This window comes from Adiantum capillus-veneris, chromosome 2 (assembly GCF_014529385.1).
Source record: "Adiantum capillus-veneris isolate H3 chromosome 2, ASM1452938v2, whole genome shotgun sequence".
Lineage (NCBI taxonomy): Eukaryota > Viridiplantae > Streptophyta > Polypodiopsida > Polypodiales > Pteridaceae > Adiantum > Adiantum capillus-veneris.
In genome coordinates this window covers 87,133,176-87,205,264 of record NC_140932.1, presented here as the reverse complement: position 1 = coordinate 87,205,264, position 72,089 = coordinate 87,133,176, and the positions used below count along the sequence as shown (strand labels likewise).

The 72,089-nt window shown below is 43.0% G+C and overlaps 2 protein-coding genes across 3 annotated transcripts; one reads left to right on the top strand and one right to left on the bottom strand.

Annotated features, from left to right (window-relative positions):
• Nucleotides 1-6,758: 6,758 nt before the first annotated feature.
• On the top strand, nt 6,759-7,333 carry LOC147463129 (histone H4). Its single transcript, XM_086528082.1, has one exon. It carries the CDS (start codon nt 6,808-6,810, stop codon nt 7,117-7,119), a length of 312 nt encoding a protein of 103 aa, XP_086384208.1. The 5' UTR covers nt 6,759-6,807; the 3' UTR covers nt 7,120-7,333.
• Nucleotides 7,334-26,514: 19,181 nt separating this feature from the next.
• Nucleotides 26,515-65,414, bottom strand: LOC147463128 (uncharacterized). Of its 2 annotated transcripts, XM_086487421.1 has the most exons (5): nt 64,904-65,413; nt 63,480-64,156; nt 62,264-63,053; nt 61,757-62,146; nt 26,515-28,124 (listed from the first exon to the last, which is right to left on the bottom strand). In XM_086487421.1, the coding sequence occupies exons 1-5, from the start codon at nt 65,180-65,182 to the stop codon at nt 27,093-27,095; spliced, it is 3,168 nt and encodes a 1,055-aa protein (XP_086343547.1). In that variant the 5' UTR covers nt 65,183-65,413; the 3' UTR covers nt 26,515-27,092. The 2 variants fall into 2 exon arrangements, with proteins under 2 accessions (XP_086343547.1, XP_086343556.1); XM_086487430.1 differs by lacking the exon at nt 61,757-62,146 and having other exon boundaries at nt 64,904-65,414.
• Nucleotides 65,415-72,089: the final 6,675 nt, after the last annotated feature.

Sequence of the window (72,089 nt, the reverse complement as noted above, 5' to 3'; positions counted from 1 at the left end):
TCTATGATAGATGAGTATGCCACTGACCGTCACTTTAAAGAAGTAATGTCAGCCCTTACTTTGGGGAAGAAAGAGGAACCATTCACCTTGCAGGATGGTTATCTTCTCCATGGCAATAGGCTATGCATTACCCACTCCCTTTGTGAGAAAGTCATGTATGAATCCCATGCTCCTCCCTATGCAGGGCATAGAGGCATTCAACCTACTCTTCGAGGAGTAGAGACGTACTTCTATTGGCCCACCATGAAAGTAGACATACAAGGGTATGTTTAAAATGTGTGGTATGCCAAAAGACCAAGTATGATAGAGGGAAGCAACCTGGAATACTCCAGCCATTGCCTATCCCAAATTCACCATGGGAGAGTATATCCATGGATTTTATCTTTGGATTACCAAGTCTATCCACGGGAATACGGGAATATGGACAATAGTTGACAGGTTTAGCAAGCAAGCACACTTTATTCCTGTCAAAAAGACTATTAAGGCACACCAAATGGCAACTCTCTTCATATCTCAGATTTTCAAACACCATGGATTGCCAATATCCATCGTGTCGAATAGAGATCCTAGAATGACCAATAATTTTTGGAAAGGTCTCTTTGAAAATCTACGTACAAGATTGAATTTCTCTTTGGCCTATCACCCACAAACAGATTTCCAAAGTAAGATAGCCAATCTTACGATACTCAATCTACTAAAGACTTATGTTACAGAAGTAGATCAACGCTCACAATGGGGAAAGTACTTACCTCTTGTAGAGTATGCGTATAATAATAATGTACATACTTCTACAAGAAAAGCACCTTCTGAAATCATTGAGGGAGGACCTAAAAGTCCATTGCTACTTAAAGTACATGGGAAGATCTTTGCTGCCGATGAGGATAGCCGTGACCTACAAGAATCATTTCAAAATATTAAGGAGGCTATATCCATCTCTCAACAAAGGCAATAAGCTGCTGCTGACAAGCACAGAAGGGACTTCGTTTAAAGAAAATTATTGGGTCTTACTTAAGTTTCCCAAGGCTCGATTGAGGCACATGACAAGCAAAAATCATACGGGCCATCAAAAGTATTTTTCTAAACTAGCAAAAAGATACTATGGTCCTTTTCAAATTTTGAAGTTAATCAATCAGATGGTTTATCAACTCAAGTTGCCCAACCATTGGGCTCATACACATTGCTTTTCATGTGAGCCTATTTAAGCCCTACAAAGGCGAGCCACCAAGTGAATCAATTATTGAAGACCCTCCCGAAATCGAAGACCAAGAAGAGGTGCTACAACCGAAGCTATTCTTCGGCATGAAGACAAGGTACTACAACATGGTAAGATTATCCGACGGTATCTTATTAAGTTCAAAAATTATTCTTTTGAAGATGCTAGATGGATGCAAGGAATACAGCTTAAGGATAGTATGAACCTTGTCAATGCTTACAATGCTACATTAGAGTAAGCAAATGTACAAATTTCTTTCAAATGACCAATGTTTTTGTCTTATAAGACTAATTGTCTTTTTATTGTGCACAAATTTAAGTAGTATGCATACTTAGAATCATGTTTGTGATGACGACGTCTCTCAAACACCTAGTACAATTTGTCACTCTGCTTTGGGAGAATAAAATGGACTAAAGAGCAGACATGCTTGCAACAGCTATGTCTCCCAAGCACCAAATGGATTATTTATCAATCTTGGAAAGATGTCGTAAGGTAGAAAAGGATCCTCTACCCACTAAGAAACATTGACTAATGACTAAGGCTTTATCTCTTCTACCTCATAGTCGAGGACGACAATTATTTCAAAAGAGAGGTAATGTCATAAAATCTAATATCTAACCAACCCAAATGATTTTCTCATATTAAACTCGTCATTTTATGTGGGAGAATAGACGTGAACAAGGGTTAGAATATAGACATGTGCTTAGGGGTCTATCTCGACACGGGGCCAATGTTAAAGGTGTCCAAATGAGAGATGATATGTCAAAGAGAAAGTCTAGCCAATGGAACTTGAAGATCTTAGGGTTAGCTTCATTATTGAAGACCTCCAAAGGTTAGTGTTAAAAGACTTTTGACCTTAGGCAAGCTAGGGCTATGCTTGAGATGCTTGAGGTGCTTGTCATGCTTGAGATGCTAGGGTTGTATTTGAGGTGGGAACCCAGCCCAAGCTTGAGGGCCTTAAAGGCCGAGCTTGTGGTGAGAACTGGGCCCAAGGTTTAGGGGCTTGAGGTGTCACAAAAGTCAACAAATATCCCTACAAGGAGGGGGCGAGCCATGCAGATGGGGGGTTGCTTGACCTCTCTCTCTCCCCCCAAGGGCACTCCTTGCTCAAGAGGCAAGTAGGACACATGTCAAGCTCCTAGCTCGTTCCCTCAAGGAGTGTCCAAAGCCTATTGGTTGACCCCTAGAGAGGTCCAATGATAATGTAGTTGAATTTTTTTTTTTGGCATTTATCAAGTCCTCTCTCTCAAAGGGAAAAGGGGGACACTTGTCCCAGGGCTACCCTTGTTGCTTGATATGCATTCTGCATGTGATTGGCTAGGCTTGCAAGGGTCCAATGAGCTTCCAAAATTGAGCTAGAAGAGGGGTTTGACCAAAGCAAGAAGGGGGGTATACTCTCCCACACACACTCACACACACTCTTATGGTGTGCAAAGTGCAAGAGCTCCATCTCCTTCTCCAAGCTAGTAGAGAAGTTGAGAGCCTATACCAACACTCTTGGCTATGGAATGCAAATCCAACCAAGAGCCATGCTTCAATGCTTAAGCTTGACATCTTCTCCATCTTCATTACTATGCTATTATGTATGATAGCAAGAAGAGTGACGATAAATATGGAACTACTTCTTTCTCCTATGGATGTTTCTTTTTCCTCTTCCCTACCCTCATTCCCCCCTCGCTCTCTCCACCTTTGAAGGTGTTTGAGGCCTTGGGAATGAGGCTTGGGATAGTTAATGCTTTTTGCAAAGTTTATGTTATGCTCGTGATGCATGAAGCTTTCCATCTGCATTGCATCACCTAGGTCACAAGGAACACAAAGATTGTATTGTACCAAGTCTCTCTTGATGGGAGAATCTATAATACAAAAGCCTATTGGAGGGGGGACCGACTCCACATAAATCCGGTCCTCAATTGTTGTCAAGTTCTCTAAACTCTCTCTCTTGCAAAAGTATTGTTCATGCCAAGTTGATTAAGTACTATGATTATGTTGCTACCATCAATTAAGTTCACCCTATATGTTCTCAAAGTAGTCTCACAAAAATGCTCTATTTAATTCTCCTAATTCCGCTATTCTCAAAGTTTATAGGCCATTTCCATTACACTGATGTGCTCTTTGGATACTAACACTTGGTTGACTCATTTCGACTTCTTCTGGAGGCTTTTTTGCAATGGACACTTTGGTTGATAAAATTTTTGCTTGGGTTTCCATTGCATTGTCGATGGTTTGGTTTTTGATGTAGAGGTTGCGTTGGAAGTTTGATGGAGATTGGTTGAAGGTAAAGTCAACTTGCGAGGTTGATCTGCTTTAGTGTTTTCCTTAGCTTTACCTTTTTCTGCTATGATTGGTTGTTTCTTCTTTGCGTGGGCTTGAGATGATTCTAGGACTCTTACCATTGTTGTTATAAAGGCTTTTGGTTGATGTCGAAATCCAACTTTTTGTCAGGACTAGACTCTCTTTGATGTGATGGGAGTCGATTATGTTGAAAGTGTTCTTGAACTCCCCAGTACTCACCTTGAGTACGGCTTTTTCTATGCCAAAGCTAGGAATCGAAATGTTAGATCTTGTGTACATTGTTTCTTCTAGCTCTTTGATTGGAGGCTTTCTTATCGCTATCCAAGTGCCATAAGACATTAGATTCTTTGTTGCATAAGGATCTATCACAACTGAACATGTAATTTGGAGTCCCGTTTCTCTACATAAGTTGAAGTTTATCACTATAGGAGACAATCAATCTTTTGTCATATCCTTGTACTTCTCTTGGTCTCGAGTTTGCTGAACATGTGATATGGAACTTGGTTCTTCATTTGCTTTTAGTTGTGCACTTTCTGGAGTCAGCTTGTTGGAAACAACTTTTGTCGATTTTACAAGTATGTGAATGATGACATATTCTTGTGGTTGTTTTTCTTTCTTCATTTGCGTTTTTGCATCATGATTCATGACGATGTTTGTCTCACCTATTGTGCTTTCATACTCACAATTTTTATTAGCTTCCTTCAACACCTTTATTATAAAATAAGGAGCTATGTCATAGCCATCTTCATCACAAAACTATGTAGGTGTTGTTTCATTTACACACATATTGACGTCGAATCTCTTCCGTGTGCAAAGCACTAGTAGCATCACTAAAAACAAGCTTGCCCTAAGGGGTAGAGTTACTAATGGCAATGTTAGAGTCAAAATAGATTTATAGAAATCTGCACCTGTCTACCCTCGACCTGTAGGAAGTCTGCCAAATGTACAACAAAATGGATGCAGAATTACTTTCAACTTGAAAGTTGTAGGGCCACGAAATTTTTTATAAAGCAATGCGAAACTAAGCTAAAAATTGATCTTTTACTTAGTCAAATTTCTAATGCAAAACAATGCTAAAAAATTTGCAGCTTCACTGCAATCTCCGTCGCAACATTGCAATGATGCAAGACCTTCACTCTGGCCCTGATACCACTTGAAGAGTGCACGATGCGTGCGGAGTGCAAGGGAGAAGAAGAGTAGACATGAGTATGATGTTGGTGGAGCTCTTAGTGAGGATTCAAAATTGCCTCACCACTCCTTATTGTTCTATATGATCAAAAGGATAGATAAGGTTAGTATAGTCAGTGTGATGGGTATCTGGCTAGTTGTCTTGAACCCTAACAATAGTGCTACTAATCAATTATTACCTTCACAGTTAGGGTTTCTAGGTGCTTGATACAAGTATGGTCAGGTCTATGATGCTTTATGCTAGTTGGGTATCCTCATTGAGTACATGTTTGGTTAGTCATTTGAAGATAATTTAATTTAACTAGGTCCACTTCAAGAGAATGGCAACCACGTATATCTTAAAATGATCTCTCATAGCTCTAGGCATACAAAGACACACTCAAATAAGTTCTTTCCTTTTCATTTGGATTTCTTTTAGGTGTTAATGATTGAATGCTCAGTAATTATTTTTCAAAATAAGACATCATTAATCTTTGAATCTATGCATACTTTATCATTCTTTAGTGGCTTTCAAAAATTTAGTGTTTGAGCTTATTGTTCTTATAGCTATGCTGCTAGCCTAACCTATGTTCTAGAAATCATACTAAGGTGGAGATAGATAAGTCCTCATCTCCAAATGCAGGCCAAATGCATAGGGTGTAGGTGCTCGCCCTATATCTTTCTTATGTATGAATATCAACGTATTGACACTAAGATTACATTGGCAATTGTGAAATAAATAACTTTGGAAGTACACGTACTTAGGGGATTCATGAGTGTGTATGCAAAGTGCAAGGTATGTCCAATTGGGCAAAGGAGCCCTTGGTTTTGTCATTGAATAGGCATGCAAGGCTTCTAACAATACGTTGGGGTTAGCTTTACCTAGCACAACATGATGCTCCCATTTAAACAACTTTGTGCTGGTTTTTGTTATGCATCCGCATGAGCACAACATGATGCTCCCATTTAAACAATGTTGTGTTGGTTTCTCTTATGCATCCACATGCTGTGGGAGTCTTAAAAAGAGTATCAAGAAGTTTTTCCATTTTAATAGGTGTACCCATAATATTTTTATTGTGTAAATATTATGGTTAAATGAGAATATTCTAAGGTGATTATAAGATAAACTAGCAATCTAGGTGGTGTGTGGAATCGTTAAATGAACATAAAAGAATACTTTTTGTTTTGTTTATGTACTGGATAAAGAGTGTTGTTATATGTGCCTCCTTTCTTTCCAGCTCAACTCTTGCGAACGAGTTGAAGAAATCTTTTGAGAAATCCATGACTTGATTTATTTGGAAGCCATTAACAGTAAAACATTCCATGGGATGGAGCTTTATTTAGGTATACCCTTGGGTTGTCCCTTATCCAATGATGCCACCTGTGCACTACTAGTTTCCACGTCCTTTGAAACCCGCCGGGCGTGTTGACTCATGCTCACCCTATATGCATGCATATTGAGTTGGGTTACGGGAACAATCCTACCTCAACAATTTGGTAGAGAGAGAAGTTGACACTTTAGCGAGTCCATCCATGATGTGTGAACCTGGTTTCTACGTGGAAGTGCTGCGCACATTTGAGCCTCCCCCTAAGAGCGCCTTCCCGTAGGTCCGCTAAAAGCACTTCTCATAGAGAGGCCCTCCAAAGGTAGAGGCCTGTTAAGCGGCACGCTCCCATCCCATACTCGGGAAATTTTCCACCAATAGACTCCTCGATGCCGGTCACTGTGTGACTGTTCAAGTTCACAAGCAGCTGCAAACACCTAGTAGCGAGCGCTAGCCAGTTTCGGAGGCAATTCAAGCATCTAGAGGGTGGTTGAACTACCCCCCACGTCGGAGGCAAAATTGCTTCGTACCTTTTTGCAGCGGTGCTTTGAGCTGTGTATGGGATCATTCCAAAATCCCGTTAAGAGTGCTTTGAGCTGGCCTATGAGAAGGCCCTCTAAGCTTTTGTCTTCGGAGAGAGGTAAAGAAGTGAGGAACGTCCGATTACTAGTTAAATCGGACGGTCAAAAAGGAGCAAGGCGGATCTAAGTGGCGGATCAACGGACTGTTCAAGCCTGAACTGCTTCCGACCTTGTATTCTTTACCTGGGGTATATGCCTCGTCAGTTCAGAAGCAGCGCAAGAAGACGCCATGTCTGGACGCGGCAAGGGTGGCAAGGGGCTCGGCAAAGGAGGGGCTAAGCGCCATCGCAAGGTCCTGCGTGACAATATCCAAGGTATCACCAAGCCTGCCATCCGGCGCCTCGCTCGCAGGGGTGGCGTGAAGCGCATCAGTGGCCTCATTTACGAAGAGACCCGTGGCGTGCTCAAGATCTTCCTCGAGAACGTCATCAGAGATGCTGTCACCTACACAGAACATGCCCGCCGTAAGACTGTTACTGCCATGGATGTGGTGTATGCCTTGAAGCGCCAAGGCAGAACTCTCTATGGGTTTGGGGGCTAGGCTTTGTGTCCACCTTCTTGTGTTGTCGCCTGCTCATGGAGATGGTCCTCTTAGAATGAGGCTTTCCTTATTCTCATTATTAGGGTTTCATGACTGAGGTTCATTCTTCTGTGATTTAGGGGTCAATGACGCCATAGCACAATCAGGATCCTTGAGTGATTGACAGGCATTGTATATATCTTTGTTGAATGGAATACAATATCTTGTGGCTGTCTCTAGTTCCTTTATTGGCAGTTGTTTATCGTGGTTACAATTGTCTGGTTCAGTTATTACAAATAATTTGTGGAATCCTGGTTATTCAAGAAATCGGTTAGATTCTTTATTCAGCTGAGTCAAAGTGTGTTATGTTAGATATTGAAAAAAATGAGGCTCTTAACCTCCATATCCCATTAACTAGTCGTTGATCTATTGTGCAGAACTATTTTCTGCACAGTTTGGTGTACAAACCTTTAGAATATTTGTGGAATGCTCATCACTCTTTGGAACTCCACAGGATGGATGATGGCTCTAGCAAATCAGCGCATGTTTGCTCTATCAAGCTAGCTTTCCTGGCTTTTGTCTACATAACTTGTAGGTCTGGATATTTGAGTTGTGCTGCAGGAAATGCCCCTGGAAATGGTGTTTTAGTGTTTCTTGTGCTTGGAGAAATTTCTGTGCAGTTTGAAATGTCAGGAGTCAGACTTTAGGCACCATGTTACCAAGTCTTGTAACAAATTAGAAAGCGAGAGAGGTAATTGACAAAGAGTTTAATGTTCTGAGAGAGTTCTTTGAGAGTGAGTTGAGGTGGAAGCTTTACATAGCAAGAGGGAGGCATCAACAAAATGTGATTTTTATTGCTTCAATTGTTTGAAGGCTTTTGTTGAAGAGGAAATGGATGTGGAAGTTGGTCACTTGAGCCAATGTAACCATTTTTTGTATTTGAGATGTCATTTTTGGGCTGATTTATAATATGCACAATTGAGTGTACCCTCGCAGGGTAGAGGTTTTTGTCTTTGTTGTTTCTGCATGGTTTTGTAGGTGGATGTTTCTTTGGAAATGTTTCATGCCACAGTATTCGAGTTTTCCTTTACTCACACCAAGGAAGATGAATGACCTTGCTTGGAGTTGTGAATTGACATGGGAGGGCTGTGGTTGAATCAATAGAATCAATTTTGAATATGATGGAATTGATCAATGAGATAGTCCCAAGTCTTGGTAAGCTAATAAGTCCAAATGCCAACAAAAAATGGATGTCGTATACTAAGTATTTGACAAACTTAGTGTCTCCCATCTTTGTTAAAAGTCAAAAAAGTTAGAACATCTTGTAAACTCCTAGGTTGATAGTTGATAGTTAATGTAAATGCTAAAAAACATGGTAACAATAGTGTGAGGTATATAATCTTAACAACATGCTCTAACCATCCTAGAGATGCACACTTGTTCGATTGTCTCCAAGGGTTTGAAAAAGTTTAACCTTTGTCAAAGCAGCTTGGTGCATGAACTCAACGGCATGCAAGTCCACCCCAAGAATATGAAAGAAAACATAGTACATGTGTTTGCATGGAACATCGTCTTCACATGTGCATTGTGGAAAATTTGAGATTGTGACCGAGTATGTGATTCCCTTTGCTTTGGACCCCTTTGTGTTTACAGGTGCTAACACCGAAAACATGTGCTTCATTGCACACAATAATCACCTTTTTTACCAACTTTGCTTCAAGGGTGCTTCCAAGTCACTCTTGGTTTGAAAATCTTGTACATGTGTTTGCATGGAACATCGATCTTCTCTTTTGGAAGTCTTCACATGTGCATCGTGGAAAATTTGAGATTGTGACGGAGTATGCTATTCCCTTTGCTTTGGACCCCTTTGTGCTAACACAGAAAACATGTGCTTCATTGCACACAATAATCACCTTTTTTACCAACTTTGCTTCAAGGGTGCTTCCAAGTCACTCTTGGTTTGAAAATCTTGTACATGTGTTTGCATGGAACATCGATCTTCTCTTTTGGAAGTCTTCACATGTGCATCGTGGAAAATTTGAGATTGTGACGGAGTATGCTATTCCCTTTGCTTTGGACCCCTTTGTGCTAACACAGAAAACATGTGCTTCATTGCACACAATAATCACCTTTTTTACCAACTTTGCTTCAAGGGTGCTTCCAAGTCACTCTTGGTTTGAAAATCTTGTACATGTGTTTGCATGGAACATCGATCTTCTCTTTTGGAAGTCTTCACATGTGCATCGTGGAAAATTTGAGATTGTGACGGAGTATGCTATTCCCTTTGCTTTGGACCCCTTTGTGCTAACACAGAAAACATGTGCTTCATTGCACACAATAATCACCTTTTTTACCAACTTTGCTTCAAGGGTGCTTCCAAGTCACTCTTGGTTTGAAAATCTTGTTAGCTTTGATCTCCATTTAACAAGCTTCCCATCCTTATACTTAGGTCGGAAGAAGGCATTGGGAACTCTATTTTTTGCTGTCAAACCACTATCCAAATCTATAGCTTTTGTTGCTATTGAAGAATAAATCCATTTGCTTGCAAGCGCTTTGCCTTATTTGACAACAATTGTGTTCCTTGTGTTACAAGCCAAACACTTGGAGCTAAGCAAGCAGGTGTTGTATTGACATATGGACATAATTGCCGCTACTAGCGAAATAAAAAACAGCAAACAAAGTGGGAAAATCTCATGCCCATGAGACTCCAAAGAGCTGAAAAATGGAACAATGGATCTACAAAAAAAATTCAAAATACAAGAAGTATAGATGTGGTTGTTTTGGTTGCCAACCTTGCAAATTTTGACAATATCTTTTCTCCCATTGTCCAAATGACCTTTCTTTGGATAGTACTTGCTTTGTTGCTTTGTTTTCCATAGAGAACATTTTCTTGCTCTTGGATCTTCCTGAGGACATTTATAGGTAGCAACCAAAGGGTTTTTTTGTGAGTCAAAGAGTATTTGTTGTGTTTAACGTAAGCAAAACCTAGGCATCAAAGCCTCTCACGAAGAGCTCTTGCGGGGCTCTCGCAAGGATCTTTCTACATAGGAGCACTACAATAGACTAACCACCTAACCATAGTAGTCTCTCTTATTAAGATTAGGCCTTGGCCATTCACACTTGGACAACCACTGGCCAAGCATGTGGTGCGCTAGGCTACACATCTGTGTGACCATCCCAAGCCTCCTAATATCTGTGTGGTCATCTAGCCCTAACATGGACTCCATCCCTTAGCTCTGCATGAGCAGTGTGCAGATAGGAGAAGTGAGCGCTTAGAGTTGATATATAGTGACATTTGTTGTCCTATGCCTAGCATCTCATCTGGGGGCGCTTCTTATTTTGTCACATTCATAGATGACTATTCTCACAAAGTTTGGGTTTATCCTCTTAAACACAAGGATCAAGTGCTTGATGCATTTAAAAAAATTGTCTCATTAGTTGAGAGCCAGAGTGGAAAGAAGGTCAAGTGCTTATGCGCATTGACAAATGGTGGAGAATATGTTTCAAAGTCTTTTCAAGACTTTTGTGATCCAAAGGGAATCAAACATTAGTTGATTGCTCCTTAAAATCCTCCACAAAATGGTGTTGCAAAGAGGATGAATAGAACAATACTAGACAAAGTCAGATTTATGTTGTCTGATGTACCCGAAGGGTTTTGGACGGAAGCAGTTGCTACAATATTTCATCTCATGATAGGTCGCCTAATCATGTACTAGACGAGTATGTTTTAGCTTTGGTCTAAAAAGGTTAATTCTTATGAACATCTTTGAGTTTTTTGGTTGTGAAGCATTTTGTCATGTTCTTAAGAAATATGGCAAGTTTGATGAGATGGGATATCATCTTTGGGATCCCAAATCCAAAATTATTGTTTGCATTAATGATGTGTACTTCACTGAGTAGAAGATGCATAAAAAACATATACCTAATGTTGAGATTCGACATGTGGTGATTCAAGAGGATGCCAAATAGTGCATGAAAGAGTATGTAATGTGCCTGAACAAAAACCACATGGAAAACCCTTCTCTATTAGAAGAAAGAGAGGAACAACCTAATGTGCCTTAGTTAAGGAGATATACTCAGGTTTCTTTTGTGAATCTGGGGATTGGAGCATGCAACTTTTCATCCAACCATGCCCTATATAGGCCTTGACTTGCTAATAATAGAGACCCCATGTACCGCATGTCTATCTTGGCCCTTGGTGTGCGTGGTCTTACCATAGGCTTAACATTACTCCCCCCTTGGAGAAGCGTTTTTGTCCTTAAAAAAGTTATGGTTGTATCTTCATAAGAATACTAATGTTTTCCACAGTGGCATCCTTTAGGGATCCAACTGTTCATTTGACCACAACATGGTTCCATAGGAGTAGGTTCAATGAAATCAAGAATAACATCTTGATTTTCTACATTGTTGTCCCTTTGCAATCGTTTTTTGTAACCGGTCCATATCTAACATTAGCATATAAACTCTATCTAGAACTCACTTGAGTATAGTAAATGAGTTATCACAACGAGAAGGTGTCGCAAAGAATATCTCTTCTCACTTTCCATGAAAGTAATATGCTGACGTAACTCATAAGCAAAACTTAAGTTTTTGACTTGTTATCTTATCGCATCAATAAACAACCCCACCATAACTAGTGTTCAAGGTTGAGAACGTGACTTAAATATGGAGACCAAACCTAGTTGCAAACATGCTTTACCTTATGGTAAGGAAACTCCAACTAGAGTGATACATGCTTTCTAATTGGGATGCTTGGTGCTAACGTACGTACTTCACATATCCTTTAGTACAAGATTACACTCGTCATTTGTCTATCCTCTTTGGATAAATGATAGTACTGAGGTGTGCTTCCTCACTGTTTATAGATAGTCTTCCAAAATGATTGGTAAACAAGGATCACAATGTCTTACAACATTGATGAGAGGAATTAACAATGTTATAAATAATTGTCTTAGTTAACTTGAAAGCTCCACAAGCATCCAAACCGAGCCTTGATCTCTATTGGTGATTGTTAGATCTATCCATGAATCTACATGCCGCTCCAAATCAGAGGGACCCTCTTAACCTTGGTCCACACTGGTTAAACCAAACTCCTTTGAGTTCCTAAACCATGTTGTATCCCATGTGACAACATGTGCCAAAGAAAACCCTACATAAAGATCCATAATTGCATAATTATGGACTCATATTATCCACGTGGAATATGTTTCAAAAAAGGATCTAAAAAAGAACATTTGCTTTTACATGACCTTGTCATGTTTTTGAAGAGAAAAATGGATAAAAGCATTCAAGTTTATTCATTCAACTTGAAAAAGTCAAACAAAGAATATTCAAAAAGGGAATAAAACCAAATCATATGCATACCTAGAGGTTGAACATAACGTTCACTTATTTGTAGTCACGTGCACTTTGCAAACTGAAAGATACGACTAGAAAGATGTCTTACCATAAAACTAGCCTTAGAGAGGTAATATATTGGTGACCTGTTAAACACTAGAAAAAATATTAATAAAAAATAAGGAGTAGAAATTGGTAACCCTGGGTGTTGCCTTTGCAATTTAAACCCCTTGGTTAGCTTCTACAATGTCCAATCGCTTGGGTAGACTTTGCATGAAAATTACTCAACCTAGCAGCCAACAATGATGAACATAGTCTATCATGGTCAAAAGTATTTGGAATCAACTGAGAAAGTTGAGTTTGTCCACTACCTTTTGGTAGATTGCGGACTTCTTTCCTTGAAAGTTCAATTGTGCTAAGCACAAATCATGACTCTCAATACCTATGGAGTGATTATGTATTAGCTGAGTCATACCCACTCGTAGGGACATAATCAATGATGCAAATAAGCAACAGATGTTCTGCAGTTGGAATTTTATTCACAACTAAGTCATGAGAGAATCTTCTTCCTCTAGGAACAGAGAAGAAAGATGTCAAATACCCTACTACGTTTACTCAGGTGTTTACACAAGAGATTATCTGTGTGGAGGCTCTCTTAATGTATTCATGTCTTCCCCTGAATTAATTGCTTGATAGCTAGGCCATGCCTACTTGCTACCCATAGAAATTGTCATTGGCATTGATTGCACCTTGTGCATAGAGCCAATGATGTAAAGTGCTCACCGTTGCATACATATACAACAATTGGAAGCCTATCTACTGTTAGGTTAAGGTAGATTGGTTAGTGTGTCATTCATGGCATAAGCATGATTAGAATAGAGTTAGCTTAGGGCTTGATATTGGACACATAATACACTAGAGTATAGTTGCAAAATGATAGACTTACATCTATTCAGCATAATGTGCTTCTATATAGGCATATACAAAGAGACATCCTTTTGACACATGAGCATAAAATGTGGCTGCCTATGCACAAATAGGATGTGACTGCCTATGCACAAAGACAAGTGGTTGTGCTTTATACAAGGATTGTAAGAGGTTCTTCACATGGGTTATTGACACATGACTTTTCTAGGTGGAAGAGGTTGTTCACCCAAGAGATGCAACAAAAGCCTGCATCCCAACAACCCTCCCCTATGTGGGTTTTGGTTGCATATCACTCACACAATCCTCCCCTCAAAACACACTAGGGTGAGACACACAAAACACAAGCCTCCCCTAAACTCAAAGGGTGTAGGCACACAAAATATCAAGGTGTAGGCACACACACAAGCCTCCCCTGGCACAAATAGAGGGTAATGTATAATTGAGAGAATGATCACAATATATCATCATATACCATGCCAATATTGTTGTCGTTCTCTTCGTCAGAATCTTCAGTGGTGGCGAGATTGATTTTTGCTTTTGCTTTATCTTTGAAATGCTCTTTGTGATTGGTAACTTGTGAAGATTTATCTTTGAGTCTGCAATACTTTGTAGCATGGTTGTTCTTGCCACAAATCTGATAAAGGTTGACAATATACCAATCCTTTGAAAGATGATTTATTCTGCCACAGTGTGTGCACTTTAAGTTCTTTTTGTGATTCCAATTGTAGCGGCTGGATGAGACCACAAAAGTGCCATTTGTCTGTTGTTGATTGCCTTTGAGTTTCTTCTTGTTCTCTTGAAGAGAGTTTATTACATCTTCAATTTTAGGGATTGGGTCTTCCTCTTTAAGCACTGTTATAAGGTCAAAACTTGCATATGGAATTGCTTTGAGAAGCACAACAATTTGGTCTTCTTATCTACATGGCATTTTATAAATGTCAACTGTGTGCAAATACTTTTGAGCCTATTGACGAGAGATGACACATCTTTTCCAGGCTCCATAAGCAATCCGTAAAGTTGCATTTTTAATGCAATGTTGCTTGGCAATCGCACCAAAATGCTGCTCTAAGGTTATCCATAGCGTTGTGTGCATTGGTGCAATAATCTAACTAATGCACAAAGTTTCCGTCAAGGGATGTGAGCAGAATGCCGAGAGCTTGCTCATCTTTAGCTGCAAATTGAGCTAATCTCTGTCGTGTTTCCATTCTGTCATTGTCATTTGGTGGCTTAATGACAAACCATAATTGCTTTCGCATTAATTAGCCCTTGGTTTTGCTTGCCATGTGTGCAAACCATGGCCATTGAATTTGTTGATTCCCTTTTCTCCCATGATGGTGCACTCCCGTGTGTAGTGGGAGGAAGGTCTTACCCGAGTGATTTGGGCAGTGTCTAGTCCTCGTGATCACTTAACCCTAACGGGTGTTACAAAGCTATTTGTGAATTCACTCTCTAATAATATGGAGCACCCCTTCACAAAACTTGCGGTATATTTCGAGGCTCAAAGATTCAAAATTGATGATCACAATTTTTTTGAAGGACTTTGGTGAGCACGAAGGATAGGAATCGTGGGAGCACAGTGAGAAAGAACCCTTTGAAGCCCAAAAAATCCCTTTGAATGGTTGATGGGGAGCTTTCAAATGCCCTTGGAAGCTTGATGATTCTTTGAAGATTTGGTTCTATGCTTAGCTTATGTTGCTCTTTTACTCGAAAAAACTACCCCTTGGTAAGGGGCTTTGAATGTGTGGGATATATATCTGAACAAAACATGCAATTTTAAGCTCAAAAAATGCCAAATCTAGAAATTGGCAACATTACGTTGAAGTGTGATTCGCAGAAGATGATAAGCATGGGCCGTGGGCCAACGGGTAGAAGTGATTAGTGTAGCTACAGGCACGGAGCGCGATGAACAACCATTGTTTTCAGGAATTTTGCTGTTGAAATTGGGAGAATGCTTCTCTCCACAATGCCAATACTGCGGCCCATCTTGGAGAGTTGAAGCACCTGGCTTTTGGGTTGTAAAAAATAGTCTGATGTTTTTTTTTTACCGTGAGAATAGGGGCTCACAAAACCATATAGTAGTAGTGAAAAATTTCAAGGCTTCTTGAATGTGAACTTCAAATTAAAATACAAAATAAGACCAAGAAGTTTTACAAGCTATTGATGACAAGCAGGTGCACGCCAAGTGGGGCAATCGGTTGCTCACGATGATGAGCACACCAATAGTTGGTGACGTTAGCAGAAAATTGTAGTCGAGGCTATTACAAGCTGTTGACGAAGAGCAGGTGTGTACGTAGCTATCAAAATTTTTGATGGGCTTGATGACATGGCCAAATGAATCTTGTATGGTGGGGCCTTGATAAGTTGCAACTGTTGACGTTTTGCAAGTAGGGTCATGGATCAAAAGAGGCGTAGTAGTGAGACTGTGAGCTCAAATTTGGCAAAGCGGATTGGATGCAATTCAGCGTGCGGGATACAATGACCGAGTGTAGCAAACGACCGAGGGGAGTGGTGGCGCCAAGCTTTGAAAATGATGGGGGGAGATGAACAATACAGCAGACGAGGGTAGGTCAGCATGCAACCTCGCAAAGCGATGGGCTTCAAGCAATTAAAACGTTGTAGAGCAGGCAAGTCGTAGGTAGGTGAGAGGCAAGGGCCCGTGTGTAGGGAGAGGGCGAAGAGCACGTGCTGGATTATGAGGCTTTAGGCCTTGGTTGCTTTTGACAGGACCGTATGCAAAGTGGGCAGGTCCCCCTCCTTTTCCCTTTTCGTGTGTATTGCGTCCTTGGCCTCTTTTGCTTCAAAAGTGGAGGTTCTTCCATGTGGTTTTGTGGAGTTTAAAGACCACCTAAAGCCCTGTTTAAAAAAAAATAAAAAAAATGTGAGCACCAAATGCTCTCAAGCACACACACTTACACACAAATCCTCCGAGCTATTCCAAAAAACCAAAAGAACCAAGCTCAAAAGCTCGTTTTGAATTTGGGTATTAATTTGTGATGCTCAATTAAAAATATGTGTGAATAGGCTTAAACGAAAGCTAGGAGACACAACTATGCACACATTAATCACAAGAGCATTTTACTAATGCAAAAAGTTATTGATTAGGTTAATTATTATGCAAGAAAAAGACACTAAATTGATGGATAATAATTATTCTCTTAATTAGTTATAATTATCTCACCAGGGTAGTGGCCCATGGACGTGCCCTCAATGGGATAATTGAAAAAATTAACTGGAGCGTTTATTAGATGTATGAACAATAATTGTATTGGTCAAGAAGAGGCAAACAATGTAGCATAGAGAGAGTAAATAGGATCAATTGTTGTCAATCCTTGATCTAATGTCAATTGATAGTACCTTGGCACATAAGAGAAGCCTTGCTTTGCATAAGTTCATCAAAAAGATGAGATGGAATGCAGCTCAAGTGTTCATAGCTAATAGGTGATCGTGGTGATACACATATGTCAAAGCAAAAAGGAGTCGACCTTGTTGAGCTTTCGTTAAGAAAATCAGCCTTGCCAAAGCGTGTATACATCCTATTGAGAATGCTTAGATTGCCCAATCTTGAAATAGATAGCTTAGGAGGAAACTTAGCTGTCAAATTTCATCTTACTGCCAATCTCTACTTGATTGAAGCAATGTTTGCTTGTCAAGTTGGCATTGTAGAAAATCTTGCAAAAGTGTATAAGTTCAAAATTGAAACTTAAAGGTAACATACTTACCAACTTTTGCAAGCACTTTCCTTGTTTGGCATCGAAAGTCAAAACATCTGGTGGTATGATTGCGCTTTCAATGTACTTCACATATCTATTTGCCTGCACATTGGCAAGCTACAATGGCTTTGAAGTGATTATGCATCCAATGCGTGGAACTTGCCCCTAGAAGCCTTGCTTCCCCCCTCCTCTAGGTAGCACAGGGAGGAGATATAAAAAATATAGTAGTTGTTAAGAATCCATGTATGGAGCCTTGCTCCCTAGTTGAAACTAATGCACCCTGGTGCATCTTATGGCATTATCTTATTAAACAGAGTTAAAAGAAAATTAACCCCGTCGGTTGTCGACCTTGTCGAGTAATCTATCAGGCTAAAAACTTAAAAACATCTACAATAATTGTAGAAACAAAGCGTACCTGGGGTTGCCCAATACTGCTGGCATGTATCCTCAAAATCTCATTGGATTTGTCTTGCCGATACTTGGTTGTTTGGAAACTTTCCTAGGAGCCATGCCCTTGCAAACCCAAACTCCATCTAGAGAGAAAAGTGTATGCCGTATTTTTGAATAGCAATAAATAGTCAGCCTTGCCAAGTACCTCTATCATATAAGCCATAGGGTTACTTTACAAGCCACAATCCTTGCTTGTACTTGCAGTACTACAATTGGATAATTGTTACCTTTGCCTCTTGACCGCTTTGGAGCAAGAGCCTTTGCTTGAAAGTGGTCTTAAACCTCATGTTTTTTCTTTGTTAATAGTATTTTTGTCATAAATTTGTGGTTCATAATCACTTTCACAAGCCTTGATTGTACCATGATGTCTTAAATTGCACAAGTGGGTAAAACGTTTCATAGCAGCACACAAACTTATTGCATACCATAGTCGTTGAGCATATTCTTGAAAAATGTGTCAACAAAATCACAAGCACATTTGTACCTTTTTAATTACTTGCATCAACTTGCCTGGTCGACCATTGTCTTGTGTGTCTGATATGTCCTATTTGAGAAAAACAAGCAATAAATACCATTTGAGCCCTGGTCCACTGGTAGCAGGCTTTCGTGTTTACATCAGGCTCGATAAAGCCTTACTTCTCCTTGTACTTTTGATGGGATTCATTTGGAATCCATTGCCAAAATGAATCCTATAATATTTCCAACTCACCTTGTATAATTCTTGGGCTCACTTGGAGTTCCGCAGTTGTATATGCTAGTTAGAGGGCTCAAACTTAAACCCATAGTAGAAGGGATTGTGGTGAAAGCCTTTATGCAAGGAGGCTTCATTCTGGAGTATCCACTCTCGAGGATCCACTTTTGAGAGCTCCCTCCCTCTTGAGTGTTCACTATATGGCCTAGCCTTGAGCTTAATGCCCATGCTTAAGTGAGGAAGAGAATGTGTCACATCAACCGAAATATCTCACATAGAGCATCCCGCAAAGTCATAGAGGACCCCAAGAATCATCAGTATTGGCAGATAACATGGTCGAAGAGCACAAAGGTGGGATGATGGTTGAGGGATAGATATTTATAAAACAATGTGGGCAATCCATCGTATAATAGTAAAGGGAAGCAGGGTTCAATGCCAAGGGTGGTTAGGTTCTAGATTTGGTAAATGCAAAAAAAAAAAGAACATGGGTACAGATGCAGTTGCACCATCCTTAGGGGATTTGCACTTGGGAGAGAGGAGATGAAATTGGTCATGGAACAGGTTCAAACGCACAATTCATGTGGTTCTGCAATAATAGTGTGGATCACACATGGAGGATTTGTAACACAATTACCCAATGCCCTGCAAGAGTACCTAGCACTTGGCCAGTGGAAAGGGGAATAAACTTGAATGCTTCAGAGCTATTGGAATTGGAGACAAGAGGCTTCACATTCAAGAAAATTGCAGTAAGGGAAACCAACAAGGTGCGTTATCGACCCGGGGTATCAATTCAAGCATCAAAGAGAATTGAATCATCCGTAACTACGGAGGCACAGATAGTTCAACACACCGTTGTGAAGGTAGGCATGCATGAAACATTCATGATGGAGACATCTTCATCACAAGTCCAGGGAGCGAGGTATGCAGTTCACGTTGCCAATAGTCCAATGTGTAAATGTGGAGACTTTGTAGAACGAGTGGCGTAGAGCAAACCATATATGGCCTGCAAGCATATTTACTACATCTTTCTTTACTATTTTGGCTTGGATTTGAACAATAATATGTTTATCCATCAAAGAAGTGGACAAATGAAGATCTGCTACGTGTGTTAACTTCCATCGGATGAAATAGACAATAATTTTTGCTGAAATGTTTTGTTTGGTTTTCATGGTGCGCATACGAGTATTTATGACACAATTGTAATTAATATTGTATTTCTTTTTTGGGAAATTCATAATTCGATGGGGTGTTCATTATGTCTTATTGTTAGTCCACCGATGTGTGCATGGTGTGCTTTATGGGTTGTGGGTGATATATGCTGGGTAAAAATGGTTATGTTTGATGGATACCATGGTTTAATGGACGGGCTTGTAGCTGACAAATGAGGAAATGCTACGTGTGATGAATTGTTGTCTTACGAGTATTTATGACACAATTGTAATTAATATTGTATTTCTTTTTTGGGAAGTTCATAATTCGATGGGGTGTTCATTATGTCTTATTGTTAGTCCACCGATGTGTGCATGGTGTGCTTTATGGGTTGTGGGTGATATATGCTGGGTAAAAATGGTTATGTTTGATGGATACCATGGTTTAATAGACGGGCTTGTAGCTGACAAATGAGGAAATGCTACGTGTGATGAATTGCCGTCTTACGACATAGAAGCTAATTTTAATTAAAAATATTTTCCTCGAATTCCATGGTGCGTAGAAGCTAAATAAATTGTTTTATACCATTTGGCAAATGTAGTGGTCTAATATGGTGGCATGTGTCTACTTGACATCCCACTCTGTAGGGATCTTAATTTACTCTAAAGAACATGTTGGTTTTATATTTCTAATAACAAATAAAGCTCCCTCTCAAAAGCTCTCTCCTGCCAGACCGTGGAGAGCTTTTTCATTGCTTGGACTGCCGTAGTAGAAGTTTTGGAAAAAGCTTCCTTAAAAGCACCCTTCAAAATCTATCTCCATTCCCATCCCTGTTGTTCTCACCCAGCAAGTAATAAATAGTACAAGCACATTCCTGAAGTAGAACTCGACTTTGCCCACAATGAAACCACTTCAAAGTATTGTTTATTGAGCTTAACATACCTACAGATAAAATTGACGTCATCAACGTTCCAATCCAAGACGACTCGTTTGCCTGTCCGTTGATTGCTCTAATTGAGCATGTACTATTTTTGCAAATAATATGTCCTCCACATTTACTTCTCTTGGTTATAGCCGGATACTATATTTGAACACGCTTAACCCAACAATGGCCGTCATACTTTTGTTCCATCCCCACCATTTTAGAAACACCTTCTGGTACTAGATCGAGCTTGTAAATGCAATCACCATTATACACTTGTGGTACTTATACAACCCTCTTCTTAATCAAACACCTAGAAATCATCATGTTTAGCTTGGGGTATTGGTGGCTATTTAGCCCTATGTACTCCAATGTACTATACATCTTGTCAAGCTTAGAACCAGAATTAATTATTTTATTCTTGTTCTCTTCTTTTATCCAAACATCTTCCTTTGGATCTTGGCACAATGATCTAGAAGACGACGCGTTTTTCCCCTTTAATTGATCAACAAATCCTTTTTTTTCGTCCAAAAAGCTGTCAAATAGCTCAACCATTGCCACATTCGATGTTGAGGACATAGCTATGCCTAAACTGATGTTTGTACACTTGAGATTTTTGTAGACAAGGTTGAATCCAATATAAATTGAAAATGATCACCAACTATCACACCATCTTTCAACCTCTATGAATGCCTATATAAGAGGCTTATAATATCCCTAGTGCATAATCAAGAGTTATTTCTACATTCTCTATCTCTACTCTCTTTGATTACACACACACGCACACCGTGAATGCTACACTCACAAATCCTCCTTAATCCCTATAATAAAACCTACAAATTTGTAAACTTTTAGTGTAAAACCTTAGAATATAGTCAATTAATCTCTAAAATTTTATATATCTAGGTTTTTCACACATTTAGACATTGCATTGCTCATGTCATAAGAAAATTCCAACTATGTGATTCCCTTTGGAAATAATTCTAGGTGCTTGGTGTCATACCCAAGGATGCCTCCTTTTTTTAAAGACAATCCAATCCTTTGCATTAGTTAGTTTTATACGATTGTGCCCATACTTGCGTGTTGCAAGGGTTAAAGAATAGCGGGCATGCTTAAAGCTACCCACCTTTATCGCTAGGCCACCTCCCCTTAACAACTTCATGCCTTCATTTTTTTAGCAAGGGGTTGGTATTGGGCTCTCTAGTCTATTCAAACTTATAGGAACACTTGTATGTTTCTTCACACTCTATGAGGAATCCTTTTTTGGTACTTTGCATCCTCTCTTAAATAAACTAGCCTTTACAAACATTACATCTCTCTTTACAAACATTACAAGTCTTCTTTGCATGCTTCTATTCATTTCCTAGTTTGTATGTCTCCACTCTAGGTTTTGAGCAACAATCGAGGCTATACTCAAGGAGAGAGAGATAGATAGATAGTTCTATTATCGTCCTGGGAGGTCAAATATGACCTATGGGACCAAATGAACATGTCACGTGGTGTGAGTGGAGTTCATAAGTGACTCTCGATGCTCAAAAATGGCTGAAATGAGCGTCGCAATAGAGAGTCCACATCGTGGTTGGGAGAGGAAGGTATGTAGGGAGAGCTCATGGCTGAATATATGGGGAAAAGAGGACCTAATGTGGTCAAAAGCTGAGCACTCAAGTAGTGTGTGGTACTCACTCTCTCGCACTTGACGAGGGCATAAGGTGCAAAGTCGATGACACTCCTCGCCAGTGCCCCAACGTCCTGTCTCGCAGCGTAGAGAATGGGAGCTAAGACGAATGGAGGCAATGGTACGGATCGCACTCAACGGGATGGGCTCAAGGATGTAGGAATGGGTTCGGTTACCTCGTTTCGAGAAGAAGAGAGATTTGTAGTTTGGGGCAACGTGTGTGGTGTAATGGCTGAAGCGAGAACCTCCGGATTTCTCCCAAGCCATGATACATTGGCGTTGTAAGAAGGCCTCATTAACTTGGGAGTCGATCGACGCATCCTTGACCAAGTGACATGCATCCCATCTTCCAAACCATTTCTTGATATCAAGCATCCACCCCGAACTTAGTATTTTGCTCTTGCATGTCTTTTGAACCTTTTGACTTGCTTCATATGCGATTCTAGGAAGTCGATGCAAAGGGCTACGTTGTGTCTTACGCATGTACTCCACAACCCTTTCCATGCCCAAGACCTCAATGGGAAGCGATCCGGACTCAAGAAGTAAGAGCATGTAGGGTGTTTGTGTCTTGACTTGGAGAAAGTTGGTGAGAAAACGCTTTTGGACATTCTCAAACTCTTTCCAAGTAGACTTCCCGATGCTTCCACCCCACACCTCCACTCCATAAAGAAGCACCGGTGTCACCAATGTGTCAAAGAGGTACTTTTTGAGAGCCCAACACTTGATCTCTCCTGCATTGCACATGTTCTCAAATGCATAATAAGCCCTCTTTCCGGCTTCCAAGCGACGCATTGCACAATCATTCCATTTATGATTGGATGGAACCTCAAGGCCAAGGTACTTGAAGTGATCTACCACAGAGAGCTCCTCAAACAGTGTGCGTATCTCCCTTCACGCTAAGTTCTGTGTCGCCGCTTGCAAGTACGGACCCGCACGTGAGAGTACCTTTAAAAGTGTCGACTTCAACAAGAATCTTCTCTCTCTCTCTCTCTCTCTCTCTCTCTCTCTCTCTCTCTCTCAATTTTTCTGTGCGATTATCTATGAACTTTACACTGTTTTTTCCTTTCTTTTCTTTTTTTTAAATCAAGGACTTCTTTGTTGACATTGCCTTTACTCTCTTCGTAAACCCGGAAAGCAGACTGAGATGGGGATGTCTGCCTCCTCTACTAGCACATCCGAAGTCGGGTCAAAACCATGTCGCCACTGTCGAAAGTGGGCGCGTGATGCTCGGATGGCCAGTGGACTCATAGCTATGACCTTGGAAGCCATCTCGAAGGTCTCGAACTCGATCTGGTAGTACCCCCGTCCAAGAATCTGGACATCCAAGATCTGCGAGAAGGCGGGCCTGGAGAAGGTCTCGCAGCTCTCCTCTGCTAGGACAGGTGCCGAGAATTTTGCAGTCAAGGTAGTTTCAACCCGTGTACAACGGAGCACCCTTCAAATTTTGGAAAGTATGTTTTATTCTTCTTCTCTTTAATCGATAGTCTCTCTTATTTTTCTTCTTCTTCTTCTTCTTCTTCTCTCTCTCTCTCTCTCTCTCTCTCTCTCTCCAATCGAAGTGAAAGATAGTACCAACGTTTGTCTCTAAACGCCTTGTTTGTATTTTTCTACCTATTGTTTGTTTTTAATGTCTATGTTTTCCTTATTTATGCTTGTTTTCTTGTTTTGAGGGGTGTGAGAGTGTTATGCTACTCGAATGTTAGTTGGTGCGTATTATTTGCTGATTAATTTTGTGTTTGTTGGATAGCCTTACAAGTATGGTTGGTTATGGGGATCTAAGATCGTTGCTGATTTTTGGACATCTTCGGCTTTGCACATTCATGTTCTACTACTTGAAGAGTGTCATAGCCTTGTTGATTGCTACCAAGGAGTGTCCAAACCAACAATCCATTTGTGGAATATTTTACATTTAGAACCAGTGGCCCACCATGCACGAATACATATATGTATGGTTGTGGCTTCTTCCTCACTCTTGGAAGACCGCCACATTTCACATAGCCCTTTGTATTTATCTTAAAAGTTTGTGTTTACAAATTACGTAGTGTAAATATGAAGACGTTCTTCTCAATGAAATAGACAAGAACGCTCTATCCCACCCCTATTATCCTACAACCCTCTATTGAAAAGAGTTCGAACTCCCCATAATATTTTGTAACTTTCCATTAAAATTAGTTCAAATTGCTCTCAAGTTTGTTGCAGCTTCATCTACCTTGATCCACGAAAGTCAACTAGCCATTGTTTTCACTAGTCCTCTAATTGCTTCTACCATATGTTGGTTACAGAAAGAAAACATTAGATTTTTCTCTATGTCAAAATACAAGTACTATGGAGAGAATTATGGTAAGTTCTTAGTCATATATTTTAATAAAATTTCAAGCTGCTTTGTCAAAATAAATTATAAAATTCTTATATTTGTTTGTAGAGATCACCTTTTTTATGTTTGTAAAAGCCAAGTCCTAGTACCTGGTGTTACAAAACTATGGAACTCCCTTCAAGGACTAGTTTCCAAGTCATTGGCAAGTTAAAGACGTAATTTTATACTTGAGCATGTATTGATTAAGAGCAGAATTTTGTCCTTCCAAAGGTCCTCTCATGGAATTGGGGCTATTGTAGTGCAGTTTAACAACTATAAATGACTTTATATGTTGAAACCAAGAAACTGCATATTTTTCCAACTCGCTAACTTAATTAAATCTCATTGCTTGAACTCTATATTGTATTTTTTTATTTGTGCAAAAACTCTTGAAAATATTGAGTCCTCCATAATAACATTGAAATCAAGGTCTTAAGTGCCCCAATTGTGTCTATACCACACATTTAGTTGATCTACATGAAAAGTTTGATGTTATTAAGGTTTTCAGTGCTAATGTCTCAAGAAATAAAATATTGAAGTTTTCCCATGTGAAGTTTTGAATATTTGAAATGAGCCAACAATTGTTGCTTATCAAAGACACTTTTACTTGTCACCTTGAAACCTCAATGGAGAGGATAAGCAATGTATCACTTTTTAAAACTCACAAATACATTAAAAACTTATTTTTTTTCATATACAACGATATGGTTGAAATGGCCATATCAAACACATAGAACTTTCCATTACTTTATATAATCTCAAAACAATTTTTTTGAACATGAAACTTGCAATGATCTATAGTACAATTGTGGAAAAATTACTACAATTTTCTACAAGGTCTCTTCATTTTTTCATGAGCTTATAAAGTCAATTTTTTCAAAGTGTCAATCTTTTCAAAGTGTCAATCGAAATCTTACGAGGGTCCAATTGATGAGTATAGTTCTTGATCATGATAGCTTCTAAAATGCAAGGTTATAATTTTAAACGACACTCTTGCTAACATTTTTAAGCATATCAAGAGGATTTTCTTTAATATGACATCTAATCCAAGTAGCATTTAATATAAATTTGTTAAAAAAGGACAAGTATCCCGTTTTGGTACCAAACTAGTGCTTACATTCCACATTCACCAATCCCCAAAACATGAGTTGTGATGACTTCCTCTTTCATCTTGCACATAGCAATAGTTTGCAGTTCTTGATCACTACCACCACAATTAAACAAATTCCTTTGATGCGAAAGAAAACCAACCCCATTTCATTCAAGCAACTTGCGTTGGATCGTACATGTGACCATGGTTGTTCAACTACCAGACATCAAACATAGTCAGAGCAAACCACAAACATCCTATTCACTAACTTAACACCCAAACCAATCCCAGTCGTTGACATTTTGAAAGCAAGATGTGTTGATTGCTACCAAGGATGACTAGAGGTTGACTCTCCTTCAGAGTTTCGATACAAAGCTGATGTGAGATGATGATGTGTATTCTACTAGTGTGCACCCTTTGGCCTTGAGATCCAAAGTTTGATATTGGACTCTTTGGTGGAGTTCTTGGCTTCTTCGCGACTTTGGAGACGCTTCCTTTTGTTTCAACTCTCTACTACAACCATCCTTTCTTCCCTTGTCACTAGCCTTTGATGCATCACCCTTCTTTTGTTACTTTGTATTGCTGATGGTTCTTCCCCTATGGTCTGGTTAATGGTGTACTTACAAGAAATTTTTCATTACCGGTTCCAACTTATAGTAGCTATGGCCTTCGTAATTTGAGTCTAAGCCCTCCTTTTCTTGCAAAATAAAAAAGGGTGTGCATGCATGCATGTGTGTGTGTGTGTGTGTGTGTGTGTGTGTGTGTGTGTGTGTGTGTGTGTGTGTGTGTGTGTGAGAGAGAGAGAGAGAGAGAGAGAGAGAGAGAGATTTCTTTTTGGGCTATCCCCTACAAATTAAACAAGTTACCGCCAGTCTCAAAATGAGCTACAATGTCGATTGTAGGAAATTCCGAACCAAGAAAATTTCTACCATACACTGGCCATTCTGAATGGCTCACCGTGGAATAAAACCTACTTACAACCTAAACAAACACATTAGCATATCAAGTATTCCAACTTCAAGACAGCTGTTGCCTCACAATTACAATATGCTCTGCCTCAAGTATGGTCCTAAAACCTTGAAGCCAACCTACATACAAACACTCCAAATCACTGACACAAGATTTACCTCCTCACATTCTTAGGATGTAATATCACTAAAATCATTGCAAAGGTAGTAGATATGTACAATCTACAAAGAAATAATGGTACATCTATAATGTGTTAACATGGAAAAAACAGCAAATGGCTCAACCCCTAGCCTATGTACCTAATGCATGCATCACATGCAATTGGAGCAATCCACCTATTCGTCGCATCAAAATGTGACAAAAGATCAAATGGCTCATCCCTTACCATATGTACCTAGTGCATGCATCACACATGCAAATGGAGCAATCCACCTATTCGTCGCATATGTACAATCTACAAAGAAATAATGGCACATCTATAATGTGTTAACATGGACAAAACAGCAAATGGCTCATCCCCTAGCCTATGTACCTAATGCATGCATCACACATGCAATTGGAGCAAACCACCTACTCGTCGCATCAAAATGTGACAAAAGAGCAAATGGCTCATCCCTTACCATATGTACCTAATGCATGCATCACACATGCAAATGGAACAATCCACCTATTCGTCGGATCAAAATGTGAGTCACCACTGGCTGTGTCAGATCATTCATCCCTATTTTTTAAGTCTCTTAGCACTGTTCTGTCTTTGTTGCAGTTTGACAGATTCAGCATCCGAAAGGACCTGAGCTTTTCGGCTGCTTCTCCCCAGAAAAGAGCCAAGCTTCGGTATATTGGCAGGACTAGAGCTCGCACCCAGCAGTTTGTGACGACTATGGGCATCAGTACCACCAAGATGTGCATCCTTCTTTCTTGCTTGGTTCTCTGGGCCATGCAAATTTTCCTCGATTACAGCTCCAAGGACAGCTTCACAAGCATCACCCTGCCTTGGTTCATTTAACCAGGTCTGCATATCTGAGCACTCTGAATTTTTGTCCAAACTGATGGTTTTAGGAGAACCTCTTCTACCCCCTCCTCTTGGACTTTCAGCAGTATGCAGAAGCCCTTTATTACGATTCAACCTCAAACCCACCACGTTGTCAGATTGAAGTAGACTATAGCCATACTCAAAGCCTTCTTGTGACTCAATTACGCATTCCTTCAAACGTTGCCTCAGCACCCCAAGTTCCTCCTCCTTCGTTTTCAGCTCTTTTTGAAACAAACAAAACCTTTCATTCTCAGCTTTTACATTATCTAACATGTATGAGTCCAATTCCCCTTCTTTCTGGAGTTGCAAAATGTTTCGAGTGCTCTTTGCCAGCTTGTATATGTCAGCTTGCCATGACTTCCACAAAAACTGTACCTCAGCATTCAATGATTGAGAAAGATTATTCCAAAACTTGTCAAAAGCTTTATCCACCTCCGTCTTCACAACTTTTGCTGCATGTGCACCAAGAGCATTTCCCTCCAAAATCAACCTTAGTGTCTCCCGGATATCTGTTGACTTGCTCCGCTTCTTCAATTCCTTAGCAAGATACTTTAAAGCTCCATTATAAGCTTTTCTCAACGCTTCACGTACCTGACCCAGAAGGCCTCCATCAATGCCCCCACAGAACCACTTTGCACGGAGTCGATGCAGTGATAATTTCCAATTATTTTCAAGTTGATCATGCAGAGTGATAGCCATAGGCAAAGTATCGTTATTAATCTGTAAAAATGCATGCACAATTGTTAGAAGAAACATTGGAAAATTCTTGACATTTTGAAAACTCCATACAGCTAAACCTACAATCATGCGCATTCTGCTGCCAACAAACCACTTGAATTGTTAATTACCTTCTGCTATTTGGCATGCCACATGGGTGTATGCAGCTGTATAAGACTAGTTGGAGCAAAAGAAAACGGATATTTCAATAAATGTCAAATTTGTTTTTGAAACTCCGAAAGCAACTCTCTCCTCTCTTCCTTCATATATGTGAAATTGACCCGACAGTCATGCCACTCGACCTCAACCCTACCGTCCCACGTTCAAGTATCAACTGAGCTGGCATCGGATTGTACACCTCTCTCTCCCCCTAGTAGTCCCATGTGTTCAAACTTCAACTCTATCAACTAGCTAGCATCAGATTGTGTATCTCTCAACCTTTCTATCACCCAAGTGTGGTAGATTGGTTATGCCATTTCCCTCTTGAATAACAGGTCTTGAGTTCAACTCTCATCCGATAGATCTTTGAGGTCTCTTGGGATAGTTTCCTACGACGTTAAAATCCTCTTCTTCTCGTGTGTGTGTGTGTGTGTGTGTGTGTGTGTGTGTGTGTGTGTGTGTGTGTTTGTGAGAATAAAAAGAGGAAAACGGTATAACCTTTCTATCACCCAAGTGTGGTAGATTGGTTATGCCATTTCCTACGACGTTAAAATCCTCTTCTCCTCCTCCTCCTCCTCCTCCTCTCTCTCTCTCTCTCTCTCTCTCTCTCTCTCTCTCTCTCTCTCTCTCTCTCTCTCTCTCTCTCTCTCTCTCTCTCTCTATTGCAATCAAACGTTGGAGAAATCCTGTAAACTTTTGAAAATGGCCTACTCCGGCCCAATTTCGGTAACATAACGACAGTAGAAGGCTTCAAAAACAAGATTTCCATGCACTAGGCGACTTCCCGTGCACATTAGAGCACTTTGACAAACCTTGCAAAGAAATACAGCACGCTGAAAATTCTATTTTTTGCCTCTAAAATGCACCGGAACACTTGTTTCACAATTCCCTAGCTTCCCCGAAGCTCCTACGACTTTTTGGCATCAAAAAGGGTCGAAACCCTAAACCTACAGAAATTTACAGCAAGCTGCACTTCTCTGTTTTGGGCTTCGTGTCGTGAAATGGTCGCATCCATAGCAAGCCCTCCAGTTCCGCCCCTGTAGGGCTACTTGCCCTTCGATTTAAACAAGATTTCTCGCAAGAATTCTCTCTCAATCAACATGTACCTGCAGTGGATTAGCAGTTAACTAATCCGGTACATGTACAAGAGGCTCTTGCCTCCGCAATCGCGCATAAACCCATAAAACTAAAACACAAATGAATAGCCCTTGAGCTGGGCATCACAATTCTGTATTCATAAGGGGAGAGAGGTGCACAAGAGGGGAATCATCGTGATACTTAAGATAGAGGAGAAGGCAAGCTTTCCATTAAAGTTGTAAACATGTACCCACTACTCTCACACACACATTGTAGGCTCACAATGAAGAGGAAGACAGCCCAAATCAGACAATGAAGAGGTTGCAGATTTACTCTGGAATCGCTAAGTGTCCTTCATGCCCATGTAAGTTTAAATTCCTAGTACCCGCCAACATAGATACAAATGACTTAATGAAACCTCATACTTCTGTCATTTCTGTCTACGATAGAAGTGAGAATTATACCTTTCCCCTTCAGCAATGTACACTTCTATTGCACTAAATTTGTATGTGTATATGATGTGCTAGCTCCATCATCACCCCTCTTTTGAGCACGTTGAGTTGGGGCATACATAGGTGGTAAACCAAAGGCTTCAAGATAAAGTTGCAATACATTTGGTGACTATGAGAGTTCATTCTCTTCTCTCCACTTTGCATCCATAGGTGGATAGTTCTTGAACTTCACCAAATAACGTCGTGCAACTTTTCCCTTGACTTTTCTCTCCTATTGCCAAAATCTGCTCAGGTACCAAGATCTCATCAAGTTCCTCATCAGAAGGCATATCTTCTGGCACATCATCCACAAGGGATTTTAGAAGAGTCATATGAAACGCATTATGAATCTTCTAAGTATCACACAATTTCAACCTATAAGCAACATCGTTAATCTTGTCAAGTACTTGAAAAGGCCCATAGTAACGCAAGCTGAGTCTACACTTGAGGTAATGCATCTGCGTACATTCCATTTACGCAATCAAAAGCAAATACCACATTGGCAACAGTGTTGGGGGGGCCTTGAGAGGGTTGGTTGGGATCCCATCGGGAGTCTCTCTCTCTCTCTCTCTCTCTCTCTCTCTCTCTCTCTCTCTCTCTCTCTCTCTCTCTCTCTCTCTCTCTCTCTCTCTCTCCACCACTGACCACATCTTCGTTCTGCGCTGCCTCATTGATGGGGCAAAGGCGCGGAAGAAGAGGCTTTACTGCTGCTTTGTGGACTTCCGCAAGGCCTTTGACACAGTCCCACGCGAGAGACTCTTCCAGCGCCTTCACAACATTGGGGTACCAACAGAGATGACTTGGGCCATATATGCTCTCTATGAGAGGGTGACGGGTCGGGTTCGTTGCCCAGGCGGGTTTTCAGAGACCATTGCTAGCACCATTGGTGTTAAGCAAGGATGCCCACTCTCCCCGACACTCTTTGGGCTCTACATCGACGAGATCTCCGACTACATACTGCGAGCAGGGGGGGAGGGGAGCGACTTGGCAGGTACTCCGGTCCACATCATGTTATATGCTGATGATATTGTGTTGATTTCAAAGTCACCCGAGGGCTTGCAACGCCATCTTGAGGCCTTGGACGAATTCAGCACACACAGGGGGTTGACTGTGAACCTTGGCAAAACCAAGGTTATGATCTTTCACACATCCAGTGCAGTGAGGAGCGCCGCCACCTTCACAGCAGCAGGAGGACAGGTTGATGTAGTCACCTCCTATGTCTATCTTGGCATCACATTCACCAGCCTACCAGGACCCTTCACTATGAGGCAGGCTGCTGTTGACAAGCTCACCCGAGGATATGCAGCTCTGGCCATGCTAGAGCGGAGATGCCACCAGGCACACTTTCAGGAGCCCCGCACGAAGGGGTGGCTTTTCGACACCTTAGTCACCCCGGCCTTGATGTACTCGGCGGCGGTATGGGCACCAGGATTGACAGCTGACCAGTGGACACAGCTTGAGAGACCACAGGTATGTATGATCTCACGCTTGCTCCGCAGCAAGAAGACAGTGCCACATGACATTATTAGAGCCGAGCTCGCCACACCACCTATGGTTGTAGAGGCACTATTCCAGACAGTTTGCTTCATCCAGAGGATGAGAGAGCTACCTCCTGACAGACTTACCCGTAGAGCATTTGAGGCAGCTATACAGCTATCAGAGAATGGGCATGAGAGAGCATGGTACTCACAGGTCAGAGCATGGTTTGAGGGACACGGTCTTGACATGGAGAGCCTACCACCATTCCAGTACGACCCCCATTCACCATATGTTCACCTCTCTCGCAGTGAGAGGAACTTGGTATTGAGACAGGATCTGTGGCAGCTATACACTAGGAGAGTCTGGGAGGCACCTGGCTTGGGGACAAGGATGTCAGATTACAGAGACCAGTTTCTCACCATATTGTCTGGGGGGTTCATACAGAGACCACGCTACATGGACACATATATGCCACATAGCTAACGGGTGGCGATTGGTCAGCAGGTGGCTTCACACAGGCTAGAGATTGAGATCGGGAGACATACTGGTGTTCCCAGGGAGGAGCGAATCTGCAGAGCCTACACAGAGGAGGCGGAGAGTGAGGAGCACTTTGTATGTAGATGCAGAGCATACACTGAGATCAGAGACAGGTATGAGGCCTTATTCAGAGGACAGCCCACTCTCCGAGAGATCATGGAATCTCGAGATCAGAGACAGCTCGGACGTTTCTTAATAGAGATACAGAGCCATCGGGACACACTACTACAGCCACACACAGCTACACAGACAGAGGGGAGACAGTCGCAGCTCACAGACTTCTTTCAGAGGATTTCCGCCCCTCCCTCACCAGACACTCAGAGGGGAGTGACACTCCCACAGGCGGAGGTGAATCGAGCTAGACGACGACCACGAGTCACAGGCTACAGGGACGCGAGTTCCCACCACCGACAGATCGAGGAGATCCGAGCCCGGGAGCGCCGTGCCACTGAGGAGCGAGTGGCTCAGATGAGGGCCGACCCGACAACTTTCATTCGGGTAGCCTTGGCACCAGACCCGCCCATGTACCACATCTTACATCCCCCCATTAGTACAGGATGGAGCTAGATAGCTTGATGCATTCTCATGATTGTACTACCTTGAGCATATAGACATGCATACACCCCTAGAGATAGAGCTCCATCCCTCCTCAGATACTCCACTACCTACATTCAATTCAGTTTTGTATCAGTTTTGTTTCATTTGTCTTTCCGATAGACGGATGACATACACACCATGTACATTTGATTTGTCTCATAGGCCGATTTCGGCCTGACATAGACGTTAAAAATCTTTCTTTCTTTCTTTCTTTCTCTCTCTCACACACACACACAACACATCAGAATCTAATTCAGCTAGATATGAGGAGCACATGGATACAGCCAACACAATAGTTCGCCATTAAGAAGGCTTTCTATAGAGAGCATCTTCTCCAACTAACAGAGAATGGATATGTGATCAGACCGGCCTATATGGACACGCATTTATCCCATGGGATACCATGTGCTATTGGTCAGATGCACACGTTATCGCATCAATTGGAGATTGAGACTGGCAGATTCAGGAGAGTACCGACAGAGGCCACAATTTGTGAGTTGTGTCACATGGAGCCAAAGACAGAGTTACATCACATTTGTCATTGTCCAACATACTATAAGATACGAGGCTGCTTTCATTGTCTATTCAGAGAGGGCTTTGGACCATTGCCTAGAGTCATGAGATATCAAAGTCAGAGATGCCTCGGGCTGTTTTTGCTAGAGCAGAGTCTCTTGAAGAGATCAAGCAGTGGAAGATCGCTGGCTTCTTTAGAGTAGAGACTCGGCAGTCAGATGAGCAAGCTTCATAGCAAGAAAAAAAGTTTGCATTTAAGGAATTCACATTGTTTCCCGATTGTCCGTTTTGTCAATCGCTTTTACATGTTTCTTCCTGTTAGGGAATAAAGGCCTAAGTGCCTTGTACTTATAACTTATAAGTTAAAAAGACTTATAAGTGAGGGGGCCCAAGTGTGAATGGCCCCCTAGTCACTTACTCATATACTCAAAGGTGAAGCCCAAATAAAACATAGCGTGACTTTCCCAGATTTTGACGAATTCTCTCTCTCTCACGTTTTTCCCTGCGCAAGCTTCTTCTGCGCCACTCTCCCCTTCTCCTTCACTCTCATTGCACAGGACAGCAAGTGGGCTCTCTCTCCTACTCCCCCAACACATGGTATCAGAGCTTTAGGGTTTCCAAGAGAGCCATCTTCGCAACACAGATCAGAATTCTGTTTTTGCTCGCTGCGGGAAGGATATTCAACCGTTTTCGATCAACTCTGTCGCGAAGGGATCCTCTCACCGTGTAGAATCGACCTCCGGTGACAGTTTCCCCAAAATTAGGGTTTCAAAAACTGGCGAACAGCAGCCTATTTCTGCTGAAATTGACCAATTTCGGGGTCAATTTGATGCAATTTCATTAGGGCAAGTCTCACAGGTCAATCTTACAGGTGTTTCCACCAACGAGGTTCTGAAAATTCAGCAAAACAGGTGTTTACAGGTCTGATTTTTGCCTTAAAACAGGGAATTTCAGCAAGCAAATGATGTATACACCTTGTGGAAACCTTTGGTAAGGGTTTGGCAGTGAATGTACGCCGTTTTGGGGTGATTTCACGTGAAATTTGCTCGCTGTTTTTCTGTAACAGCAAGCTGTTTTTTGCCCGATTGCGCACATTTGGGCGTGTTTAGGTTGGCAAAACAGGGTTTCAGTGTTTGTAATCACTCAGAATGGCTTCTAGCAGTGAAAGTGGCAATTTGTTGCACATTCGCAAGCTTGAAGGTGCCCATAACTTTGCTATATGAAAGAAGCAATGTTATAATGTGATGTTGCAGAAGAAACAAGCGAAACCTATTAAGTTACAGGGTGTAAAACCGGTTGATATGGAGGTTGAAGAATGGGAAGAAGTGGACGAGTTAGCTCGCTCCACGATCATGCTTTCGGTGTCTGACAATTTACTCTTCAATGTAGAGAATGAGCAGACAGCATGGGGCATGTGGAAGCGTTTAGACGAGTTGTATGCACAGCAGAGTGCTGCCAAGAAAGTGTATTGGCTTAAGAAGCTTATGGATCTCCGCATGAAAGAGGGCACGCACATGTCTGTGCACCTCAATGAATTCAATTCTATTTTCAGCCAACTGACAGAGCTGAAATTCACGATTGATGAAGAGGTCAAAGCTACTTTTCTGCTATGCACATTGCCCGAGAGTTGGGATGTATTCCGGACAGCTCTTAGTAACTCAAGTGCGTCACTTAAGTATGCAGATGTAGAGAGTTCTCTCTTGATGGAAGAGATGAACAGGAAGAACACCACAGGTGGGTCTTCTAATGCATTGCACTTGAGAGGCAGGTCTCAACAGAGGGAGAAATCTGACAGTAAGGACAGGGCACGCAGCAAATCTCGTAGGAAAGATGTTGTGTGTCATCATTGTGGAAAGAAAGGGCATTATAAACGGGAATGCTATGAGTGGAAGAAAGAGAAGAACAAGGGTGCTGAAACTGATGCAAAGGACAAGGGAAATGCCAAGAAGAGCACTGTGTTGATTGAGGAAATCAATGTTGCTAGTAGTTGTGACAGTGACAGCAGCACTGATGTACTCAATGCCTCTTCTGTGGATGCACATACCCTTGCTATGGGTTCTGATGTGGACATGCATACTTGGATTCTTGATTCAGGTGCCTCCTTTCATGTAACACCTCATAGGGATTGGTTTACACAGTACTCAGGTGAGGTGCAGAGCACTGTTTATTTGGAAGACAACTATGCATGTGACATTGCAGGTATTGGCAGTGTCCAGTTTTCTTTTGCTGATGGTATGACTTTTGTTTTGCACAAAGTGCGTCATGTGCCACAACTCAAGAAGAGTTTGATTAGCACAGGGCAGCTAGATGATGCAAGCTATCACACCACTTTTGGTGATAGCAAGTGGAAAATTTGTAAAGGGGCCCGGATTGTAGCCAAGGGTTGTAAATCGGACACTTTGTATCCTTTGCATGTATCTAGTGTGCGTGACCATGTTGTCGCCGTAACCGAGCAGCCAAATGTTTCTTTGTGGCATGGCCGGTTGGGACACATGAGTAAAAGAGGAATGGAAACTCTGTCTCGTTGTGGTTATTTGCCGTGTTTGAGGTATGCTGATTTTTCTCATTGTGAGCACTGTATTTACGGTAAGCACAGTCAAACACCGCACAAAAGGTCACTTTCTTTGAAGTCTGACAGGTTAGACTTAGTGCATTCCAATGTATGTGAAATGCCACAGTTGTCCTTAGGGGGAAAGAAATATTTTGTCTCGTTTATCGATGATGCTACACGTAAGGTGTGGGTGTATCCAATACGTGCTAAAAGCGATGTTTTGGATACTTTCAAGAAGTTTCTTGCGTTTGTTGAGAATCAAACTGACAAGAAGCTTAGGTCTTTGCGCTCAGACAATGGGGGGGAGTATGTATCAAAAGCATTTATTGACTTTTGTGCTACTAAAGGTATTAAAAGAGAGCTCACGGCTCCTTTTAATCCCTCTCAGAATGGAGTTGCAGAGAGGTTGAACCGGACTATCCAAGAGAAAGTTCGGAGTATGCTGTCACATGCTGCATTACCTCATGGTTTTTGGGCAGAAGCTGTGCAAACAGCTATTCACTTGATTAATCGCTCACCTAGCAAGGCTTTGGGTGGAAAGGTGTCTGAGGAGGTGTGGTCTGGCAAGCCACCCTCATATGCACATTTAAGAGTGTTTGGTTGTGAGGCCTATGTTCACATCCGGAGTGAACTGCGCACCAAACTAGAACCAAAGTCTCATAAATGCATTTTCCTAGGATATGGTGAGGATGGTGAAATGGGGTATAGATTATGGGATCCCGCATTACGGAAAATCATACGCAGCAATGATGTCATCTTCAATGAGGATTGCATGCACAAACAGCCCACAAAGGTCGAGGAAGTGCGCCGGGTTGTTTTTCGTGAAGATGTTACATATGGACAGCCAAGAAGGCCCAATGTTCAGCAGCCTTTACATGCTGAAAATGGTGCTGAAATTCAGCCATTAGCTGCTGAAAATCAGCCCCAACAAGTTGCCATTGATGCACCACAGGAAGGGGAACAGGTTGATGCTACTAGACCGCCCGTTGTTGCGATGCAACCGGCTGAACAGCCTGCTGTTTTTGATGGTTTACAGGCTGAAAATCCACCTGTTATGGATCATTGGGTGCGTAGGTCTACTCGGGTGACAAGGCCCCCCGATAGATATGAACCGTCTTTGGACTATGTCATGCTTACTGATTGTGGTGAGCCGTCTTGCTATAAAGAGGCTATGCAACGTGAAGACAGTAAGAAATGGTTCAAAGCAATGGTTTCGGAAATGCAGTCTTTGGAGAAAAACCATACATGGGACTTGGTTGATTTGCCTAAAGGGCATAAGGCTCTGCCATGTAAATGGGTTTACAAGACCAAGGTCACATCTGATGCTTCTTCTAAGTACAAGGCACGTTTGGTTGCTAAAGGGTACAAGCAAAAGCTAAAGGGTACAAGCAAAAGCATGGTGTGGATTTTGATGAGATTTTTTCTCCTGTTGTAAAGCTTGCCACATTACGTCTTGTTTTAGGCCTGGTTGCTTCTGAAGATATGGAGTTAAAGCAAATGGATGTCAAAACAGCGTTTTTGCATGGCGATTTGCTTGAGATGATCTATATGATGCAGCCAGAAGGTTTTGTGTCAAAGGGGCAAGAGAAGAAAGTATGTAGACTCTTGAAGAGCTTGTATGGTTTGAAACAGTCTCCCCGTGCATGGTATCACAAGTTTGATACATTCATGAGGTCTCAAGGATACAAAAGAAGTAATTCTGATCACTGTTTGTACATCAAAACGGCAAGTGATGGATCTCTTCTGTTGCTGATTTTGTATGTTGATGACATGCTTATTGCGGGTAAAAATGTCACGGAGTTGGATGCATTACAGCAAAGCTTAAAGAATCGCTTTGACATGAAGGATCTTGGTGATGCTAATCATATTTTGGGCATGCGTATCTCTCGAGATAGACTCAACAGGTGTCTATATCTATCTCAACGAGATTATGTTAATAAGGTGCTACATCGTTTTCATATGGATGGGGGAAAGGCACTTGGTACTCCGCTGCCACCATATGTAAAACTGACGGCACATGACTGCCCAAACACAGATGATATGCGGGCTGAAATGGCCAAGATTCCTTATGCATCAGCCGTTGGCAGTTTGATGTATGCTATGGTTGCTACACGTCCGGACATTGCATTTGCGGTGGGAGTGGTAAGCAGGTACATGAGCAATCCTGGCAAAAAGCATTGGGAAGCAGTGAAGTGTATCTTGAGATACTTGAAAGGCACTAAAGACTTGTGCATTTGTTTTGGGAAGAGTGAGACATCTGTGCATGGCTTTACAGATGCAGATTTTGCTGGACATCCAGATTGCAGGAAGTCTACCTCTGGATATGTGTTTACATTCACAGGAGGTGCAGTTTCTTGGATTTCTAGACTGCAAAAATGTGTTGCTTTGTCTACCACTGAGGCTGAGTATGTGGCTGCCACTGAGGCGTGCAAAGAAGCTTTGTGGCTCATGCGTTTGGTAGAAGAGCTTGGCATTAAGTCACCGGTTCCTGTGCTACACTGTGATAGTCAGAATGCTATTATGCTTGCAAGGAATCCTGTTTTTCATGCCAAGACAAAGCACATAGAGGTGAAGTATCATTTTATCAGGAGTGTGCTTGATGACAAGAGCATTACACTCGTCAAGGTGCACACAGATGACAATCCTACAGATCTTTTGACCAAGAGTCTTCCAGCAGAGCGGTTTGCATATTGCCGTCAGATGATGGGTGTTGGATGAGTAAGTGCATGATCAGCTGTTGTATCATAGTTAGCTGATTCTTTGATCTCCCAAGGTACATTGCCTTTAGGTGGGAGGTTGTTAGGGAATAAAGGCCTAAGTGCCTTGTACTTATAACTTATAAGTTAAAAAGACTTATAAGTGAGGGGGCCCAAGTGTGAATGGCCCCCTAGTCACTTACTCATATACTCAAAGGTGAAGCCCAAATAAAACATAGCGTGACTTTCCCAGATTTTGACGAATTCTCTCTCTCTCACGTTTTTCCCTGCGCAAGCTTCTTCTGCGCCACTCTCCCCTTCTCCTTCACTCTCATTGCACAGGACAGCAAGTGGGCTCTCTCTCCTGCTCCCCCAACACTTCCTTGGCATGACATGGTCTCAAGAAGAGCACGAGCAAGATTGTCCATCAAGCATCGGCATTTCCTTTGTGATTTTCCACAATTGATAGGTTTAGGACGAAAAGTCTAGTTTCGATCCCACTTTTTGCGTGCGTTTGGTGAACGGTTTGGCACTCCGTCACTTTGCTCATCTGCACTGCATGCACAATCATGTAGGGAGAATAGTATTTTTCCAATTACTCTACATGGAATGGGTATATTTATGGTTTTGTGTTGGAAATGGTTTCAAGAATTTTCCTCCTCAGAGATTCTTGAAGAGGTGGACCCACGACCATAGCCGAAGTTGGAGCATTGCAGCCGCACCAAATCGTTTTGTGTCGCTTTCGTCAAAGCCCAAAGAAGCAAGCATTGCAGACCTTCATGAAGTTCAAGTATCGCACGGCACACGCATCAGAGTGGGCCGACGAAGAGTTCTTCGCAGGATTCCAAGAGTTGTTGGCACACTCCCTCGACGCCATACAGCTCGGTACCAGTAACTCACTCAAAAAAGGAGGGGATGTCACGTGCACATCTAACCTATGCGCATGTGGACAAGCTATCTCAGGTCTAGGGTGGTTCAGGTTAGCCTAGGAAGTGTTCTCGCACCCTTGTGAGCCTGTGCGTAAGCCGTCCATGTCCAAGCACTTAGAATAGTTGCATACCCTCTGATTGCATACAACATGATCATTAGCATGACATTCAGTACCCATCATGAGCATTTTCTAGAGCATAGAACCCTTTTTGCCAAAGTACACATTTTTCACTTATTTTTTAACAAGTGACTTTTGTTGGAAAAGTAAGTAAGGCAATTTGCTAAAGAATGATAAAAGAAACCATTGCACAAGGAGACAGGCACCCAATAGTCAGGCAACACCTCGGCAGGAGCCCTAGCGCTTTCTCAAGAAGAAGAAGATCAACGTTTTCAGCCACTACCACCAGCGTTTTCAGTTTTCAGCCTTAGCCTCGCGAAAACCTGCTTCCACTCGGTTGCAGATCCTCAACAGATTCCCCATCTAGTACCAAATCAGCCTAGCCTTTTCAGATTTCACCCAGATCAGCCAGCATTATTGCATTTCAGTCCTAGTCCGGCGAAGCAGTTGCAGTTTAGGCCGTAGTACCGCCACAACAACAGATCCCAAACAGAGCATTTAGCGTTTTCAGTTTTCAGCCTTGACGCCGTCGCCGTCGTCGTCGACATCGTCATCATCATCGTCATCGTCATCACACGTCCCTATCTTGACGATGACACCTTCGTCATCGTCACCGCAGATCCCTATCTTGACAACGACACCTTCGTCATCGCCATCGCAAATTCCCTATCTTGATCGTCACCATCGTCGCAGAACCTGGACTTGACGACGACACCATCATCGTCATCGTTATAGTCTCCATCGTCGTTGTCGACATTCGTCGTCATCAAGTTCACAGTATCTAGACCATTGTACCAAATTTGTGCAATCTATAGCATAGACTTTGTCGCCATAGAGAGGGGGGCCCTTGGAGGAGGATTTGAGAACCGTCTGGTGTCGTCTCTCTCTCTCTCTCTCTCTCTCTCTTTCAACACTTTCATTCACAGTAGCATTCACTTTGTCTGTGATCATTGTACTTGCACTCTCTCTCTAAGAAGAACGGAAGGCTCTCCCTTCCGTAAGTAAAAGAAACCCTTGAGCACAGTTCGGAGCACTCATCCTGAGCACTATCAACATTCACTTCCGCTACACCTTACACTTTGACCCCGAGAAACCCTAGGAACAAGGTCCTGACTCATGCCACCCTACCGGGTGGGAAACACCAAGGAGTGCATCGCCGAGAAAAGGTACGTCTACCTCAAGATACGCGCGGCACAACCACAAGACAGTCCTCACTCCCTAATCTACTCCTCGGAGATACTCAAGCCACCACCGGACAGGAATCTAAACTTTAACAAGAGCTTGTAAAACCTTTGTAGGAGCCTTTATAAGAACTCCTGCATCCTTGGGTTCCTGAGTCTTGACCAATTGCTGAAAAGTTTCCTTGCAGCTAAGTAGTTGAGCTATAAACATGTCCTCTTCTTGAAGAATTGAAGTTGTGCCATGTGAGGAAGATCCCTCTTCAAGTACATGGTCTCTCTTCTCTGCCATAATTATTTACAACTGGCATGTACACAGTAGAGGGCAGTACTAATTCAATAACCTGTTAATTTCACATAGGGTGTTGAGAGGAAAAGAGAACACAGATGCGTCCAATAACTAGAATGGCATTGCGCACACAAAGACCGACAAACTGTAGGCCCCAAGGATTGACGACCCTTCCAATATTTCTTTATTCAATTGAAAACAAATGATCCAAACACTTAAGACCAAACTCCCACCAAGCTGTCCAAACCTGTCAAGGGCTGCAATTGCAAGTATTTCGGCAACATAATGGCACCAAAATCTCTGTAGATCTATCGTACAAGTCTAGGCATATTCCCTTGCATTTTAGAAGCTTTCCGATGAGCTGTAAGTAAATTTCAGAGTGCTGAAATTTCCTCTTTTGGTCACTGACAAGAGCCCAAGCTCCTATATAAGGGTTATACAAATTGGCAAGCGAGTATTTTCAAGCAACAAAACAATCGAGCAAGTCCTTTCAGACAATCTTTGATGACTAATCCCATGGAACCAAAATTAGAGCTAATTTCAAGGTTTCCTCTTGCCCAGCTGTGTGAGCATCTACTTCATGCAATGACCCCAAGCCAATGTCTGTGCTCTCGCTCTCATCACCATGGAGATCATTTTCATCAAAGTCCTCTATGACTGACATAGAGCTCACTTGATCACTGCATAGAGGATCATGAGCCCCATACTTTGAGAGGCTCTAGATTCCAAGACTACACCCAAGTTTTCAGAAGGAAAAAAAAAACAACCTCTTCAATCATTGCACAATCACTAATGACAATCGTATTTTACACATTTATCATGTAATCAATACACTCATTGTAATCAACACACTCATTCTATGTTAAAAGCCAAGCATGAGGGAAAGTCTAGCTATGAGCAAGCAGTGATAACAAAATGATAGCATGGTATCTTGATTTTTATGATGGAAATACCAAAGATGAAGTTACATTACTATAGCATCAAAAAATATTTGTGTCACAAATAAAAGAAGCTTAATCACACAATGCAGCTACATGGCATTGTTTGAGCTATTGGCCTTGTAATCATGAAGAACTAATTAATTTCAAAACACCTCTAAATATTGAATAATTTATGTCTACAATATCATTATAAAAGGAAATTGAAGCTTTTCCTTCCTTTCATAGACTCTATCTTCAACTCACTTTACCTAACAACAATACCTATGTTGAATGTGATTACCAATTGCTAGCTATTTAAGAGATCTGAAATTTTTCTAAACCAAAAACGCTATTGTCACTTTACTCAACAACAAAGAAGACAAGTTGTTGCATTCATAACACCAATTTCCTAATCTCATCGGCTAGCCCACACCCTCATAATTCTCTCTCTCTCTCTCTCTCTCTCTCTCTCTCTCTCTCTCTCTCTCTCTCTCTCTCTCTCTCTCTGTGGGACGTGGCAACTGTTAACTATGTCACGAGGACGTGGCAACTGCTAACTTTAGTTGTTGGTTTCTTTCCGAGGGGTTTTGTTTTATTTTTGAGACCCTCTTCTTGAAGTAGCAAACGGTCGGACATTGCATGGCCAATGTGAACAGTAGTTTCGCCCGCAAATGGGTAGTGGTCGGCACTGGAATTCGTATGGTAAGAGGATGTCTAGGCTCAGAGCAAGATCATATAGGCCCCAACCCAACGTGTGCAAAGGAGGGGTAATGATAGAGCTAGTACATCAAATGTACATATGAATTCAGTGTAATAGATGGAAATGACAAAAGTATGAAGGCCTCATTAAGTCATTTGTATCTATATGTTATGACCTTTCTTCCGGATACATGCGATGATAAAAGAGTGTTAATAGCACAAGATCATCAGTGGCGTGTATTTATGGTATGCAATCGAAGACGTTTGCGATTTCAAGAGGGGGGTATGTCACGGGGATGTGGCAACTGTTAACTATGTCACGAGGACGTGGCAACTGCTAACTTTAGTTGTTGGTTTCTTTCCGAGGGGTTTTGTTTTATTTTTGAGACCCTCTTCTTGAAGTAGCAAACGGTCGGACATTGCATGGCCAATGTGAACGGTAGTTTCATCCGCAGATGGGTAGTGGTCGGCACTGGAATTCGTATGGTAAGAGGATGTCTAGGCTCAGAGCAAGATCATATAGGGCCCCCGTCGCACTTAGTAAGTTGGTGGATACTAGAAAGTGAACTCATTAAAGGCCTAAAGTCAAGGTGTGACTACCAACAGAAAGTATCCGACAGTTGGGCCACATTGCACTATTGGATGCGGGCCCAATGAGGATAGATGGTCAGATGACCACAGGGAGCCCAACGGAGTCATTTCCTAAAATTTAGGGAACTGCTATTTTGGGCTGAGAAATGTGTTCGCGTCATTACCTCTGGTATGACTAGGAGAACATTTTACAACTCTGCCGTGAAGTCAACTGGGCGATCAGTTGGGATATTTTTAAGCGGCGAACCCAAAACAGGAAAATGCTTGTAAATGCGCCAAGTGTCACATTTTTGTGCACTTTCCAATGCAAGGAAGAGTTGGCGCTGATTTTGTAGCTGGGAGGCTCATTTGCAACTCTCTGTCACAAGTTAAGAGCTATGGAGTGCTTCCTTTCCCTCTTATGTACAGTGCGGTGCCAGGAGTGATGCCCTGCACGCTACGCACTGCTCTCTCTCTTCCCTACGAGCAGTATGTTATGCCCCACTAGTGGGCTTTTCATTTGACCTATGTACAATTATGTGGGTTCATGCGCGATTGCCGAGGCAAGAGCCTCTTGCACAAGTACTGGATTAGCTAGCGGCTAATCCCCCGCAAGTACAGGTGAATTTGGAGAGGTTTCACGTCAGAAATCTCGTCCAATTAAAAGGACAAGTAGCCCTACAGGTGCGGGAGCTCGAGGTCTTGCTACAGATGCGACCGGCACGCAAAACGGAGCCCAAAACAGGGAATTACAGCCTGCTGTGTATTTTTGCAGGTTTAGGGTTTCGGCCCTAAACGGACCCTAATACCCTCAGGAGGTTCGGGGACGCGAGGGGACCGCTGTACAGGTGAACTGGCGCATTTTCGAGGCAGAAAAACAGAGAATTCAGTGTGCTGCAGATTCTAGTCAGGTTTTGCAAAGTGTCCGTATGCGTCGGGAAGTCACCTATTGCGTGGGGATACTAACTGTGAAGCGTCCTGGTACAATTATGCTGCCGAAATCAGGCCAAAACAGGTGTTTCTTAGACTGGATTGTGCGGGGCAGCTTGTAGGAGATCACAAGTTTTATTCCCTCTGTTAAAGAATAAAGAAATACCGAAAGGGGCGCCAATTTTGGGGCCTAAAGGTTGTCGGCGTCTGCTCGGAGCATTCTAGCTTCCGAGCCGTGTGTGTATTCAAGTGTTAATTCCCGTCACATGTTTCCTTTGCACATTCTCTCTGAGTGTGTCTAAAGTAAAGAATTTCGGGTGAAAGCCAACGCCTACCGCCCTAGGGGCCGCTCTCTCTCTCTCTCTCTCTCTCTCTCTCTCTCTCTCTCTCTCTCTCTCTCTCTCTCTCTCTCTCTCTCACACACACACACACACACACACGCACACACGCACAAACTGATCTCTCAAGCTCCTAATAGAAGCGCACATCGGTGTGCGGTCATAATTGAGCACAATTCTTTTTGTCGTGCTTCATTAGCAAAGACGTATAATGTGAGTAGCCTCTAATCTCCCTAATCTCTCTCTCTCTCTCTCTCTCTCTCTCTCTCTCTCTCTCTCTCTCTCTCTCAAGCTTCAAATGGGAGCACACTAGCGTGTGGTCATAAGTGAGTGTCTGCAGGTGCAACTACAAAAGCTTGAGTCGGCTATAGAGCTTCATGAATGCCGCCACTACAAATACTTGGTGTCCTGTGTGAATAACCCACCCTTCGTCTACTTGAGGCATATACTCCATGTCCAAATCTGCAATAAGCTGTGAATTAGCATTGAGCGAAAGTAGATATGAGTAAGTGATGTCGTTGGCTATGGCGTGCATAAGGAAGTAGTCGTTATCATCATCATGAGGATACACAACACCTTCTCCACTATCGTGGGCAGTTAAGCCTGTTGATAAAATGTCGAAATTAAGAAACGTGTCCACTTGGAGCATCTTGTTGAGGCTTGTGTCATGCTTGGAGGTGCCATGTCCAATCTTTACCCTACCCCTACCCGCATAACCCTACCCCTTCCTAGTCTGGTGCATATCATTTTGACAATTTTTTTTTTTTAAAAGACGCTACCCGCATGACCCTACCCCTCCCTGGTTTGCTGCTGCAACCAATCCGTGCCGGCATCATGAGGATACACAACACCTTCTCCACTGTCGTGGGCAATAAGCATGTTGATAAAATGTCGAGATTAAGAAACATATCCAATTGGAGCATCTTGTTGAGGCTGGTGTCATGCTTGGAGGTGCCATGTGCAATCTTTACCCTACCCCTACCTGCATGACCCTACCCCTCCCTAGTCTGGTGCATATCATTTTAACAATTTTTTTTTTTTAAATGACGCTACCCGCATGACCCTACCCCTCCCTGGTTTGCTGCTGCAACCAATCCGCGCCGGCGCGGACTGGTTGCAGCAGCAGACCAGGGAGGGGTAGGGTCATGCAGGTAGCGTCATTTTTTTAAAAAAATTTGTCAAAATGATATGCACCAGACCACATTGCGCCAAAGGAAGCACCGCATGCGAGAGCGGTTTCTCTACAGGACGACGTCGATGGTTGCTTGCAATGCAGGAGTCCCTTCAATCATGAAAAAGAAAGCCATCGCATTCGTCCGCCACCGTCAAACAGCTCAACTATCTCACCATCGTCCGCCCAGTTGAATTTTCCCATTGTAACTCTGCTCCTACGATAGTTTCTCTAGTTTACCTGCTACTGCAAAAGTTCTGGCAAGCTTTGGAAGTTGCAAATTGCCGGTTAGGATTAAAAGAACAGACCTCCGCCATGGGTTGATCGCATGAAATCTCCTACCTACCTAAATACGCCTACTGCACTCTCTCTCCTACCTACCTAAATACGCTTCCTGCAGTACCCTTCAGCTTCATGATATGCGACTGCAACACGGCTACAACGGTAGCTTTTCACGGCAAATTTTTTTTTATTTAGAGCTTTTTATGGCAGCGATGTTTTTTTTTAGATTTAAATCTAATGCCACGTGGTGGCTGTTGCATTCAGATATCGGAACAAAATCCTTGGGCTCACCAAGTAAAGATTCGTTTCAATATTGGCTTGGATATTCTAGGACCTTGGGTGTTTTCGGCAGTGAGAGCACTCATAGTATTTTTTTTAAATTGTTGCTTCATGAGTTTATCTCTTCATCGAGCACGCAATTAATGCACCTAAATCTTCGACGTTCCCTGTGTAGAAGAACTTGCATTTGGCTCTAGGTCGTATCGTTTTTGTTTATTGATCATGATAGATTCGTTAGGCAAGCGTCCTCAAGGAAAGTGGTTCTAGAAGAAAAATAATAAGAAAGAACTTGCATTTGGCTCTAGGTCGTATCGTTTTCGTTTACTGATCATGATAAATTCGTTAGGCAAGCGTCCTCAAGGAAAGTGGTTCTGGAAGCAAAATAATCAGACAAAACAACCTTTTGGAGGTCCCGACAAGGCAACTCATCAAGCTTTATTTTATCCTTAATTAAACTTTCAATTAGGAGGTCTCAGCAAATTAAGAGGTAGCTTATAAGCCAATGCTACACAAGCTACCAAGGAACTAAAGCGAGACGAGAAGTCTTGACTTGAACTGGAGCTTGCCACAACCATTTTACTGCCTCTTCTCAAAATCAACAATAATTGCCGCTTCGCTTTTGTCTTGGACTCCTCCCTTAAGATTCTATCTAAGTCCTCGTGCATATGAGCAGCTATGTTCACAAATCTAGCAGACAACAATCAATTCCGACAACATTAGGCAAATCTATGGCAACTAGACATGTTAACCTCTCAATCAATTTAACTTGCTTGTATAAGCACCTGCTAAATTCTCTAAAATGAACTCTGTTTTACTCAAATTTTCCTCTGTAATTGTGACTATGTCAATTCTATCTCAAGCACAAATATGGAGTTATCTTTAGAAGCATCAACTTCCAAAAGAACACTCTCAATGTGATGCAACCATTTTGAAAGGAGTTGACAACCTTCTATGCTTCCTTGGTTAATTTTTTTGATTTTGCAGGCTCGGGTTTTTTATCCAGTCCCTTTCATGGTCTTGTCCAATGAGAAAAGCCCAAATTTGCACTTGCAAGCTTCCATGAAAGAATGTCGTTGTCTCTAAATCTGTTTGAGTAAAGAAGACTTTAGATTAACTTTTTTCACAATTGAGCAAAGCAAAAGCTAAACATCTACCTATTTCACATGAGCCTCATAAAATGGGCCCTTCTCTTGTGCTTTTAGCATGCCTTAACATGGATTAATTGCTAGTCAACTCTGGTAAAAAGCAGCGGACAAATCATACCTCAAGAATCTCATTGAGATGGTCATAAGGCAGTTGGGTAGGCTTGAGCTCATCATGCATTGGGCACATCACTTCATCATCACCACTACATACACCATCCATGTAGTTGCAGCGCCACAGCTTACTGCCCTCATTTCCTCCACCATTTTAGTGTCGAGAGGGTGGCTCAAGGGTGCTGCACTATGGAGCTGAGAGGAGAGAGAGAGAGAGAGAGAGAGAGAGAGTACGCTTGTTTTCGCTTGCTTTAGGCACTTCTTTCGGCTTGCTTACAAAAGTGGAGTTGTTTCAAGCTTTTGAGGTTCTCGGATAGAATTTTTTACAAAATCTAGGTGCCAAATTTTGGTGGGCTATTTTTGAGAGGAGGTATGCCACATGGAATTGAATTTTATATGTTTCGAGTATGAAGAGATTTCTTGTGTCTCAAGTATTCAATTTTCATAATGGTTCTAAAGTCTCATGTTTTGTCAATTGAGTGTCAAATTGTGGTAGTGAAAGTAATGTGCATGGCATACTTTTTTTATTTCACCATTGTTGCTCTTGTATCAATTTGCTCAGATTTGTCTTCGCTCGGTTTTTTTTGCTCGGTGATTAGAAACCCCCTGTATAAGCACCCCAAGGCTTCCACGAAGCTTCCCAAGTGTTATTTTGCAGTTTATGTGTGAAACTTGCATAAAAATAAAACAAGCTAAAATTCTCTATTTTGGGTCATTTGGAGCGGAGCAAAACATCTATGAGTGTCTCAAGAGCTCCCGCACACAAGACACTTCCCTCTGATTTGGAGGAGTTTTCACAAAGAAAACTCTTTTGTTTCACAATTTGTCGCGATGGAATTGTCCATACTTGTGGGAGATTAGCAATTAGCTAATTTGGTTCCTATTCAAAAAGTTCTTGCCTTGGCAAACGCGTAAAAAACCCACAAAACTATACATGGTCATCAGAGAAGCCCAACTAGTGGGGCATTACAGTATGTGTACGGGGGAGAGAGATGCACAAGATTGGAATCATCCTGCTACATGAGACAAGGGAGAAGGCAAGCTTTCCATTAAAGATACCAAAAAATCCACTCAAAAAATGAAATCAGCCCCCACTCTCATTTTTGGGCGCCCCAAAGCTGGGCATGTGCTTCTGGAGTGTGTTAACCAACAGGTTGATCTCCTGTTGACATATGTCCACTATGCTCCTTATGGTTCACTTTCCTATCTTCTTCTAACTTATAAAGTTCTTAGTGACTTGTTGTGTGGCGCAAATCCTATTTAGGCGCACACATGCTTCCATACTCATCAGAACTTGGTGTTGGCTGGCCCGACCTGTCACGTGCACATGGCTCTGTGTGCCACATGGACATACTTCAGACTTCCAGAGCCAGTTTTCCCCTTCTTCCTAGATAGGAATGTCTAGAATCCTAGGGAATTAGTACCGGCATAAATGGTTTGTATACACGTTTTGACAGATGTTATTACACTACGGTGGGCATCTGGCATGTCAAGCATGTAGTTCTAGGTTACAGGAATCCGACGGGCCAGACCACGCGTCGATCGGATTCTCGGGTGGGCGGAGGTGCCACAGTTGCACCCAGATTTGGACCCCCTTGACTTATTTTCAATAAATCATTTTTATGATTTATTTGTTGGAAAACCTGGTGGACAATTGCCCTACCTCAACCTAAATTAGTTCATAAGGCCTATGCCTCACCTATAAAGGGAGCAGAGAGCTCCCATTTGGAGACAAGTTACAGAAGGAAGTTGCAGAAGATTGAGCAACCGCTAGCAGGTGTTGGAATTAGGGTTGCAGAGAAACGCGCACAGCTTGGAGAAGACGAAGGAAGCTCAAGGCACACAATAGAGAGTGTGTTACTTAGTGTGCAATGGAAAGATAGATAGCCCTAGAGTGATGGGCGTATATATAATGCACGAGGAATAAAACCTCCCAAAGAGGGAAAAAATGCCCCGGCGGTCCTAGTGTGTTCACACACATCACTACCACATGTATATGGTAACAAATCCCCCTTGGAGTGATGCGGTGAACGAGAGCTGGCACATGAGTAAAGGGAAGTGCCATGCCCTAAGGACATGATCAGTCCACAAAGGGAAGTAAGCCCAAAGCTTTGGGGAAAGCTTCAAGCTTCTCACAAGACAATGCCTTTGTGAAAAGATTTGCAAGGTTCTCCTGTGTTGGCACATAAGCCAAGCTGATCTCTCCTGCTGAGAGCCTCTCCCTGACATAGTGGTAATGCACCTCAATGTGCTTTGTGCGACCATGAAAATCAGGGTTCCTCGCAACTGCCAATGCGCTCTGACTGTCAGTGTAGATAGTGTTGGCAATGTCCTGTCCAACACCCAAATCAGCCATAAGGCGTCCGAGCCATACACATCCAACCGTAGCTGCGAAGACTGCCCTGTACTCAGCCTCACAACTCGAAGTGGCCACAGTAGGTTGCTTCTTGCTAAACCATGATATACATGAACTGCCAAGCATGAAACAAAAACCACTTGTGGACACACGTGTCAAAACAACCAGCCCAATCTGAGTCCGAAAAAGCATGTAAGTCTGGCAGCAATGACCCCCCCTTGGGATAAAACAAGCCAAGACGTAAAGTGTCACTAAGGTAGCAGAAAATCCTCGACAGCCTGCCAATGCTTAGACCCTGGGCACAAGTGACTGAATTCCCATGAGGGATAGACTCGAGAGAGGTAAACAATTCACGATGTGAGGTAATGTGCATTGTAGCACCACTATCGAAATACCACACATGTGAATCTGCACCAACTAACAAGCATGCATCATGGACAGCAGGATTGTAAGTGCACTCTGCGCTAAAAGCCCATTCTGCATCGACATCAACATCACAGTCTCCTTTCACAGAAGACTCAACAATGGCTGCATTTGTAGTGGAACCAGCATTTGCAGTGGAACCACTCTCTTTCTTCTTAGCCTCTTTGGCCTTCAACTTAGGACACGACTTGATCAAGTGATCATTAGCTTTACAATAATGGCAACGTATCTTCTTTTTGCCCTTATCACCAGAATTTCCAGATGAATTGTTGCCAGTAGAAGCATTAGGAACAGAAGTTTTGCCACTCGCAGCAGAACCATAAGAAGTGGCCGCATTGTTGTTACCACCCTTTCTTTGAGAAGCAATAAAAGCCTGTTCAATTTTTTCTGGAAAGTGGCTCTTGCAACAGCAATGTGCATAATGCATCAAACTTGACAACTTCAGGAGGGTCATCAGTCTTTAAGTACTAGCAAAAGTCTGGTAGGAATCTGGTAAGGCGTCAACAACAGTCTGCACAAGGAAACTGTCTGAAATGACTTCACCTGCAGAAATAAGTTGCTCATTGATATCCTGGACACCAGCAAGGAAAGTGTCCATATCATCTTCCTCATGCATAATCTTCGACTCCAGCTCTTTACGCAGCAAAGCAATTTTAGCCTCATTGCGGCTTGCATAAAGACCTGCTAGAATATCCTAAGCCTGTTTTGCAGATTTTGTTGAACGAATGTGAGGAACAATGGTGCGCTTCACAGACAACGCAATCAATGCATGAGCCTGCGCATCCTTTACATCCCAACGAGCTTGTTCTGCCTTGCAGCAAGACCTACAACATCCTCAACATCGCCTACATCCTCAGAACCAAGACGTACATCGATGCCCTGCACAATGTTCTAGACGCACTTTGACACAAGAACATGTTGCATCATATAAGCCCACATAGGGTAGTTGTCCCATCCAACCTGTCCTCAGCAGCAAACATCTTGAACACATCTGTGTTGTTGTCAGCCATGGTAAATGCTGCACCTGATGTGAAAACTATCCGAAAATAGGAAAAAAGGAGCGGGAACAACACGTGCTATATAGCACAAACCGTAGAAAACTATGAGACACCTGTTATGTAGAAAACGGCACTGACAGAAATTCTGCACAAAATGACGAAATAGCCTGTGTAGTACTGCCTGTAGTAAAACGGAGGCCGAAATGAGCCCGAATCAAAAATCTAAGCAGACTAAGCTTTAAAGCTTACCCAAAATATTTGTCAACCTGCGAACGCTCGCCAAACCTCACTGTAATCGGAGAAAGTGAGCAGGCGTGTGCTGGAGCAACTGGCGACTAAGCCCGAGAGAACGCAACCTGCTCGGATACCAATTGTTGAAATTAGGGTTGCGAAGAAACGCACACAGCTTGGAGAAGACGAAGGAAGCTCAAGGCACACAATAGAAAGTGTGTTACTTAGTATGCAATGAAAAGATAGATAGCCCTAGAGTGATGGGCGTATATACGATGCTCGGGGAAAAACACCTCCTAAAGAGGAGAAAAATGCCCCTGCGGTCCTAGTGTGTTCACACACATCACTACCACATGTATATGGTAACAGCAGGAGACTACAGATTAGTCTAGCATTTTCACATCAAATCAACCCCGGGCGTTTTTGGCAAGAAGTCCCAGCGTTTGCGGGTTTCAGCCCTTGCGCCAGCCTTAGCCTTGCAAATCAGCCAGCGTTTTCAGTTTTCAGCCCATTCCGTCGTGAACGGTGCGAGATCTGCTAACGCTGCCCATTCCCGTTGCGGTTCGATGCTTCAGCAGCCCATCGAGCCTCCTCTCAACCATTCCCTCGCCAGCATCGAGTGCTCACATTGCTGACCATCATCGCCGTCATCGAGATCTGCATTTTCAGCCCTGCTCTACGCGAGAGATCTGCTGCGTTTTTCGTCACAGATCTGTGTTTTTGCAACCATCATTCGCCCCTTTATTCCTCTGACATCAGGAGCGCAAATCAGCCCCAAATCTACCCTTGATGGCCATCCGCAATCCCACATCGAGAAGGATCCAAAGGTACATCAAATCAGCCCCGGAGGTGCCTCTTCCCGAGGAGTTACCGCGGTGATTTGTCGTCATCAAGTCATTAGAGTCTGCATTGTGTATACATTCCATTTACGCAATCTAAAGCAAATACCACATCGGTAACGGTGTGGGGGGCCCTTGAGAGGGTTGGTTGGGACCCCATCAGGTGTCGCTCTCTTCTTCTCTCTCTTTCTCTCTCCCTCTACACATCTCTATTGCATTCTCTCAACCCCTCTCTTCAAGGGAACATAAAAGGAACATTCATTGAAGTACAAAGCATTCACTAACGCAAGGGAAGAAGGAAAGTATTTTGTGAAAGTGTAAAACTAGATCTTCACCACTTTAATTCCGTTGCACCTGACATTGGTATCAGAGCTTTGAAGATTTTGCACTAATCCGCAAATCCACAACAAGTTTTTTTTCTCTCTTGTGTTTTTTGGTTGTGTTGGCTACCCTTCGGTGTATACTCCTCCCACTCTTGGAACAACAGGCCTGTCATTGCGCGTAGAGCCGTGCGCCTTGAGCGTCGGAAAATAGCAACCAATTGTATACCGGGTGTTGCATGCGGGGTGCGCCGAGGAGGGGGTAGATAGTCTCCCGAAGATTAGTCTGCGACCTTCCTTGAACCAAGAGGAGAAATCCGGTCAAGACTCGTGGCGGTATGAATACCTCCACAAACCAAGAAGGCGAGCAAGAGCCACCTATGGATCCTCCAAGCCCTCCCCCAACTCCTCCACCTTCGCCATCAAATCCCATGGATGCTATGATGCGCATGATGATGGAGATGATGATGCGGCAAGACGAAGCTCGGCGACGAGAGCATGTGGAAGCAGCGGAGCATGAGGAGCGTCGATTGGCGGCCGAAGCCGAGGCTCGTAGGCTAGAAAAGGATTCCATGCGTGCTCTCATCACCACCTTGGCAGTGCAATTCGATCCCCCAACTTCGGAGCCCGATTATGAAAAGCTTGCCAAGACCATCGCGGAGGCAACCATTGCTACACGGACGACCAATGATCCAATTCCCGAGAAGATCACGTTCAGTAAGTATGACGATAAGATGGATGCTATTGTCATTTACTCGTGGTTGCATCAATTTGCATCCTATTTTGCGGTTGTTAGAAAGTCTGAAAATAACAAGGTTCTCTTGGCTTCCATGCATCTCACGTGTGATGCCATCACTTGGAAGGATGAATGGATGGAAAAGCAAGAGGTGGCCCATGCGGCTGCCCATGCCGAGTCCTACCTCATTCCCCCTCTCGAGCTTAGTTGGGAGGAGTTCGCGGAGGATCTCGAGACTCGCTTCCTCCCTCCACAGTACTTGAAGCGTTTGAAGGAGGATTTTCGGGCTTTGTCTCAACAAGGTAAACCGGTGATGTCGTATGCTAACCGTGTGTCACAACTAGGTGGACAATTGCGAAAATCGGATGAGGAGAGGTTAGAGGCTTTTCTCTTTGGATTGGACCACTCGATCAAGTTTGACGTGGAGGCCGATGATCCAAAGACATTGCAAGAAGCAATCCGCTTGGCTCAACTCTAAGAGATGAAGCACAAAAAGGGTAAGCTTAAGATGGCCTCAAGTAATGGTACTCCTTCCTCTCCTGACTCGTCTAAGGAAAAGGACAAGAATTCTAATGGAAATGGCAACAATAAAAAGAACTCTCCAAATTCTTCTCAATCTACTTCTACCTCTCAATCTCAATCTAAGGGCAATAAATCTAAGAATAAGGGTAAAGGAAAATTGGATAAGCCTCAACTCACACCTGATGAAAAGATTGCCCAAGGGGTTTTAGGTGGTTCATTAAGTAGAGAAGAACAAGCATTGTATGCAAAAGAACGTAGGTGTTTCCATTGTTCAATCGTAGGTCACATGAAACAAGAGAGTCCTAAGAAAGAATCTAAAAAGGAAATCTCTACTGCGTCCACTTCTGACACTACCCCTCAGGTGAATGCCATGAGTGTGGTAGAGAAAGAAGCTAAGCAAGAGGGGACTTTCGAAGAGGATAAACTCATAAAATGTTATGGACATGTTAGTGGTCAAAAGGTCATTGTATTGTTTGATTCTGGAAGTTCTCAAGATGTCATCAGTGAATCTCTTGTGAAATGTGCACGTCTTCAAAGTTCTCCCATCCCCACCTTCCCGGTGCAGGGGTTCTCTGAAGGCATGGACGCTTCGATTTTTCAAGAATGTGATAATGTCAAGTTGATCATTCAACAAATCCAATTCACTCGTCGTTTTGTAGTCTCTAAACTTGCAAGATGTGATATCATTTTGGGTATTGAGTGGTTTCGCATGTTCAAACCCATTATCGATTGGGAGAAGCTCACGTTCCTCATCAAAGATAATGTGTCGCAGCCCGTCCTCATTCGAGGCGAGAGCGGTATTCCCTCTCTCCCTCTCATCTCTCGTATCCAAGCAAACAGAGAACTACGTCGAGGAGCCCAAGCAACGGTCAAAGGAGGCACAACGCGTTTCCAACGTGGACCCGTCAAGTTGCCGCCACAAGGGTGGACTTCCAAGAGCAATCCAAAAGAAGAACCACCGAAGATCGTTGTCACCAAGTCGAAGCGTTTTCGAATGCTTCCATTTGCGTTTGGCAATAAGAAAGAAGCAAAGCAATATTTCCTCAAATTCAAGGATCGAGGGACACATGAGCGGCATGGGTGGACGAGGAATTCTTCATCGATTACCCGGATCTGCTAGCCTCATACAAGGAGGCCATGCAAATCGGTACCCGTACCTCACCTTAAGCAGGAGGGGATGTCACGTGCACATGGATCTGTGTGCCACATGGACATACTTCATCGACTTCCAAAGCCAGTTTTCCCCTTCTTCTTAGATAGGGATGTCTAGAATCCTAGGAGGATTAGTATCGGCAATTTTGTGAGCCTGTTCGCAGGACCTACATGTCCGAACAAATCCATTAGATTAGGTTTTCGAGTTTGGAACCCTCTTGCATAAATAGTTCGTATACGCGTTTTGGCAGATGTTATTACACTACGGTGGGCATCTGGCATGTCAAGCATGTATTCCTAGGTTAGAGGAATCCGACGTGCCAGACCGCACATCGATTGGATTCCCGGGTGGGCAGATGTGCGACAGTTGCACCCAGATTTGGACCCCTTTGACTTATTTTTAATAAATCATTTTTATGATTTATTTGTTGGAAAACCTGGTGGACAGTTTCCCTATCTCAACCTAAATTAATTCATAAGGCCTATGTGTCACATCCCAACCCTATGTGTCCGTGGACAAGCTACACCACAGCAGGGTTCAGTCAGTCCAATCAAGTTTAGATTAGCAGTGATCTGGCACTTTTGTGAGTCTATTCGTAGACCGTGCATGCCCAGTCACTTAGCATAGATGCATATCCTCCGGTTGCACACAGCATGATCATCGGAATTCCCATCAGAATCCAATAGCATCAGTTAAGGGAATTTTCCAGTGCATTTAGCCTATTTTCCTATTTATTTGGATTTTCACTTATTATTTTTAAGTGACTTTCCAACAAAAGTAGGTAGGGCAATTTTGCTAAGTTAATATATAAGCAAACCCAAGTTAGCACTTTCTCGCAGAAGAGGCTGCAGGAACACCTTGCTCAACAGGCAACTTCTCAGCAAGACCAACCCCCACGACTACTCTGGCGTTTCTCCACAGAAGACCTAGCGTTTTTGCATCAGATCAGCCTTGGCGATTTGTACACAGCAGATCAGCCCCGGCGTCATCACGACACAGCAAATCAGCCTAGCGTTTTTGCATTTGCAGAACCCCGACGACAGAAGGACAAATTTCAGCCCCTGGCGTTTTTGGATTTCAGCAGCAAATTAAGACCGGCATTATTCACCTAAAGTGTAGCAGATTCAGCCCGTAAAGACCATCAGTTTTCAGCGCAAACCTCATTTTTCAGCCAAGAAAACGCAGCCAAAACAGTGATTTTCAGCCACCGAAACAGTCCCGAAATTCAGCGATTAGAAGATCTCAGATTTCAACCATCGTCGTCGTCGTTGTCGTCGTCATCGACATAGACCAAGTTGCATAGTCCATTGCATACGCATTGTACACCTTTGTGCAATCAAAGAATAGACCACTCTCGCCGACGAGAGTGGGGCCTTCGGAGGAGGGTTTTACAACCTCTCGGTGTCGTATCTCTTCTCTCTCCTTCTCTCAGTCTCATTCACTTGCACGCACAATATCCACTCACTTTGTTCGTGATCATAGCACTCTCTACAAGACGGAAAGCTCTCTCTTTCCCTAAAGAACTAAAAGGAACCTTGAGCAATAAAGATCACTAATCTTGAGAAAATACAACATTCATTCCGCTGCACCTAACATTGGTATCAGAGCTTTGGAAGTGTTCTGCATTACTCAAGGGAAGAACCACAAGAATTTTTTTGCTTGTTGAGGTCGCACGAACCCAAGTTCGCTTGGGCGTGGCGATTCCTAATCGTGTTTTGTTGAAGAGTGACAGGAATCCCAAGAAAGAAAGGCTTGTCCAGCCTCCCCTTGTGTCTCTTTTCACTCATTGAGAGCGGACCGTGCACTTAGCGGCCGGCCAATCGACGTGAGGTGGGAAAAAGCAACCTTGGTGTGAGCGCAAGGCCGCCAAGGGGTGCGCCCGCAGAAAAGGGTAGAACTCGGGTGAAGAGAAGATCCTTCTCCAACGCGATTTGCAAGCGAAAGAACACCTCAAGAACCCTAGATTCTCACGAATCAAGGACCTCAAGAACCTCAAGAACCCAAGTTCCTCGTGAACTTAAGAACCCAAGATCCCCAAGAACCCAAGTTCCTCGTGGACTTAAAAACCCAAGAACCCACAATTGCAGGAGGATCATCACTCGAAGCGAAATGGATACTTCGCTTGGAAGTGATGAGCATGAGAGAGGCGAAGAAGAATTTTCCCCACCAGGAGGTTTTTTCGACCCTTCATCTACGACAAAGATTGCACTAACTCCTATGGAGGCTTTGCAGCAATTTTTTCTCAAACAGAAGTTAGAACGAGAAGCAAGAAATGCAGAAAGCAAAGCAGAAAGAGAGCGTGAACACGAAGAAAGAATGGCAGCCATAAAGCATGAGTACAAAGAAAGGAAAGCCGCCTTGTTGCAACTCTTTTCTCAAGTGCCGGCACCGATGCACGAAATTCGGGAAAAGGAGACTCTCCGTTTCTTCTTTTCCAAAGCATGAGACACAGGATTTGCATGATTGTGTGAAGCATGATGATGATTTGATTGATAATGATTTGCATGATGATGAGAAGCATGATGAATTGAATGATAATGATTTGCATGATGATTTGAAGCACAATGATAAGCATGATGATTTGGATGCCAATGATTTGGATGACAATGACAAGCATGATGATTTGCATGATCAAGATGTGATTTCTCACAAGCATGATGATTTGCATGATCAAGATGTGATTTCTCACAAGCATGATGAGTTGCATGAAGAAAATGTGATTGTTCACAAGGATGATGTGTTAGTTGATGTTTTTTCTAGCGAAGCTAACCTCGTTGTAGATTCGATCAATCACGAAGATCCGATCTTGGCTTTCGAGTCAAGGTCTAAAGAACCCCCACAGGACGATTCGATCATTCAGGAAGAATCGATCTTGGCTTTCGAGTCGAGGTCCACAGATCCCCCACAAGAAGATTCAATAGATCCCAAAGAACCGATCTTGGCTCTCGAGCCTTGGTCCAAAGAACCCTCACAGGAAGTATTATGTGTTCGCATGATTGATACGCACGCATGGTTCGAGTGTTTCATTCGTGATCGTTTCCTGTATTTTAGTCAGCATCGTTATGTGATCCCTTTTCCTAGGCATGACATATTGTATGTTGAGCACGTTTCTCTCATGGATGCGCACGAATGTATGCGGAATTTTCATGAAAAGTCGAAAAGTTTGTATGTCAGGAAGTCACATTCCATGTCTCTTCCTTGGCATGACAAAGTTTCCGAAAGAGCACATGTTAGTATGAGCACCCAACATGGGCATTTCCATTGTGATTTGCCACAGTTGATTGATTTTGATCAAACACGAAAGATTCGATCTCATTGTTTGCATGTGTTTGATGAACGGGTTGTCACTCCGTCTATTTGTTCATCTACATTGCATGCACAGTCTTTAGAGAAGACAAGATTTTTTTTCCTTCACTTTACATGGAATGGGTATGTTCATGGTTTTGTGTTGGAGATGGTTTCAGGAATTGTCAGCCATGGAGATTCTTGAAGACCAAAGAAGTAGGACTCGAGATGAAGTTGAAGCAAGAAAGGAGATTCAGAAGACTTTGAGTCGCTTTTGGCGCGGCCCAAAGAAGCAAGCTTTGCAGACCTTTATGAAGTTCAAGTACCGCTGGACCCACACAGCAGAGTGGGCCGGCGAAGAGTCCCTTCCAGGATTCCGGATGCTGTTGGCGATCTCCCTCGACGCCATACAGTTCGGTACCAGTACCTCACTTTGAAAAGAAGGGGATGTCACGTGACACATCCCAACCCTATGTGTCCGTGGACAAGCTACACCACAGTAGGGTTCAGTCAGTCCAATCAAGTTTAGATTAGCAATGATCTGGCACTTTTGTGAGTCTATTCGTAGACCGTGCATGCCCAGTCACTTAGCATAGATGCATATCCTCCGGTTGCACACAGCATGATCATCGGAATTCCCATCACAATCCATTAGCATCAGTTAAGGGAATTTTCCAGTGCATTTAGCCTATTTTCCTATTTATTGGGATTTTCACTTATTATTTTTTAATGACTTTCCAACAAAAGTAGGTAGGGCAATTTTGCTAAGTTAATATATAAGCAAACCCAAGTTAGCACTTTCTGGCAGAAGAGGCAGCAGGAGCACCTTGCTCAACAGGTAACTTCTCAGCAAGACCAACCCCCGCGACTACTCTGGCGTTTTCTCCACAGAAGACCTAGCGTTTTTGCATCAGATCAGCCTTGGCGATTTGTGCACAGCAGATCAGCCCCGGCGTCATCACGACACAGCAGATCAGCATAGCGTTTTTGCATTTGCAAAACCCCGGCGACAGAAGGACCAATTTCAGCCCCTGGCGTTTTTGGATTTCAACAGCAAATTAAGACTGGCATTATTCACCTAAAGTGTAGCAGATTCAGCCCGTAAAGACCATCAGTTTTCAGCCCTAAGAAACTGTGCAATCAAAGAATAGACCACTCTCGCCGATGAGAGTGGGGCCTTCGGAGGAGGGTTTTACAACCTCTCGGTGTCGTATCTCTTCTCTCTCCTCCTCTTAGTCTCATTCACTTGCACGCACAATATCCACTCACTTTGTTCGTGATCATAGCACTCTCTACAAGACGGAAAGCTCTCTTTCCCCAAAGAACTAAAAGGAACCTTGAGCAATAAAGATCACTAATCTTGAGAAAATACAACATTCATTCCGCTGCACCTAACACTATGCCTCACCTATAAAGGGAGCAGGAGAGCTCCCATTTGGAGACAAGTTGCAGAAGGAAGTTGCAGAAGATTGAGCAAGCGCAAGGAGACTACAGATCAGCCTAGCGTTTTCACATCAAATCAGCCCCTGGCGTTTTTGGCAAGAAGTCCCAACGTTTGCAGGTTTCAGCCCTTGCGCCAGCCTTAGCCCTGCAGATCAGCCAGAGTTTTCAGTTTTCAGCCCAATCCGTCGCAAACGGTGTGAGATCTGCTAACGCTGCCTATTCCCGTTGCAGTCCGGTGCTTCGGCAGCCCATTGAGCCTCCTCTCAGCCATTCCCTCGCCGGCATCGAGTGCTCACATTGCTGCCCATCATCGCCGTCATCGAGATTTGCGTCTTCAGCCCTGCTCTACGCGAGAGATCTGCTGCGTTTTTCATCGTAGATCTGCGTTTTTGCAGCCATCATTCGCCCCTTTATTCCTCTCACATCAGGAGCGCAAATCAGCCCCAAATCTACCCTTGGTGGCCAACCGCAATCCCACATTGTGAAGGATCCAAAGGTGCATCAAATCAGCCCCGGAGGTGCCTCTTCCCGAGGAGTTACCGCGGTGATTTGTCGTCGTCAAGTCATTAGAGTCTGCATTGAGGTATTGCATTGTGTATACATTCCATTTACGCAATCTCAAGCAAATACCACAACGATAACGGTGTGGGGGGCCCTTGAGAGGGTTGGTTGGGACCCCATCGGGTGTCGCTCTTCTTCTCTCTCTTTCTCTCTCCCTCTACACATCTCTATTGCATTCTCTCAACTCCTCTCTTCAGGGGAACATAAAAGGAACATTCATTGAAGTACAAAGCATTCACTAACGCAAGGAAAGAAGGAAAGGATTTTGTGGAAGCGTAAAACTAGATCTTCACCATTTTAATTCCGCTACACCTGACACGACCAATCCAACCTGACCAACCTAGATTCCCGATGTGAGAAACCCGTTTGGCTACAACCGTTTCACATTGGCCATGCAATGTCCACTTGCACCTTTTCAAGGGTTTTGGGAAAAACAAGCAAAAAAAAAAAAAGTAATACAGGCCAGTAAAACAAAGATTCTCATGGCACTCACCATCTCTCACGTTAACCTTGTTAAATTTTCACTAAGGTGTGATTAAACAAAGTTAAAGACGTTATACTGCAAGCAAATCTTCATGTTTTTTCAGAAATGTATACTTGATCTCTCTTATTTAGAGGAGGCAACAAGGAAAATACACCTCCAAGTGACACTATAACCAAGATCTGTTAACAAAAAGATAGGGTCACCCCCTTGCCCCTCATAAGGTGAGAACAAGCAATTAACAGACTGCACCCTGGGACTTGAAGCCTATATGAAGACATACCTGCCCTAGCAAAACGCAGACTCCATGCCAAACCATGAGCACGAGGGTAGACCCAAAGACAACAGCAGTGGATGCTTTCATCCATGTGCAAAGTACATCACGTACAAGTCGGCGGATCATGACCAGCACTACCAGCCCATGTATCTACTCGCAAACAAGCATGAGCAATCATCCACATGAAGTACAATAACTGATGGCTGATCCACAAGCTCCATAGATAAGGCTAATACCAAAATAATAACGCATGCGGTGTACAGAATTGGGAGGGCTATTGAATGCAAGGTGCCCACGTAATGGCTGAGGGAAAACATGTGCAAGAGCAACTTTGTCTTTTCCTCGTGGTACACCTTTGTTAATGATGCAAACTTCTCATTGTTGAATTAACATTAAAGCCTCTCGAGCCTTATGGCTAAAATCCATCATGTGATTGTTTGTAGAGTGTCCGTCCACGTGAGGACGTGCGGCCCCATGACTGTATGGAATCACATCGGCCTCTATGTTTACATGCAGCCTATCCTCAGGATAAGAACTCAAAAGTAGAGACGCTGGTCTAATCTGTAGGAAGTAGGTTCAAGATAAGCAGGAGCGGACTGTAGTTGTGAATTTGGAATTTGGCACATTGTTTTTGTCCTTGTACTAGTAAAAAGGCATGAAAGTAACCAGGGAAAACATGAAAAACTCTTTTTTCTTATACTTGAATCACCTTTATACCCATAAATGACTTTTTTCTTGTTGGGAAAGGGGACCCAGAGGGGTTGCTGCAGTGAAATCACCAGCAGCACTTTTGCCCATTCTGGCTAATGTACTCAAGTCCTGATTGTCAAGGATGACAAAAAACCTACCCCTAAATTGGAGAGCCCGAAGACTCTGCCACATTTAAAACATGACAGAGAAATCCTGAAAAGAAAAGAGATCCTGCTGCAGATACAGCTTTAGGAGTGTACCTTCTCAAAAACAGCATCAAGTCGGGCTGCGTCACCCCGTAAACCAAACAAATATTTATATGCCTGGTCTGTAATGCGTTTGGATTCTTTGTCAACTGAAGAAATGAGCTTATTGGCCCTCTGTCCCATGACTTCTGGACAAAACCCACGAAGAATAAATGGCCCCAATGAGAAGCGTCCAGTCTGCAGTTGAGACAGTATATTTTCCCCCACAGTTTCACAGATTTCATTTATGTCGTGCAGTTCAAGTTTGCACTCATCCACAGATTGCAATAGGGCATCTTCAATATTCACAACAACTTCTTCAATTTCAAAACACAAGTCTTCAGAAGAAACACTGAGAGCGTGAGCTCCCTCAGTTTCTAGAAACTCAACATAAGAATTATCAGCCTGCAAGCAAATGACGAGTTCAGAGTCGTCACAAAAACATAAAGAGACTGTAGCGTGCAAAAATGTCCAATCCTAGCTAAAAGGTGTTACACACTTCAAAAGGATCATCAAACATACCATGGTCTGATTTGTTAATAGCCCCAACCCACTAAGAGTAGAATCCATGAAGTCTAAAAGCTCCTTCTCCGTCGGTGGCACACGAACAGAATGCACCTTTTCCAATAAATGAGGTATGTTGGTTTCCATGCACCTTTCTCTCAGTTCCGCTTTGCTCATTCTCAGGGGGCAGCTAACTTTGCCCTCAGACTGACAAAATGTCCGGTGCAGTTCCGAGTTAGAAGGGCTAAGATGAAGGGATGCACATAGGAAAGGAAGAACGGGAATGACAGTTATGAAGCTTGTAAAAAGATCCTCTGTTCTTTGCAATGCATGCTCTTTCTGAATACGCTTGCTTTTGCAAAGCCTCGATGCAATTTTCTGAAACACCTTCTTTAAAGTTTTCAGTACATTCCCCTTAGGATCAAATCCAGCTATTACATCTGTTGGAGACTGCCCTTTGTTGGTGTTTTTCTCTGCTATACCAACAACAACTAAACTGCATCCAGCAGTCACATCCATCAGCATTCGCTCCAGTAAAGGGCTTTCAGCTAAAGATGCTTGCGTTTGATTATCCATCACAGACTTGTCTAACACCAGTAAAATCAATGACGTCCGATCAATGGCATCTCTTGTTTCACGTTGATGCAGAACCCTGGGATCGTTGGTGCCTGGGACATCCAGAAAGCTTATACCACCTTCAAAACTAGCAACCGGAACTTCTATTCTCAAATCCTCAAGAAGTTTTCCAAGCTGCTGATCAAGCTTCTTTTTTATACCTTCCCTTACAAATACACGATCTACATTGAACCTGAAAGTATTATCAGATAAAGAAGCTGAGGAAATAAATTAATATGTACTAAAACCTTTTATGAGCCAAAGAAAACAAGACACTTAGTTATAAAACAATTGAATGCCCTTAAATGAGCTGATTGAAGATAATCTTACAAGTCTTAGATATATAAGAGTAGTCCCCAAAAAGTCAGTAATAGAATCTAGAACAAGACTGACTTGATCTGTCCTAAAACAATCATGCAACCCCCCTGAGATATCAGAAGACAACCAGTAGATCCTGATGTTTTCACAAGTGTGGTTCCGACAAGCTGTTTTAGGATTTCCAGGCAAAGGCTCTTTGAAATGAGTACCACAGTGTAATCAACAACCACCCCCATTACTGATAAAATTCTACTACCATTTCTATAAAGTGGACACACATGTAAACCACGTGGCTACATACCCTTTCGATACAGCACATTCAATCCTTTCTTCTTTGTCAAGCAGTTTTCTTTTAGTCCCGAGATCATTAATCACAACATTGATCTGCTCTTCGGTCGGTCTTTCAGTAGAGGAGGGAAAGTTCACGAGTTGGCGCACAAAGTGCCAAAATTCCTTCAGCTCTAACAAAAGCTGCTCTCGCAACGGGGAAGAGTCGCCAATACTGTCCAATGTCTGCCTCAAATCTCGCAGCTTCTTTCGCATCTTCTTTCTTGTCATCCAGCGAATGTGACCAACAAACTTTGGCCCATACTCTACAGAGGTAACTTTAGTGGTGCCAGCATCGCCCATTCGTCCATTTCGTAAAATAAATGGATGTTTGTCATAATGTGGAATGTGCTCGCTCATGTACGATGGCTTGTCTTGGGCACAACAAATGCCTAGCACCCCCTCAAAAGAAACTCGCTCAGACACCAATAAGTCCTCAGAAACGCAATCACTGCTACAATCTGCTTCATTGGGAGACACTTCAGAATTTTTGCATGAATCGTCATCTTCAATCTCAGCTCTAATAGAGCAACTTCTTGCATTTACAACATGGACCCTTGCCGTGTCACGTAAAACTGCACGAGCAGAATCTGCTCTTATGCCCTGTGCATATGTACGTCCAGATGGGCACATCATTGACAGTAGTAAATTCTGCAGAAATAATTCGGAAAGGAACCGAAAGTGTCATATCCTTAGCAAATATGCAAAGATTATAACATGAAATTGAATGAAGAAGATAAAATCCAAACAGTCTTTCACCTATGTTTATGCATGACACATTAATTGGTATTAAAGAAATTGCCACTTGATAAAAATCGGCAAGAGCACATTAGAGTGTCTGAGGCACCCAGATGTGAAAGACTCTCAACATTGCAATATTCACACAGATTAAAATATACATCATACAAGCTAAATTGAAAGTCTCCACAATTAGTTCTGCCATTCAACCATAAAAAACACCTAATAATAGGCATGATCTGGCATGCAGTAAAAGAGGGAGGCCCTCACAATGACTTTTTCTGTGCTACATAGGACAATGCCAGTAGTCCGGGAAAATGTCAGCAGGCCCTCGCAATGACTTTGCTGTGCTACATAGGACGATGCCAGTAGTCCTATATTCCTTAACCTATGAAGATTCCACAAGCAAGTAGAGAGGAGTATGTTTGATAAAACAGGTCAATGCATTTCTTTTCTTAGAGGACAAATGTTTTGCCTGTACAAAGAGGCCCGGCCAAGAAGACACACCAAGTGGAGACAGGCCCTGACCATTGGACTAACTTCTTTATTCCAGTCCAAGGTGCCCATTGTAAATGCCAAATAATGTCCTCATAAGACTATAGCTGATCATGTAGAGGCATGGAAAACAGAAGATATGAATAAATATTCAGCAGAACTAACCAAGAGAGTCGACTTGCCACAACCGGTAGAGCCCAGGACCGCTACGTATTGTTTCTCACAAGGCCAAAGCGTTGCAAGCTTCTGGTGCAAATCAGCACACGCGAGCCGCAAAGCCTCCAAATTAGACATGCACGCACCGATGCTGTGGCTACTGAACCCCGCTTCATATTGATCGCTAAGGGTTGTGATCAAGCTCTGAAAGATTCGTACCATGTCGTCTGTGATGCTCAAAAGAGACGACTGAGACATGGAAGCTGATGCCATGTTTCCGGAATGCATGTCTGCTTCAAAGTAGAGAAAACGAAAAGATTAGCCTTGGAGGGATGATAAGGTGTGTCCGTTTGCACGCGTATGATGCTGTGTGTGGACTCTGGAGCGACTGGTGTGTGTACGCGCCCGCGAGCCTGTTTGTGTGTATGAGAGAGAGAGAGAGAGAGAGAGTGAGAGAGACTCTGAGAGCGCGCAGGCTGCGCAGCAGAGAGGTACTAGCGAGGCGCGCGCGCATTTACTTTACGGTTCGGTATTTTCAAAGGGCAGACCGTATTTGGATGAGGCTGACTAAAAATGTTGGGCCTGGAGGGGCCACGTCTGTTCAAATTTCACGGTGAGTCGGGACTCGGGGTTCACATAGGCATCAGCATAGTGAAATACAATAGCAGTATCATCTAATCAAGTTTAAGGGCCAGTCCCAAGGTAGTGGGATCAATAGGAAACTATTTTTCTTCCAAGGGGGGGAGGCCGCCCGTTTTGAGTAGCCCCGAAACTACATGTGCTTCTATTGCATGAATAAGGTTCAGCCACCAAGTATCACGCTGCTACAACTTGCTTACCTTCCGTGCAGTCTGAACACCCCCTAAGCCTACTTTGGTACCCTCCACACACAGGGGGAGTAACTGTAAACAAAAGGTGATGTGATGGATTTGACGTGGTGACTGGCCTCATGCACACACTCATAGGGTTGCGGGGTAAAAAGACTGTTTTGCAACTAAATAATCGATAATTATGCCCAACTATGATGCTATGAAGGCAACTATGTCACCCTATGTCGTAGCATCACCTCTTCATGGTCACACGATACGCAGTTATGGGTTGCTTTGCAAGTCACCGCCGCCTGGACGCTGCTTGAACTGGCACTTGGAGGTCACTCGAGGAGCGGAGCGTCTGCAGTTTGGGCTCGTCTTCATGTGTCAGAGATTCCTCCAATGGACTGCATCCACGCCACTACAGCAGCGGCTTATTTTGTCAAAGATTTCAACTTTTTGGTTCTTTAATAGGTCGCTTTTGTCTTCATGTTCACTCATTCACGACTCGTCAGAGGGCTACTTGTGCAACTATGCCAAAATGGGCATAGTTGCAAAGCAGCCTTCATAATTCTATTGTGCTTGATGCATTCCCTCGCGTGACCATGAATGAGGCATAGTTATTAGCCCGAGTTATTGATAACTATGTCTCGCGTGACCACCACCTAAGGGGTTATTCTTTCATCAAAATGCACTTTCGACTCTTTGGTCTAAGGTGTTAGAACCAATTTCAACCACTCCCAAAGATTTGGGGTTCAAAGCGTTTAACTTGACCTTGGCACAGGTCTATGTGGTAGCCATTCCACCGTAGTTTGCTTAGTAGGCGAAAGGGTACTTTAAGTCCCATAAGGGGCTGCCCTTTTTCCGAAAGACACTTTGACTCTTTGATTTGAGGCGTTCAACCACCCCCAAAGAATAGCTTACATGGTGGGAATCTTTCACCCGTTGCATCCAGTGCTCGAAAGTAGGGTTTGCAACATTGTTGGACTCTATAGCAGCTTCAAAGCAAGGGGGAGAGAGCAATTTCTTTGGTGTAAGCTTGGTCACAGTTTTCTCAGTTTGAGGATGTGAATAATTCCCGCCATGTAACTTGTTCTTACCGCTATCCCCAATACTTTAAAGTAGAATTTGCAACATAGTTGGACTTTGCAGCTAGCTTCAAAGCAAGGGGGAGAGCAACTTGAGATAGGACATCTGAGAATGAGAGAGAGAGAGAGAGAGAGAGAGAGAGAGAGAGAGAGAGAGAGAGAGAGAGAGAGAGAGATGGGAAAGTCTCTCCATGCTGATAACAATCTACTCATATAAGTGACCAAGGGTGGTTCGGCATAGACCTGACATGCCAACTGGATAGACCCGAGGCATACACAATCGCAACTGCTACTGACACGGCCAACTGCTCCTGCACACGAGACCACTGACATGGTCTCCACATGGACATCACCTCCAACATGCTCTAAGAGCATAGATTTGGTGCATCTCCTCTGGCTAGATCTATATGTGGATCTAGATCTCGGTCGAGGAACTTAATACGGCATGGGCATAAGGGGCCATGGAAGAAAGCCCAAAACCCAAGCTAAACATGGCTAGACACAATCCGACATGAAAAACATGTCTCACACTGGCCGAACACAGCCACAAAACTGTGAGTGCGCGAATGCGATGCGTGTGCAGAGAGAGAGAGAGAGAGAGAGAGAGAGAGAGAGAGAGAGAGAGAGTATACACAGGATGTGGGTGGAGCTCCCAAATCTCATTGTATGAGCACAATGTGAGAATGAGTGAGAGCTCCTTATTCTTTGTATGTATAAAGAATAAGGAGATAAATGTGAGCGGCCGAACACGGGCAAAGCACGGTGAGGCACACCGCCTTTACCTAACATTCTCCCACAAAAGGCAGTGTGCCGGATAAGTGGCGAGAAGACTAGCCTACAATTAGTATATACAAGAGGTGACAGAAGACGGCTCTCAACCTATGCCCACTGGCTCACTCTAAACACGCTGTAGTGTATATGCAACATGCATATACACTAGGGCTAGAGCCACGATGACGCTCCTGATACAGGTATCGAGTGACGACCTGCATGGCTCCATAATGCACAATGCCAGTGTTAATCATCGCACGACTGACAACTCCCACTGCAAATGCACCAACCGCATAAGCAAGATCAGGTCTCAAGACCAAAAGGTCAGACATGAGAGACCTGAAAGCCGACAAAACATGCACTATGTGTGCTAACCTATCCCTATCAGCAACCTCAGTGCCATATGCATCCTCATCAAGAACCACTTGACTATGCATCACCATGTCAGCATTGTCTGGCAAAGGCATATCTACTGAGAATGACTGCAAAATCAAAAAATCAGCACCACCGCAATCACGCACTGCTGCTCTAAAGGGCATTGTCTCCCTCAAACGTATTAGACACATCATAGAACAATGCATCGGTTTCTGGCTCAACTGATGTCACCTCAACTGATGACTGACCACACTGTGCATCCCCAGAGATACCGTTGTCTACGTGAACGTCACCACATGACAAATGCACAGCCTGCTCTCCATATAGCACATCCGCAAAAGAGACACTCCTCGTCTCTCGCTCCAAACATTTCTGCAAATACACAGAGACTACACCGCCTCGTGTGTCAGAAATATGCAAAGGGCATACCAGACCACTCCTAGCACCTCTGGCTATCACCAGTGATCCCCTATGTATATGAAGTGACCGCTCTCCAAGCATTACACAATGTCCACTACTCTGCAACTGACGCACTGAAATGAGATTTTGACTAAGTCCTGGTACATAACGTATATCTCGTAGCGTAAGCAATGCACCGCTAGGTAAAGACATGCATACATCTCCAACACCCTCTATATCATATGCTGAACCATCAGCAAATTGCACACAACCAAGTCTCCCACTAGAGAAAAAGCAAAACAAATCATGACGTGGCGTCACGTGAAAAAATGCATGCTCATCTAGTAGAAAATGCGTAGACAATGTGCTATCCCAAGACACAAAGTAGTCTAAAGCCAAGTTAGACTCAAAAGTGACATGCCCGTCACATGCATACTCTCTAGCATGTGTCCTTATAGTAGCACCATGCATCTGTCTCTTTCGCTGCCTCATACACCTGAAGCAACGACGCCTAATATGCCCATCGTGGCCACAGTGCCAACATGTCAGTCGCGATCGTGAGCGAGAACCACCTCTAACCTGAAGTGTTTCCATATCCATGCCAAAACTATGGCAAACAATGCTCGAGATCACAAGACTCTCCCACCCGAGAGAAAACCACTGTCTCAAGCAAAGAAGGTGAGTGAACGGTCAAGCTCACTAGCCTCTGTAATAGGCATACATATCTGGCAAAATTTTGGTAGAGTTTTCTTTGTAAATCGCAATGGAGACAACAACAAATGCCCAAATGGCCAATCGGGGAATGTAATCGTCCGAAATCACCTCACAAAGTCATACACAGAGCCAAACCGCTCTAGCCAGAGTATCAGTCAACGGCGCCACAAATGACATACATATGTGAGTGAAAATTTGTTGCCAAAGTGTGTCAATGAATGAACAATGTGCCAAAAAACCATAGCATACACAACTTCTCACTCTTGCAAGAGTGGGTACAAGAACATCAAACCGTGTCCAAATCGACAAAACCTGTCAAAAGTGAGAGTAAACACTCGATCACTGTCAAAGTGGGAATATATCGATCACTGTACAAGATGGCATAGCACTGCAAACTTTTATGGCGAGAAGACGGGGAAAAACAAACAAAATTTTGTTTGCAAAATGAGTCAAAACTCAACGCAAATCGCAAGCCAAAAAACTGCAGGTAACTGCCATAGTGGGAGTCAACTTGATCACTAAACCATCAAAGAGCAAACTGCAAAAATACATAAACCATGGCAAGAAATCTTGGGAAAAAATCTAGCTGAGTTTTCCCTGGAAACTGAGCAAAAACTCAAAAAATCTCGACAAATACGCATGACAATAGACAATGTCTCGGTAGCAAAATCCACAAATGGTCTACATGCAATGCCAAAAGCTTGGCAAACTGGCTCACTCCTAACCGAGGAGCTCTATATAGACGTGTACCTGTCCAAAAAACATTGTAAACCTGTAAACCTTCTACTTGCGAGCTATGGCTAGCTCAAACTGTATCCGCATAATGCATACATAGCATGAAACTGCACAAACCGTGCTAAAAAAGCTCTCTAAAATGCCCCACATAGTCAAACAATGTGCATGAAACCACATCCGGATGTGTAATGATCCAAAATTCACATCCCAAAGTATCACTTGTATACGCAAAAACAAGGTGAATTCTCTCTCAACAATAGCACCATAGTGTGTCATACATAGCAGATGCAAACCGCATCACTCTCTACACTGTAGGAATCAAACAACAAAACCTCGATATGTCGAGATTGTTGACAGGCTGCTGCAAACGATTCAACACTCAGAATTTCAAAATTCTGATATGATCAGCGCGTCCGGAACATGCCAAAACCTTAGGGTAGATTCCTGGATCACATGTATCCGAGTCCGGGTGTGAGAGATATGTTGAAAACGAAAACGGAGTATAAACTTGTTGTTGTTGCACCTGCTGTAATTTAGAGCAGAATTTCAAAAAATTGCACATCACCATCGCGTCCGGAATGTACCAAAACCCCAACCTAAACTCCTGGATCATATCCATCCAACTCTGTGTGACGGAGATATCCAAAAAATACTGTTTCGGGAGCCAAAAACGAGCTGCAACACTTCTTGTTTCTACTTTTTCTCTGCAAAATTCAGTAATGGATTTCTACACAAGCTGAATATACAAACCTAAGCTGAGATTTGACACCGTCAAGCCATATCCACCGCCGCCGAGCTCTATCGCTTTCGTCTTATCGGGAAGCCCGTCGCACGCGCGTCGCTAAAGCTTTGATACCAATTGTCAGTGTGCAAATGCGGTGCATGTGCATAGAGTGAGAAGGGGGGGAGAGAGAGAGAGAGAGAGAGAGAGAGAGAGAGAGAGAGAGAGAGAGAGAGAGTACACAGGATGTGGGTGGAGCTCCCAAATCTCACTGTATGAGCACAATGTGAGAATGAGTGAGAGCTCCTTATTCTTTGTGTGTATAAAGAATAAGGAGATAAATGTGGGTGGCCAAGGCTATTTTTGTTAGGTAAAGGCGGTGTGCCTCACCGTGCCTTGCTCGTGTCCCGCTCCCTAGCACCTGTCCTTGGGAGAAACTGGGGCTGACTAGACGAATCTGGAGGGATGCCTGAACTCCAACACCCCCTCTGAGCTCCATGAAGGAAGTCGCACCTAGAAGCTGGAGTGAGCAATCTGCAACTATAAAGAGAGGCTTTGGTGGACGAGGATATCTGCTACAAAACTCTGAGGTTGAATAGTACCTCGCCAATATACCATCCAATCGCTACCCCCGAAAGACGTCCGAGAAGTACAATGTTGCCTGCTGAAAGTAAATCCATCTCTATCAAGAATCTCCTCAAGCCAACTAACTCACAAGTCGCACAACCAGCATCTACAGAAGGTATTATTGTTGATCGCTCCAAGAATATGCATCCGAACTGAGGGTAAAAGCATAGAAGACTGGTATCCAAATCATTTTCCAACTGTAAAGTACTCCATCCTCGAGGAAAGAGTCAAAAATCTGCACCTCCGGTCATATATCACATGCCAGAAACTCCAAGATGCGACAGAAGTCCAAGAAAGGGACAACCGAGGCTACTAAATGACTTTATGTCCAATGACAAAGAACCAAAGAACTGCACCAACCACCAAATAGAATGATGAGCTGCAAACTGTATTTGAAGGAATTTTATCGAAACTAAGAGTGAAATTGTAACTAATTTTGCAACTATTTGGAACACCACCAGAGAGAATATATTCCCCCTCTCAAAGTGAATCGGAAATAAACATCCAACACAAAGGAACGCACATTAATACTGAGACTTCAGCTAACACGGCAAGATCAAGAGAAGATCGTGCTCCGAAGTTGTGCAAGAGAGGAACAAGGTGCTGTTGAAAGCCACCAAATAGACTGTCAACCATGTCCGTCGTACATGGAACCACACAGACGGTATGGAAGTAGTCCCGAAAACCGACTCCCAAGCTAGCTCCACATCCCCCTCTGAAGGAAGAACACCTCAACCATGGATAACTGTCATGACTCTCCAGCAGTCTCTGTCTCTGTAACTAGATCACCAAAGGAAGGTGAATCCTAAAGGAAAATATAATATACCTATGGAACCTAGAACCTAATTTGGGAGAACCAAAGAAGACTATCCCCCCACTTTGAAGAATGCTCGAGCTAACTGTAACTTGTTCCTAGTCCGAGAACGACCACTATCCACTTGTACAAAAGATAACAT

Coding starts and splice junctions, on each gene's coding strand:
- LOC147463129 (XM_086528082.1), top strand. CDS start 6,808: ATGTCTGGACGCGGCAAGGGTGGCAAGGGGCTCGGCAAAGGAGGGGCT.
- LOC147463128 (XM_086487421.1), bottom strand. CDS start 65,182: ATGCATTCCGGAAACATGGCATCAGCTTCCATGTCTCAGTCGTCTCTT. Junction 63,054..63,479: donor GAATGTGCTGTATCGAAAGG/GTATGTAGCCAC, acceptor TAATACTTTCAG/GTTCAATGTAGATCGTGTAT. Junction 62,147..62,263: donor TATTAACAAATCAGACCATG/GTATGTTTGATG, acceptor ATTTGCTTGCAG/GCTGATAATTCTTATGTTGA.